The 72089-nt window shown below is 46.1% G+C and overlaps 2 protein-coding genes across 3 annotated transcripts; both read right to left on the bottom strand.

Moving 5' to 3' along the window:
- Positions 1 to 38024: 38024 nt before the first annotated feature.
- Positions 38025 to 63932, bottom strand: LOC147683955 (UDP-GalNAc:beta-1,3-N-acetylgalactosaminyltransferase 1-like). Of its 2 annotated transcripts, none has more exons than XM_086944345.1 (2): positions 63875 to 63932; positions 38025 to 40312 (listed from the first exon to the last, which is right to left on the bottom strand). In XM_086944345.1, exon 2 carries the CDS (start codon positions 40235 to 40237, stop codon positions 39266 to 39268), a length of 972 nt encoding a protein of 323 aa, XP_086800471.1. In that variant the 5' UTR covers positions 40238 to 40312; positions 63875 to 63932; the 3' UTR covers positions 38025 to 39265. The 2 variants fall into 2 exon arrangements, with proteins under 2 accessions (XP_086800471.1, XP_086800470.1); XM_086944344.1 differs by lacking the exon at positions 63875 to 63932 and adding an exon at positions 48551 to 48664.
- On the bottom strand, positions 48835 to 49806 carry LOC147683956 (UDP-GalNAc:beta-1,3-N-acetylgalactosaminyltransferase 1-like). The gene has a single exon (XM_086944347.1). The coding sequence runs from the start codon at positions 49804 to 49806 to the stop codon at positions 48835 to 48837; it is 972 nt and encodes a 323-aa protein (XP_086800473.1).
- Positions 63933 to 72089: the final 8157 nt, after the last annotated feature.

The following is a 72089-nucleotide window of genomic DNA, read 5'->3' as shown; positions in this document are numbered from 1 at the left end:
GAGCAGAGACTTGTAAGAGGGGGCGCTGATATAGAGGAAGGAGGGTAGGGACTGGTATTGGAGAGGGCGCAGGCGGCTGAAAAGATAAGCAGATCATAGTGAGGGGGAGGGAGGCGAATGAGTATGAGAGAGAAGGGACGAGTGCGCGGAGAGAGGACAGGCTGCCGAAAGCAAAGCGCGACCCAGCGAGAGGAGCAGGAGACAGATGGGCAAAAAAAGAGAGAGAGGGGACCAACGAGGGAGAGGGGACCAGCTGAAGATGAAGAGAGGAGGGACAAACGATGGTCGGAGATTAAGGACCGATGTGAAGTAGTGCAGGCACTGGTGAGCGCGAGGGAGCGGGGACAGACGGACAAAACGGACAGGAGGGTCGAATTTGGGGGTAGGACGGCGAGAGCAGACTGGCGAATGGAGAACTACAAGCAGAGATGGGAGGGAGGCCCAATGATGAAAAGCGGAGCCCGGACTAGGGGGAGAGGCGGGTGAAACGGTAAGCAGAGGACCAGTGAGTGGAGCGGGGACGGCCTGCTGAAAGAAGGGCAGGAGGCAGCGTGGGAGCGGGGACAAACGGGTGAAATGCAGAGCGGATATCAACGAGGGAGAGGCAGGACAGAGGGATGCTAGTGAAAGCAGGGGGTCGGGGCGTCGAATGGCGAATGGATACAAAATACCAGCGCGGGGAGAGTGGCGGACGGTTCACGGGAGCTAGTGAGCTGGACAGGATGGGGTGAAGAGGAGAGCGGGGAGAGTAGATAGGCGGATGAAAGGGGGAGCGAAAAGGGACCACGCATTAGAGAGTAGACTGACTGGGGACAGACTGGTTAAGAGATCAGGGGCTAGTGAGGGACAGGCGGGAGGCAGAGCGGGGGGGTGTGAGCGGAGAGTGGTCGGGTGGTGAAAGGAGAGGACGAAGTAGCAGAGCAGTTGATTGAAAGATCACGGACTAATAAGAGGTAGAGGCATCTCGACGCGTGGGAAGGAGGCGGGGCAGTCGAGCACCGCACGCCGAAACAGTTGCATTCTCCTCCAAATGCACACGCCCTCCCTTCTTCACCTGCTGTTTGTCCGCCAGTACCTCCTCGGCTCGCTCCTCCACCTCCTGCAGGAAACGCAACACAAGGTCGGGTTCCCTTGCTTGAGCCAGCGCCATCCTACCTGGAGCTTTTGAGCTTCAGATGTGAAATCTGTGACAAGCCCAATCACCCGTCAAGAGAAGCCGACAACAAACCGGACTGCTCCCAGGAGGCGGCGGGGGCGCTTGCGGTGTCCTTCACGTTTCACACAAACTAAGCACCGCTTTACGGGGAGGGGGGGAGGGGGGACGGCGGGAGGGGGGACACGGAGGAACACACGGAGAGCGGGAGGGGGGAGAGCGGGAGGGGGGGCGGCGGGAGGAGTTCCCTCCGACCCGAGTTAAAAAATGAACACACGGGGGGCGGGAGAGGACGAGGGGGGCGGGCGGGAGAGGACGAGGGGGGCGGGAAAGGACACGGACGTCGGGAGGGAGGCGGGAAACGTGGGGACGGCGGGAGGAGGGACACAAGGCAGGACAGCAGCAAGCACGGCCCGGCCGGACCAGACTCGGGGGCGTTCCCGGCGTCGCGTGACGTCGCCAAAGCCAAAGAATCTCGGGAACGCCCCCGTGTCTGGTCCGGCATTGATGGACAGGCCCCTCGTCCAATGGCTAGGCTCCATTTATGGAGCTAGCAAATGGGACGGGGGGCGTGTTCCAGAGTGCTTACTGTACTCAATAGATTTCTCTGGAGGAGGAGCCTAACGGCTCCGCCCCCCAGCGAAACCTAAAAAAGCAAGGATGGACGACATTGTCTAAAACCAGTGCTCCTTAAAAGAGATATAAGCCATTTTCTCCTGAGTTCACAATAAAATTTGCAGAAAAGAATGATGTGCAAAGTAGATTGAGAAGAGGTACCATCACAAGGACAGGGTAACAGCACTTTGGCCCAGTTCTTTCTGGTAGGAAATGCAACCAATCTATGAAACAAAATTCATCCTGAACCTTACCAGTAGATAACGCTCATAACTCGTGATGTTATAGGTGAGATACGGCTGTGTAGTGGGTACCGCTTGTATAAGCAAAGTGTGAACAGCCAAAGGTTTAGTGACCTCGCTCGTCAGTCTCAGGTCCTAAAGATGAGCCAGGCATTTCTTTTTTAAGACCTTCCTCGGTACCTCGCGAATTAAGGAGGGGTTTAAATAATATTGGTCCCATCCTAAATCATGAAAAAACCTCGCTATATACCGCAACCACCTAGAGTTATTAGCATTATCCATGTTTAGGCAGTCTGAAAGAATAGATTGAGTAAGGGTTGTTTTATCTGAGGTCCAGATCCTGTGCCATAATAACAAAGGTTCAGTTTTTGCTAAGTCCGTCGCATATGAGAGACCCAATTCAGTGTGGCAAGCAAAAGTACCCGTACTACTAGGTACTGCGAGAAGGAACCTCAAAAAGGAGTTTTCTACCCTCTGGATACCGTCCTTGTCCACAAAACCCCAGAGACCAGCCCCATACAAAGCCACAGATAGACATTTGGCTTTATATATCATAATAATTTCTGGGGGAGCTCTCTTTCCCAACTTTCTGGTAAAATTAGTCAGAGCTGCTGTAGTTCTTTAAAAAAGCAGTTTGCGTGTTTCCACAGCTGGTTTCCATGAAAGTTTATGGTCTATTGTCATACCCAAGTAAGAGTATTTATCTGTTGTCGCTATTTTTTCCTGTTGAGGTAGATCCCCCTCATTTTATTTTTGCGACCTGAACCTGCCCTCATAACAAAGGTTTTACTAATGTTTATTTTCAGGTCCAGACCTGCCATAAATGTAGAGTATCTGTCCAGGTTCTTTTGGAGTTCAAGGCGGGTGCGAGCTAGTATGACGGTGCCGTCAGCATAAAGGAGTGCGGGAATTGAGCGATTGTTCACCATTGGAAGATCCTGACACCCCTTCAACATCTCTCTTTCCAGCCCATTTGTATATAGAGTAAAAAGAAAGGGTGCCAGGACACAGCCTTGCCTCACCCCTCTTTCTACTGGAAACTCCGCCGTCAGCTCCCCCCCCCACCCCATAGCGGACTTTTGCTGTGGCGTTTGAGTAAAGTTCTCTGAGAAACTTTACTTCATTCAATGGTGTCCCCATATCAATCAATAAAGCCCAAAGTTTGGAGTGGGAGACACAATCAAATGCGGACGATAAATCCACATAGACCATGTACAGGTCACCTCCTTTGATGGAAACATATTTATCGATCAGGAGTGAGAGATTTAAGGCCTGTTCGATGGTCCCTAAGCCTGGACGAAACCAGTACTGTAGGTCTGAGATGATTCTGCCATCATCTGCCCAATCTTGTAGTAGTTCTAAAATGACTCGACCAGCCACCTTGCCAAGGGAGTCTAAAAGAGAGATTGGGCGATAGCAGGTAACCGACCCCCTGTCCCCTTTTTTAAAAATGGGAACTAGCACGGACCTCGACCAAGATTCCAATAGACCAACATTGCAAGTTGCATTCAGAACTCTGGTTAGAAGGGGGGTCCAGAGGTCCATTTGGGCTTTAAACAAGTTGATGGGAACACCATCGGGACCCGGTGCCTTCCCATTTTTAGTAGCTTTCAGAGCCTGTGCAATTTGCTTTGGTGTAAATTGTAGATCAATTGGATAAGGGCTAACTGGGTCATTGGATTTAGGGTCCTGTGGATTTAAAAACTGAGACTTGACCACTTGCCAGAAGGCAGCCGAATTCTTATGAGTGCAGCTTTCGTGCAGTTGGTCTCATAATTGCTTTTTTAATTCTTTTTTCTTTATTTTCAGTGCAGAGTTGTATTGCTTCCTTAAATTTTTTACCTCTTGTGGGATCCTAACTGACTTCCTCAAAGCAGTTTTTAAGTTAGAATAGGCAACCGTACAATCATGATTGAACCAGCCCTTTTTCTGTGTGGATTTATGTTTTATTTCAACCCACAAAGCCTCATTAATCGTTTTTATAATTGTCTCAAAATTGGCGATGATTTCTAGGTCTGTTGCATCTAAGGCAAGACATTTTATGAGGGGAGAAAAGGCCCTTACTACCACTCACTTTGTTATTTCTATAGGGTCTACTTTCCCCCATTTCAATGCGTAACCATTTAATCTGTTTAGGGCCAAATTATTTTGTGCTAAGATGGAACTAAAGCCACTCCTTGGGTTCTGGGACAATGACATTGAGATACTAATTGGGCTATGGTCACTTAATGCAATTTTATGTGAGGTAAACACTGCGTCTACAGACGTTTCTCCATTTGAGACTAAAATATAGTCTATGACTGTTTGGTGTCCCCTCCCATGGAATGTTGGAGCAAGTAACAAATCTGCCTTGTTGAGATTGTTTGCTAGAACTAAGTCTCGTTCGAACAGTGTTTCATTGAGAAGGTTACCTAGGGTGGAGTGCCTAAAGTGCGTAATGGGATTTCCAGATTCATCTAGGATACCACAAATATCATTTCTGCCAAGGATGCATGGTCCCAGATTAACCCCCCCCCCCCCCCCCCCAGATAATTACCTCCTCCTTGGTTGCCTTTGTCTTGTGAGCTAATAGTATAGCGCGAATCAGGGATCCCACATTCAATGCTTCAACATCTGGCAAAATATTATAGAAATTAACTACGAGGAAATTATCCTTGTTGTTGAGGCATAACCTAAGAATCTGAAAATTTGGATCTAATTTTATGGGCACAACTTCCATTGTTTTAAGGAGGTTTGCAACATAAATTGTTAAACCTCCTTTCGTTTTGCCTGAGGTGGATGGTTGGGCAGGTGAAAAATAGGTCCTAAAACCCTCCATATGTATCGCACCACATGCCCAGGTCTCCTGTAGTGCTATTATGTCAAATTTAGGAGCAAATTCGATCAATTTGTCATTAGTCACTTTGGACCGTTGCCCTGCCACATTCCAAAATAGAACTGTGATACGAGGTTTTTTCTCAGCCCCTTGATATCCCCCATTATTTCGTGTCAGTCTGTTAGTGGATTTAGAAATTAAGTCCTGTTCAAAGATGGGAGCTAAGCAAGGTTGGTTCTGACCCGTGGACTTGGGCGCAGGGTCAATCACTGTATCCTGCAAACAGATTTGTTTTGGGAACTGGACAAATGAGATACCATTAGAAGATGGTTCTATGATCATTGGCAAAACCTCTTGTGAACTGTCGACAACATTATTAAGTATAATTCCAGAATCGAGTCAGTCGACTCCCTCCATGCCCGAAAAAACTGCATAGCGGTTATAAACGGGTATAGGATGTTCGAATTGCTGTTGGGAAAAGAACCTAGAGCAACCTTCCAGATTGTGGGATGGAAGCCTGAAACAATCATTCTGGTTTCGAAATGAGGGCCCTATGTAATTACTCTGGGAATGAAACAGGGGCCTAACGTTGCTTACAGGGGCCATTGGACCTCTAGGATAAAAGTATGTCAAATCACGTGCAGTGATTACATTACTGACATTTTGGGAGAGCCAATTAACAATATGCCCAACGGCTCTTTCATCTCTAAAATGTATTATTATAATATCTCCCTTTATGTCCTTTATTCTTTGTCCCAACCAGGGAAGATGCCTGACATGTAGAATTTTACCATTTATATTTGGTGGAAGTGGGCGATTCTGTCTTAGCCAAAATATGACTTTATTTCTCAGTTGGTATTCAGCTTCTGTACTACCCTCCTCTAGAGGTGGCACTCCAGTGAGAACCACCACATACGGAACTGCTTCCGGTGGCAATTCCACTATGAGCCTCTTAGATGGAATTACCCTCACAGCGTTTTCTTTGTCGTTCGCGTTTGGGACACTTCGTGGAAAGTTAGATTTTCCACCCACTTGGGCCTCCTTACCTTTACTTTTGAAATTTGACTCTGTTGTTTTAGGAGGGATTAATTTTGGCAGTTTTGTTTTAGCTGAATTCATAGTTTTTGTTTCTTTCTGAATTGTGGTATTTGGAGCTGAGACAGAAATTGGGGGCGCTGGTGTGAACTTTAATAGGTCCTTAGTAGCCCCTTTGATTTCCCCAATAGCTTGTTCCAAATTTCCCAGCTGTTGGGCTATTCTTTTCAGCCTCTCTGCTAATGGCAATATGAGTGATCTAATTAAATGTTCCATGTTGCCCACTACATCAGTAGATGAGTCTTTTGTTGGGACATGTGGTGGTGTAACTACTACAGGTGTTAGGGATACGTTGTTTGAAGAGCTTTTAGTGTTTCCCAAATTAGTATGGATGATCTTATTTTTCTGTGGACCACTTCCCCTCTTTCTCCTTTTTTTCGGGGGTGGACCTTGTGCTTGAGGGGTTTTAAGAGTCTTGTTTGTTTTTTGAATAGCCTTTACTTTTGGTGGAGGAGTATCTGACAAAACTTCGACCTCTGGGATCAGGTTAAGAGAAGAGGTTGAGACATTTATAATCGGGTCACTAGTTTCAGCTAGTGTAGGGGATCTGTCCTGGAAAAGTAGTGGGATACTATCACTGAGGGATACCTCACAATCCTCCCTTTCACAAATAAGACTTGGAACAGGCGAAATAGCTTGCTGTAACGTGCCCAGAGACAAGCGCTTGTTCTTAATGAGTTCCACTGAGCGGCGTCTCTCGGCCCGTCACTCTGCAAGCACAGTTTCCCTGTCAGTCTCTGTGGTAACCCTAAAGATGTAATTATCGAGTGTACCTCGATTGGCTCCTCCAGCCAATAGAGACTTGTCCTTTGGGAGAGACAACATCATAACAATCACTAGTGGCTGTGGGGACCTGGTTAGGGCACACTAACACTATAAAGGTGATCTCAAACAAAACACTAAATAAGCATTTACAACGAAGGACCAAATACAGTTCTTTAAATGAGTCTGCTTACTCTGAAGTTATGGTAAAAGTCCTTATAATGTGATGAACATCGATGTGCAAAAGGAAAGGGAGAGGGCCCAGCCCGGCCTCCTTCGGCCTCTGAGTGCCTAAGAGGGCCCGCCCTTTGTCCAGGCTTCGCCCAGCGCTCTCGCGCCGCGTGGGAGTGGACCTGTTAAAATAGAAAGTATGGCGTCCCGAGGGCGGGTCTATCAGGGGGCGCAGACCAGGTGACAAGGGTCATGCAGGGACTTCTGGGAAGGCGAGTCCCTGCAGCGCTCCACCCCTGAAGCTGTCAGTCCTTTCACCCAGGGCACGCAGAGCACAGAGTCCTTGAAAGGGGGCTCCCAGACCACCACACCGCGAAGCGGCACCCGCGAAGCGGGTGCGGTAAGGTGCAGCGGCAGAATCCGAAGTCGCTCAGAAGAGGGCAGCGTCCCAGCTACGGTCAGTTCCTAGTTTGAATGTCCCGCTAAAGCCAGGGAGAGTAGAGATTTTAAATTGTTTGCCGTCCCGAGGGCGGGTCTATCAGGGGGCGCAGACCAGGTGACAAGGGTCACGCAGGGACTCCTGGGAAGGCGAGTCCCTGCAGCGCTCCACCCCTGAAGCTGTCAGTCCTTTCACCCAGGGCACACAGAGTATAGAGCACAGAGTCCTTAAAAGGGGGCTCCCAGACCACCACACCGCGAAGCGGCACCCGCGAAGCGGCACCCGCGAAGCGGCACCCGCGAAGCGGGTGTGGCAAGGTGCAGCGGCAGAATCCAAAGTCGCTCAGAAGAGGGCAGCGTCCCAGCTACGGTCAGTTCCTCGTTTGAATGTCCCGCTAAAGCCAGGGAGAGTAGAGATTTTAAATTGTTTGCCGTCCCGAGGGCGGGTCTATCAGGGGGCGCAGACCAGGTGACAAGGGTCACGCAGGGACTCCTGGGAAGGCGAGTCCCTGCAGCACTCCACCCCTGAAGCTGTCAGTCCTTTCACCCAGGGCACACAGAGCACAGAGTCCTTGAAAGGGGGCTCCCAGACCACCACACCGCGAAGCGGCACCCGCGAAGCGGCACCCGCGAAGCGGGTGCGGCAAGGTGCAGCAGCAGAATCCGAAGTCGCTCAGAAGAGGGCAGCGTCCCAGCTACGGTCAGTTCCTCGTTTTGCAACGCATTACATTTTTAAAGACTGCTCTTGTTAGTACTGACTGATGTAGTAGTCTGAACGCCTTACTTGATCTGGGAGTGGTAGTCTGAACAGTACAATCTATAAAAAATGGCATGGAGGATTCTGCACTGATACTTTCAATACAGAAGTTAATGTGGTTAATGTTGTCTTGGACAAGTTGGTGAGTGAGCAACTTTAACATCAACACCAAGAAATATTTAATAGATAACTTTAAAGTTGAGATGAGTGGATCAGTTATTGTGGCTGCTTGCATTCTCATCATGAACTGTAGCGGCTCAGTTGAATTTAAGGTGGAGATCCTTTCATCAGTAACAAAATATTCTCTGAACGGAAATTTAATTGGTTTAGATTAGAATTGTGGCGTTAGTCCTCATCAGCCACATCCTAAAATGAGAAGAACCCTTAAGGGTAACGGTTGAGAAACTGTCCTCAAGTGCTAGGTTACAAGTAACTAAGTAGTGACCTCTATAAATAATTCTTACTAAGAATAGCAGCAGATTTGTGACATTTATTGATGCAGGCTATGATTCTTGGAAATTCTTTAAACTTGGACTATTCTCAATTGAGAAAGTATTAACTTTGAAAGGGGGATGGAGGATATGGCAATTGTTCCTTTGTTTTGGAAAAGTAAGCAACAGCATATTTTGATACTTAGTGCTTCCCTAGATAATCAACTCAGAGGCAACACAGTTGTTAAATGAAGGTGGGAGGGAACGTTCTTTACAAGCATTTACTCCATGCCTCTTGAAATGTGTGTATACTGGGCGTGTCCTTTTATTTCAAATTAAATTAAATCAAATAATTTAAAAGAACAACACGTAAGAAAAACATATATACAGAAAAATTAACTGAGGGCCTTTCCCTTGCTCAGTCAGCGAAGAGCTGACATACTGTGTTGACTCATGGACTTTTTGAAGTCGCCACCCTAGGGGGTAGTAAGTCATTGATGGCCTGTGGGAGGTACTCTTTGAGTCTGGAGTGAGCCAACATAGACACTGCAGCCCCAAGTCGGTGTGTTTCCATATAGTCCATGGGCACTGAGTGGTATGGATGCACTTTACAAAGTGACAACAGCCTTAAATTAAACTGGCACAAAAAGAAGAGGAATTAATGAGGGAATGAAGAAAAGGTGAAAAGATTGGACAGGAGGAGAGCTAGAGTGTGATGAGCAAGGGAGAGAGGGCTGGAACAATGTGAGCAATGCTTGGAAGAGAGCACGAGTGCTGTGAATTAGAGTGTTTAATGGTAAAAAATGAATTTTGTCAAGTTAGCCTATACTCCTCTTACATTTTGTCTACCTGTCCCCATTTTGTGTTTCTGCTGGGACTTTTTGCAAAGTCAGAAGTTACTTCTTAACTGAAAGCTGGTTGTGCTAATAATGCTTGCGTGCTAGAGTAGCGGGCCCTGCCCTGTCGAAAGGCCTGAGCGCGCAGATGTCTAATCTATGAGCACACCAAAGCCTGAACCCACCCCTGCCTATCTATGAAAGCGACGAGGGAGGGGGTTTATCAGGATTCAACAGTTCAGCATGTAAGCATTACAAGGGTGTTGTATAAGGGGTTGTGTAAGCATTATGTAACAATAACAAAGGGGTTTTTAATGTTTTAGCACTTGTCTTACTGTACCAAATGTGTATAAATACAAGGTTTGAAACAATGCTAGGCAATTCCCTCAAGTGTCTGTATGACGGAGCCCGCTCATGAGATGTAATAAACTTGTGTTTTGTTCCACTCCTCATTTTGTGAACCCGTAGACTAAGGGTGTCCCTGCACCAGTGAGACAGATAAAAATCTCTCTTCTACAATTGGCGCCCACGTGGGACCCCACTGAAGACTGCAGCTGGACCAGCAGGAGGTCGCTTCGACGAGACAGAAACACTGAGGGGCGCCCCATAGAGGAGACTTGGTTCTCGCGGCCGAGGTGACTTTCAGCTAATCAACCTGACCTTTGTGGCGGCTGTGTGTCTCAACTGGGGCTTTTCGGTTGCCATTTTGGAGGTTATCTACTGATCTGAGGATCAGCAGGTGGGAGTTGGAAAATTGCGATCATGTAGGATCGAAATGGCTGTCTTTGTAGGTTTTGGTTTGATAAAAGCATTTGCAAATATTTTAAGACAGATAATGTGAGAATCTGTTCTCATTTCTTGGTTTTTGGTATGAGAGTCTCTTGACGAAATTGTTAAGAAGAAATTTGGTAAACATGCCTGTTTTGAGCACACTTCGTGCATTATGTTGTTGCAACAAAAATAGAATTTTGGAAGAAAGGCAGCCAGCGCCTCTAGAAGGCACTCTGAGTTATGAAATGTACATTAAATACGGTATTTCTTCCATACTGTTTAGCACATTGTGAAACAAATATATGAAGGCAGATGCTAGTTTATAGTGGCCACTTAATGGTACTCTTTGATTTAAATAAACTGCAGTATGTAGAAGAGCAGTTCTTTAAGAGAAAAAGTAAGCAGATTATGTTTGATGCCGTAGGGTTATGGAGAAAACAAATTAAACAGAAACAGAAACAGATTAAAGAAGAAAAGGATAGGAAGAATTTTGAAGAACAGACTATTGTACAGAAAACTAAAGAATTACAATTAAAAGCACAAGAAGAGAGTGTAGAAAGTGATGAGAGAAGGGTTAAACTTTAAATGCAAAAAGTATATGTGGCCATGGCACTCCCTGGTTGCCTGAAGGCCGTGGCAGCAACTGCCATTTCTATCAGACAATCGGCAGGACTTGTACTGGATCATAAATTGACGGGTTTTGTTCCCCATTCAGTTGATATATTAGTGAATCAGACTAAGACACAACATTTGACGAGTGCCCGTCTTACTGGGTACAAAATCACTTTGTTAGTACCACTCATTACACTTTAACGCTGCCTGACCTTGAATCCAGCTACTTAGTTGCAAATGCCCTTTGAGCAGTCCAGTGATATACATGATTGTATTTTTACCACTGAAGAACAAACAAAAGGTCGAGTGGACCTGACTGACAGGCCCCTGCCTAATGCTCAGGGTGAATTGTATATAGATGGATCTTGTTTTAAGCTACCCGATGGCACAATTGCAGCTTATGCTATTACCATACTGAATACAATTGTGGATACAGCATGGAGAGTTAGTTCAAAATTTGCTGACTGCCTTAACATTACCAAAGAGAATGGCTATTGTCAAGTGAAATGCGCACCCGAAAGTAGTAGATGATGTTAATTACCATATTCCTGATGAGGATGTACATTTTAAAAAGGCCCAACAAGAGACAGCTATAGCAGAAATGACAGTTGAAAAATTACCTTCTGATTTTAAAGAAATGTTAAACACAGATGTAAGTGAGTTCACAAAGAAAGATGTCAGATTAATAAACATGCAGAACAAGTCTTATTCAAATTGGAACCAGATGACGTGTTCAAGAACAGCATCAGGTGCAGAAATATTTCTAATAATTGGAGATAAACTGAGTAAAGGATTTTTGATGGAACAGATTGGGAGTTTTTGTAACTTTCTGATCACAGGTTCACAGAAATTAATGAAAATAACAGAATAATGCAGGAGAGTAGCAGTATAACTTTTCTAGGTTGTCCTTTGGTACCGAATCCAGCCAATATATATTTTTTTTCACATTCCATGTGCTGAAGAATGGCTTGCTGTTATTGATTTTTGTCAAGTTTATGTCCCAGTGCTATTGCATGAGAATAGTCAGGAATACTGTCAAAGAAGATGAATGTCTGGGACACATAATTGGAAAAGGAGCTAGAAAGGTGTCATCAGAGAGAGTGGAAATAAATCACCAGATGAATCCACCTCAAATTCAGATAGAAGTCAGGATGTTTTTGGGGAATGGTTAGCTGCTGTAGTGAGTGGTTACCAAACATTTCCCTAGTGGCTAAGCCTTTACTGAGGCTGATACACAAGGATTGCACAAAAGCATTCCTAGAGTTGAAAGAGAAAAAGTGCTGCACCCATGCAGTAGGAGTGCAAGTTTATTTAAATGAAAATACACCAATTTGCAGTGAGAGGGAGGGCTGTGCTCTCTCAGCGCCTGTTCAAAAACATAAATGTGTTCAAAGGTCTGTGACTTATTTCCCAATGACCCTTGACCCCAACATCACAGTAATGCCCAGCTGCCTTAATGTAATTGCTATGGTAAATGTCAGTCACAAAAAGAGTGAGAAAATAATGATAAAATGTCCAATTGTTGAAAAAGTTCCTTCCTTTGTGATGTTGTTTTGGGAAAATACTGTGACCAAGAAATGTCTGAATTCAAATGTATTGAGCTCAAAGCCAACACATGAAATTGTTTGTAATTAAACTGAACCTGAATGTCTAGGTGTCATGAATCTATGCCTAAAGCCAAGGTTAGACTTTAAGGATGAATGTCTGATTGAGCCCAACAATGTCCATTTTGTAGATTTCCCATGTTTGAAAGGTAACAATGACAGATTAGGAGCAGCACATGCTGCGCTCCCTATACAATATGTTGTCAAAGCTTCGTGGCTTTCAGTAGTTACTTCAGCCCAAAATTCGAAATTGATTGCCCTTACCATAACATGCAGTATAACTGCTCAAATGGGAGTCAATATTGTCATGGGAGAGACAATGCTAATTCAGTTGTACAATATTGTTTCCTGCTAGCATATACATTCAACGGAAATTTCACATGTGAATCTGAAATGGATACTGTTTATTTAATGCTGACACTTGTAAAGAACTAAAAGAGGTACAAGAAAAGGTTGTATCGGAACAGAATCTGAGAAAAATGACAACTGTATAGTAGAAAATGTGTTATTGCAAAAACTGATGCCCAGGTATAGATTGCCGGTTTATCTGAAATCAGATCATAATGAGGTCCCAAAGATGATTTGTGCAGAACCACAGATTGGACAAAGATTGGATTGTAGCTATCTGCCTGAAGTTTCAAGCACAATAAAGCAACACAAAGACAGCACAGAGTTACACTTTGCAAAAGACCGTGTTTCAGCATCACTGAAGTGGCTTGAATATGTACATGCAAACTCACTTGTGACAAACACTGATGAAAAGACTAGCCATTGCTGTGAAGGTCTGGTTGATGTGGAGTGAGCAGTTTCTCACCAGATTGCAGCGCCTACACAAGATCTGCATAATGGTTGGTGCCAAAACCTTGATCTGAGAGATGCTGTGAAAGGGAAAGGCCTGTTCGAAATGATCCTGGCAAAGACTATTGTGAAATGTGGTGACCTTCCAAATTGGGTGTATGTCTCTCACACATTATGGTCCCGTGTCCCCCTGATAAAACAGCTCCTTTTCAATAAAAAATGCCAGCAGTGGTCAAAAGCTAACAGAAGATGGTCAGTCAAGCTGTAAGGGAACACCCACAGTCAGAAGCAGCACTAAAGCAAACTGCACAGGAAAAGCAAAACGTGAAAACTGACTCAGATGAAAGCAGTGTGTTGTAAGTGTAATGTACATTTAAACATGTCCTTAGTTCTATGAGGTATTGGGGCCTTCGAATGTATGTCTCCTGGCAACGGGCCCTTCTGTCATTCTGTTGGGAGCTGTTGACAGAGCTGGTCCTTCTGGCTCTGTTACCCATGTAGCCAATACATTAACCAGCTTAAGACTTCCTGTGTGTGCCTGGTTACTACAAATTTATGGCGACGATTCCTGGCTACATGAAGGAACCTGCGCAGTACATTGGCTTACTTCCGATTTTATCTACTCAAGAAAAGTCTCTTGAATTACGTTAAGGACAAGACTTCGCTGGACTACTACTCCCACTAAGTAAGGTATTTGTGTCCTAGAGCAGCGTAAAACTCCTGCGCTATTTGGCTTTAAAGTAAAATTTTGGTGAACTTATGTAAGCCTATACCAAAGAGGTTTACAATCAAAACATTTACAACCGCCATTATCTACACGCATCTTACTCACGCTCTCGTTTTGGCCATCTTCATTTGTTTTTTTGGGGGGTTTTTTGGAGAAGAAGATATGTTGTAATGCTGTGATGTATCTCTCATGCAAGTGTAATGTACTTTTAAACATGTCCTTAGTTCTATGAGGTATTGGGTCCTTGGAATGTATGTCTCCTGGCAACAGGACCTTCTGTCATTCTGCTGGGAGCGGTTGACAGAGCTGGTCCTTCTGGCTCTGTTACCCATGTAGCCAATAAATTAACCAGCTTAAGACTTTCTGTGTGTGCCTGGTTACTACACAGAGTCAAAGGGATGAATGAGTCAGGAGCAACCTCTGAAGGAAAAATTTCTGCTGTGAGCCTACGAGTGGAGGTAGGAAAAAGCTGGCGGAGAGGGTATCCAAAATGTCTGCAATGTTCCCTTGAAAAATCATTTGCACCCATAGCTAAACCGTCTGAAACTGATCAAAGTGAAAATAAAAGTGAAAGGCTTAGATTGAAAACGTGCAAAGGATTGATGGTGCTCTGTCAGAGTTTCTCAGCACCTGAGTTGTCAAATTGCATGGAAAAAGTACAGAATGCCACGTTGAATGAACTGTGTAATGCGAGGATTGAACTGTATGAGCCACCCTGATGGCAAGCTGATAACAAAGATTCAAGAAATGCTGAAATAAATAACTGAGAACTGTCAAGAGCTGAAAGGAAAAGACTCTTTGAATGAAAAACCAAAGAGGATTCGTGGTGGAGAAAAATGCTGATACTATCCGTGTGTGCATTACTCTACTCTGTCCAGGATTGGAAATAGAATCTGAACTTTCCACCAGTTGGCCCAGAAATATGTCTTGAAAAAAGCAATCTATTTAACAGTCATTCAGACTGTTGTAGGTGAACTTGTGGATGACCTTTCTTGAAGTACTTGTTACACTGATTTTTCATTGCTACAGTCATCTTTGAACTGCAAAGTCTCAATGTTTTTTGTTTTGCTCATAGCGCGGAGCCTGTTGATGTGGAACTGTGTTTATTTTGCCCAAGTGACTGTGTTTCCTTTATTGATTAGGTATCGAATTCAGGATATACCTTTTGAGAAAGAACATTTATGAACTAAGTTGGTAAAAATCATAAGAGACTATACAGAGAGAGACATTGTTGATTTCAATATTGCGAATGCCTATCATGGAGGAAGATCATTTGGATATTCAACATGCTACGGAGAAGTAAATCAAATTTAAATGGACATTTATTTGTTTGGCAGCAAGTTTATCTAGCGTTATGAGTATTTGTGTAATAGCTTGGTTCCTACATGTGAAATGTCCTATGCATAGACTTGTACACCCAACACGTACACTGCCTGATTATTATTATTTTACTCTTTCACTGTTAGATGAGCAACATAGGTTTTCTTACCACAACAATTCATTTATTCGAATGTTGCATTATACGCATAGTATTGCTAATATTTCTGATTGTTGGGTTTGTGGATTGTTGCCTTCACACCAGGAAAAAGTGGGAACACCTTTCATATCACTTCCATTCTTCCACAATGGCTCTTGCACAGCTTGGTTTGGAGTCTTGTGGGCAGCACATGCTAATAAGATTTTTAGCGTTGATATAGGAGGTCTTAATAAAGAGCTAAATATAGCATGCTATCCAGAAGATGATGGTAACCCACAGGCAAAAATGATCAGATTTAGAACTGGAGGAATATGGTGGTTATGGTGATTAAATAACTTGGGGCCAGATGTAGGTAGCATAATACCGGTTGGTAACGGCGGAAAATCGGTAATTTCGGCCGTTACCTACCGGTATTTGGAAATTGAGATGTAGGTCGCCAAAATATACAGAATCGGTAAAAATTCCAATTCGGTAGATTACCGATTTGGAAATATTACCGAACCGGTAAAATTACCGAATCGGAAATTTTACCGAATCGGAAAATATACCGAGTCGGTAAATGTTCCGAATCGGTAACATTTCCGATTCGGAAATTATACCGAGTCAGTAAATGTACCGAATCGGTAAAATTACCGATTCGGAAATTAAGAAATGGAAAAAACAACACCATCGAGATGTAGGTCACCCATAAATTACCGAATTTACTGAAAATTCGGTATTTATGAATCAGTATTTAACATGGATTGAAAGCAGGTGGTAACCAGGTGCAGCCTATAAAAAAGGGCCCCAAAATGCAACACTGGAACCACTTGGGCGGCTTTCTATGTCATAGCAAGACGTCTACGGCTACAGGCAGCAGGTGAGACGGAAGGGAGGAGCAGGTGTACCAGCAGAGGATAACACTCTTCCAATTGACAGAGCCAGAGATACTTGAAAGATACAGACTGCACCCCCAGACCATCATGGACCTGATCAGGGACCTGCACCCACTCCTGGACCACCCAAAACCAAGGGCCCACGCCACCCCACCCCATGTTCAGGTGCTCTGTAGCATACACCTCTTGCATCTGGGAGCTACCAGAGTGTTGTGGCAGCGGTAGGTGGGATGTCCCAGAGCTGCCTGTTGCGTTTTTTCCGAAAGTTCCTGGATGCCATGATGCAAAGAATGGAGCATTACATCCACTTCCCAGACACTGATAAGGACTTGCTCAGGACCAAGACTGACTTTTACCTCATGGCAAATTTCCCACACGTGATTGGCTGCATTGATGGGACCCACATCCCCATTTTCCCCCCAGCTGCCACTGTGCACATATACAGGAACAGGAAGTCATCACACACAATTAATGTACAAGCAATCTGTGATGCCAAAACATTATCACAGATATAGTGGCTAGGTACCCAGGAAGCACCCACGACTCCTACATATTCCAAAACAGTGGGATCTATGACCGCCTGCCAGCGGGTGAATTCGGGGAAGGATACCTGCTAGGTAAATTACTGGGTGACACTCCCTTGATAGATGAAGCAGACGTTTGTCAAAGTGTGCCTGTGAGTAATGTATTTTTGTCTTTCACATTAGGGGATAGTGCATATGCACTCCGTTCCTTCGTCCTGACACCCTACCTCAACCCCACAACCCCCAGCCAGAGACGATACAATGTGGCACATAAATCCACCCGGAACATCGTGGAGCGCACCTTTGGGCTCCTGAAGAGCCGGTTCCGCTGCCTCCACAAAAGTGGGGAGGCACGGCAGTACTCACCTGTAACATGCTGTAAGATCATTGCAACCTGTGCAATGTTGCACAACCTCGCAACTAAGAAGGGCACAGAGGTGGAATTGGAGGACTATGAAGACCATGACGATGAGCAGGCACTACCAGCAGCCAACACAGTAGGAGTACCAACAACCACAGACGGAAGACAGAGACGGGCAGAAATCACACACAACTACTTTTGAGTAAGTATAAAAACAAAGCATGTGTTGTACTGCAATGCACGTAGTTTATTTGGCACTACATTTAAATGTCAGAAGACCCAATTGAAACATACTAGTGTGCCTAGCACTATTGGGTGGACGGGGGTTAGCTCACCTTCACATGTCCAACTGATTATGGCAGACTCACTGCTTGCGCCATGAACAGCACCGCGTGATGCGTGAGGTTGGCTTAGTTCCAAGTCTGCTGTGCCAGCGCCGGCACTCTGGCGTCTGCTGCTCCTCCTTATTTCAGGGACAGGGGTGCTGCTCCTGCTACTAGTGGTGTCTGTGTCCCCTACACCTTCTGCTCCTGTGGTGGCTGACTGGTTTGTCTGCAGCACTTCCATTGCTGTAGTGACTCTCCCCATCCCCCTTGTGAGATCAGTACAGCAGTGCACCAGCCCCATCTGCATCGCAACTGAACGGCGACACAGCAGTGAAGTCGCAGTTGCAAGACGGTGCATGCCCCTTGTCTGCTGTTGCATGCAATGGCTCTCCCGGCGCCTTTGTGCACGGTCCTCATGTAGTTCCTCACAGAGTGACATCACACACAGTGACATGTCCCTGACTCCATCGGCCATGTCCCTCATGCTGTCTGCCATTGATGTGATTCCCTTGTTCATGTTATTAAAAATTGTGTTCAAATGGCGCATTTGTCTGTGCACTGCACTAATAGCTTTTGCCTGCAGGTGCTGCACCTTGATCATTGTGGTCTCAAGGCCACAGAAGACACCCTCATCACGGCCACTCACGCTTGCCTCCCGGACCCTACGACGTCTTGTTCCTCCGGATCGGCTGACAGGAGTGGATGTAAGACCTGGTGCATTTCCTGCCATTGAATCTATTGACTCCTCACACTCTCTTTCCTCATCGGAGGATGTTTGTAGGATCCTTTGCGGGGGAACGTCATGCCTCCTGGGCCTGCAGATGTCTGACACCTCTGTGTCTGCTGGTGTGTCAGGTCGTTGTGATTCATGTTGTGGTGAGTCAAGGAGCACTGGAGATGCTCCAAGTTGAATGGTGTCGTCTGCCTCTGGTGTGGAAGCTGCTTGTGTGCAGGGTGCTGTAGGTGTTGCAGTGCTGGGCCCTGCATCCCTGCCTTCTTGCTCACTCCTATCCCTTTGGGGACGTGTCTTCTCCCTCTCCTGCAGTGACTTGCGTGATGTCTCCCCTGTGGACAGATATGGACAGTGTCTTAGTGGTGCTTTCACCGTGTAATTCACTATTAAATCACATTATAATATCACTATATCCTGCTACTCCCATGTCTCTGATTGTATTGTGTGGCATGCCTGACATTATTTCATGTTGACAGCTCTGATGGGTATTCTTATGACTACCACTCCTATAATGCATTACAGGTGAGTACTGAAGTCTACTGGATTTCCTCAACACATAGCCACATTGGGGGAGGGACACAGGCAGGGGGTGAGGGATGATGGACATGTCCCTTACCTTTCTTAGCTGCAGCTCGGGCTGAGCTGTCTGCATCACCAATCCCCACAACACACTCTGGCTCCAGTGTGGACTCCACAAGCTCTTCCAGGTCCATGAGAGCAGGTGCCCTGTTCTTCCCTCCATCTGTAGCATTGGCCTCCTTACTTCTTGCTGCCAATTTTTTCTTAGTAATGATCCTTAGATCATACCATCTCTTCTTGAGATCGTCCACTTCCCTGGTGGTCACTCCTATAGCGTTTACTTTGGTCTGGATCCCCAGCCAGGTGTTCCTCTTGACAGCCTCTGGTACCTGCAGGGACTGCTTCCAAAGATTTTTGGGTAGTGCTTGACGACCTCCTCCACCAGCACCTGAAGTTCACCAGTGCTGAACTTAATCTTCCTCTTCCTCTCTGCACCTTCCCTCTGAGAGTCTTGGGGATCCATTTGTTTGTCCTGCACGGTTCTGCTTCACAACAGCCTGTCTCTGTGTCACTGCTCTCCTGTGTGATCAGGTACTCTGCACCTGCATGGGTGTGGCCACTTCCTGGTTGTGGGGAGGGGTGGATGCACAGGATTGGTGGATTGCTCTGTTGGTTGGCTGAGGGGCGGGGTGGAGGCACGTGATTGGTTGATACTTCAACTGCCTGATATTTTATTTTCCCGACTCGGTATTTACCGATTTGGAAAATACCGAATCGGTAAATACCGAATCGGTAAATTCATTTCATTCCTATGGGCATCCGGGCCCATAGGATTGCATGTGAATTACCGATTCGGTATTTGCCGTATCGGTAAATACCGATTCGGTAAATACCGGCTCAGGGTTTCCGAATTTTACCGAATCGGTATTTTGTACCGATTTTTCACCTACATCTCATTTCCCTTTTCTAAAATACCGATTCGGTAAAAATCGGTATTTTAGAATCGGTAAAAATGAGTTACCTGCATCTGGCATGTTAATTTGTTCTCTTTTATGCTTTCTGTATTCATGAAGTTTTATGTATCTGGAATATGTATCTTTTATTATTTAATTAGACAAATTGTGTTTAGTAGAGTCTAAAAGGAGGGACTGTTAAAGGGTAAAAAAATTATTTTGTTGAGGAGCTAAGACAGCAAGCAAGATGGCCGCATAGCTTCCCGGCTCCTCTGACCCCCGTCTTTCGCTCGAAGATCCTGTTGTATATCCTGATTTCTCGCCCCATATCCGGGTGCATGAACTACTCTGCGGACTGATGGTGCAATCCCGAGATTTTTCCGACATGGTGGAGTGGAGTTATGTTGAGGTTTAATTTGAGGCCTAGCCCAGTCTGGAAGCCGGGGTCTCAAGTGTTGGACTAGCCGGGTCCTAGTTGAACAACAGCGGACCGGAGTGAGCGGCAGGGTCCGGTCCATGGAACTTCCGACATCTTTATGATTGCTTGGCTGCCGATTTGCTGCCTGGAACTGTACCGGAGGTGAGGAGACAAGTGACGCCCGAGGTGGTGTGTGTGGGGGTCCGAGACCTGGGGGCCTGGCGTTCGTAGCGCCGGTGCCGTTGGATCGGAGACTTGGTGCGCACTAACGCCTATTGACGATCGGTCCCTCACGTTCATTTCTGCTCCGCCTAATCTTACCCCGGGGAAGGCGCCTCTCCGTGGGGGTCAATATGCTTGATGCTATGCGAAACCCGGCGGAGTGGGTCCAGTGTGGCCCGTCATTGCGGTCAGTGATGGCGGCCCTTGAGGCACTTCAGGCGACTATGAAGACCCAGGCCTGGAATCTGATGTTGGCGGCGGACGGAATTAGAGGATCGGGACCGGACTCTGATTTGCTGCCCGAGACCCGGTGGCCAGTTCCTTTTCCTATTGCTACCCCAGCGATGCAATTTGACCCGGTGCTTGGAGCTTTCCATGCCCCTACAGAAGTGGAACGGTTCGAGCATGTGGAGATTGGCGATGCACATACAAAGTCGGAATCTTTGGAACTGCAATTGGCGGAACATTTCACTGCTTTTCCCGATTTGGAGACGTTTGCTCGTAATTGTGATCTGTGTGGGACTGTGTCGCACACCCTTCCCAGCTGGTCCATCAAGATGGCGGATGGGATAGTGCCTGGTCTTAGAGTCGGGAAGGGGCATCGTTGGACTCGGGCGTCTACTTTGGGACTTGCCATCCTTTCTTCGACTTATGGACTATGTTTCGACAACTTCTGTTTGACCTTTGACAATTTTACGGTGGGGCTCTCTTTATCGGAGGGGATCAGCAAATTTGATCGACTGGGCCAAGGCTGAGACTGTTGTTTGAGATTTCTCAATATTGATTTATTGGTAACGGGACTGCTTTATTTGGTTAACGGAGTCCGGGGCGGGATTTCTAGTCTCCTCTGATGTACTGTTTTATTGTGGTCTGCTTGATCGTGTCAGCTTTGCGGGGGATTCTTCATTAAGAGGGGGAGTCTGGGAATGCGTATGACATAGCCCTCCTCCATTTCTCCTCTTTGGGCAGGGTTTTGGTCCCTTCTTTCTTTCCCTTTTCTTTTTTTCACTTTATTTTTCTATATTTCGGGTTCATTTACGGGGCGACAGGCACGCTACTAGGGGGGTAGGCCGTAGTCATCTGCAGGGGTGCAGGGTGGGGGGTTGGAGGGGGGAATTTTGTTTTTACTATTTGTTTCTATGGCCTTTTTTTCTTCTTATCTTTCTTCGCCTTTTCTTTTGTTTCTTCTTTTTCGGGTCAGCGTAGTGGGTCTAGTCTTTTGTCAATTGTCGACTTTTTATCTGTGCCTATACTTTCACGGTACTTCAATACCATCGGGCGGGCGCTCCACTGGTGCGAACATTAATTGTATGCTTGTTTATCCTGAATCGTATGCCTCAGCGCCACTGTTTTGAATGATATCGAACTAACTGTGGACCTCCTGCTGTTTTGCCCACCCTTTATGCATCTTTGTGATGTTGTATGGCACCTGATCCTTCTATCTTATATTATAAAATGGAACCTTTATTATCCTGTTATTCGTATAATATGCTATGCTGCCAGTTTTAATTGCAATCCTGCTGTATTCGCCTCCCGGGAGGCCGAGTCTGATTCTAATTGCTTGGTTGAAATGATATTGATTAGCGGCCAGTCCTGGTGGTTGTAGGCTCATACTTGTAACTGGTTGAAGTATCAATAAAGGTTTTAAAAAAAAAAAATGTGTATTTTGTTAAGTTAGCCGCTACTCCTCTTCCATTTTGTCTACCAGCCCCCATTTTGTGTTTCTGCTGGGACTTTTTGCAAAGTCAGTACTTACGTGTTCACTGAAAGCTGGTTATGCTGATAATGCTTGCGTGCCAGAGTAAGGGGCCCTGCCTTGTCGAAAGGCCTGAGCACGCAGATGTTTAATCTATGAGCCCACCAACGCCTGCACCCACCCCTGCCTATCTATGAAGGTGACGTGGGAGGGGGTTTATCAGAATTCAACGGTTCAGTTTGTAAGCATTACACAAAGTGGTTGTGTAAGTATTATGTAACAATGACAAAGGGGTTTTTAGTGCATGTCATACTGTACCAAATTTGTATAAATACCAGGTTTGAAACCATGCTAGTAAGTCCCTCTCAGACACTTGCAGTTTCTGTATGACGGGGCCCGCTCATGAGATGTAATAAACTTGTGTTTTGTTCCACTGCAGTGTAGATCCTCATTTTGTGAACCCGTACACTAAGGGTGTCCCTGAACCAGTGAGACAGATAAAAATCTCACTTCTACAATTGGCGCTCAAAGTCGGCCCCCACTGAAGAACGCAGCTGGACCAGAAGGAGGTCGCTTCGACGAGACAGAAACACCAAGGAGCGCCCGCAGATGAGACTTGGTTCTCGCGGCCGAGGTTATGGTATGTTAATATGGATTTATAAAGCACATTATCACCCAGGGGTATCTAAGCGCTGTCAGCGGACGTCCAACACCAGTGAGGAGAGCAAAACCTGCTCAGAGGTCCCCCATACCTCCAAGGTGACTTTCAGCTAATCGACCTGACCTTCGTGGCGGCTGTGTGTCTCAACTGGGGCTCGTCGGTTGGCATTTTGGAGGTGATCTATTGATCTGAGGATCAGCAGGTGGGAGTTGGAATATTGCAATCAGGTAGGATTGAAATGGCTGTCTTGGTTGCTTTTGTTCCACTCCAGTGTTGATCCTCATTTTGTGAACCCCTAGACTAAGGGTGTCCCTGCACCAGTGAGAGAGACAAAAGTCTCACTTCTACACGAGAAGCTGAAGGCGAGGGAGGAATGGGCAATGCCGAATTAGGCATGGAAGGAGAGTAGGACAAAGGGAGGCAAGGGTGATTGCGCGTAAGAAAGAAACCGGTTGAAGGAGAGGGAACTTAAAATGCACAAGAGCCAGAATAGGGTAGAAAACAGAGTAAAGAGGATGTGAGACCCATAGGTTACTTTACATTATAGTTAATGGGACAGATGCAGTCTAGAGAGATGAGTCTTCTGAAGATGGTGGCAGGACAGCAGGGTAGGTTTGGCTCTAGGTCAACAGAGAGACTTCAGAGTAGGGACGCAGCCCTGAAGAATGATTGATGCAATGAATAAGAAGTTATAAAGGCAGGGATTTCCAGAAAAAAATTTGTGTTTGTCCCTGAGGATTCTCAAGCCACCATATATCTTATAAGTCGGGAAAGGTGGAGATCCTGCTTGGAAAGCCCTGTACGTAAAGGGCGAAGGACCAAGAATGTCACAAAAATTTCCCTAACGGCTGCACAAGTAACATTTAAAGATGACAGTCTCTCCACAAGAGTATTAGGACACTGATGTGGTTTCCCAGGGCTTAAGCCATAGTGTGAGGCCTTAGACTGAACGTCTGAATTATTTTGTTTGTTCACAAGTTGATATTTTTGAACTCTACTGTAACTAACTGCATAGATTCCAGAATCTTCACTAGGGCTCGACCCTCTCTAAACATATTCAATTACAGACTCAGCAAAGAAATACCTAATCTGGCATATTAGAGAAGACAAAATGTATCTTCAAAATGCGCACCCGAGTTCACTGCTTTGAAGAAAAAGAGACCATACTATTAGAAGCATGTAAATAAGAATCTATGGGCCTTATTTATGAAGGACTTGCGCCACCGGTGCGTTACTTTTTCCCATGTTAAAAGTGACGCACCGGCGGCGCAAGTCCTTCATAAATAAGGCCCTATATATTTCTGTGGTGACACTGCTGTTTCAGAAAGTCTCATCTCTCACACCATCAAAACGAAGAGAATTTAAAGAAATAACTTTGCTTAGAAGGACAAGGCTGCCCTTGTCACCCTCTCACCCCCTCTGGGCCCTTCCCCCGCACCCAAGGGCAGTGATGCCACAGACACCCTCCCTCCCTCCTTAGACAACATGACATGACGCAATGCCTCTCCCTCCTAGAAACCCAGTTGGAAATCCTGACTCGAGGCCTGAATTAAATTCTATCCAACCTTTCCTTGATCCGAAATCCCACCCAGCCTCCCAGAGAGCTATCTAATCTCACCCAACCCAGTCTAGACACGGTCGACTACAACATCTTGATTGACTGTGTCGGCGACGCCGGCATCCAGGGACTGACCCTTAGGTGGATTTCCTCCTTCCGTAGTAACCGACATCAGGCCGTCCGCCTCTCCAACTTCTCCACAGAGAAAGTTAAGTTGACATGTGGCGTTCCCCAGGGATCCTCCCTCTCCCCCCTTCTTTTTAATCTGTACCTGACCCCTCTCATTCGGTCCCTGCGCGGAAGCAAGGTCACTGCTTTCAACTACGCAGACGACATCCAGCTGGTGTTAGATATCGACCCTTCTGATCACTCAATCAACAATTTCCAGTCCACCATGTGCCTCATCAGTGACTGGATGGAGAGCAACCATTTAAAACTCAATCCCGACAAGACTGAGTTGGTCTTGATCGGAGGTCCGTCCAACCCGTGAAACTCCAACTTCTGGCCCCCTCGGCTAGGCACTCCCCCTTGCCCAGCTGATTCGCCAAAGAGCCTAGGGGTCATAATCTGCAAAGATCTATCCATGAAGCCCCAGATTAGCGCAGTGGTATCATCCTGCTTCTTCCACCTTCACAGGATTCGAAAGATCTCCAGATTTTTTACCATGGAAGCCTTAACCCTGGCTCTTCTGGCCCTAGTCATCCCACGCATTGACTATGCCAACTCACTATACGTTGGCATCCCCGCCTATCAGCTCCGTCGTCTGCAGCTAGTACAGAACCAGGCTACTAATTTCTCACCAACCTAGACATCATCATGTCCACCCCCTGCTTAAAAGCCTTCACTGGCTCCCGGTAGCCAAATGCTGCAACTTCAAACTAGTCTGTATCATCTTCAAAGCACTGGCCGGTCTTGGTCCAGCCTTTACTTCCTCCTTGCTCCACCACTATCTTCCCTCTCGTAATCTTCGCTCCTCCCACCTGGCTCTTCTCACAACTCCTACCTTTATCCGCAAGAAGCACAGTGGTCTCAGATTCTTTTTCCTTGCCCCCTCTTGTTGGAACTCACTTCCCTTGGTACTGAGATTAACCACATCCTACCCCCACTTTAGATCCCGCCTGAAAACTCTCTTGTTCCGCCAGGCCTACGAGTAACATATCGCCCCCCCTTTACTTTTCACTGCTGGTTCTGCTACCTCCCGTTCACAGCGCCATGAAACCGACTGGTGTAAGTGCGCTCTAAAAGTAATTTTAACATAACATAACATAACATAGACAAGGCACCACCCTCCACAGAGTCTCAAGTCCCCCCCCCCCCGACCCGGGTTATCCAGTAAGGGGAAGGATAGTGGCTATGAAAGACCTAGAAGAGATATTACCTCACTTTCCCCTCAGGAAGTGACACACCTAGCCACATCCTACGACCCCTCAAAAAATTCCTCCCCTAAATCTGCGATCCAAGTAATTACAGGTTTTAGAATAGAACACCCCCCTCCGAGAATCCCCAGACCCCCTGCCCACCTAGCCTTCCTTCCTAGAGTACAATCCAGAGAGGTCAGGTGTAAAGAAGAACCACCCATCAATTGCTTGCTCCTAAACTGCAAATCCGCCTCTAAACATGCTACCGATCTAGCGGAAGCCATCCTCTCACATGACATAGACATAGCATTCATAACAAAGACCTGGCTCAATAATCTCGCCTACTCCAGCATGGACATGCTGGTCCCTCCCGGATTCACTATGATTAACAAAGACATGCAAGGGAAAAGAGGTGGGGGCATGGCGGTCATCCACAAGAACAACAGCTCCATCACGGAAACTCCCTCTTGCTTGTACACCTCCTTTGAATGTCTCTCAGTCAATATCAAAACACAGGATACCAAGCCTACACTCTGCCATCTACTATACCACCCCCCAGGCAACTTCACAGAATTCGAGGTTAACCTTTCCGACCTGATTGCCCATTGCGCACTCGGCACCTCTAACAACATAATTCTGGGCGATTTCAATCTAAGATGGAATGAAACAACGAACCCGCTCATTCAAACCCTAAACAACTTACTGAAAGCTAACAACATGACCCAACACTGCTCAGAAGAAACACACCATAGAGGAGCAATCCTTGACGCAATTATAGCCGAAAGCAATGCAATTTCCATCAACTACATCCTCCCCGTTGACTGGTCCGATCATCTCATAGTTCTTTTTCACATCAACCACCCGATCATGACTAGGCCTGGGCGGTAAATTCCGTTCCACTCGCGGAATTTGCAGAATTTGAGTAATTTTGCGTTCTGCGGAGAACGCGAAATTGCCCAAAATTCTGCGTTCCGCGAATTTGCAACATTTTTGGCTTGTTTGCGTTCTCAACTGCGTGTTCGCGAGATATTTCCCCACGAGCACGCAAACAGTGAATGCGAACAGTAAAAAAGCATCGCAAACAAGCAATTCCGCGTGTTTGCGGAATTTCTTTGTGTTTGCGAAGATTTTTTTACTGTTTTGCGTAGATTTGCGTAACGCGATTACGCAAATTCCGCCCACCCCTAATCATGACCAATCTAATTCCCAAACTTGACCCCCCCAAATGGGTTAGGAACACAGCCCAGATCCCGCGAGCTGACCTAGAAGAATTAGCTTGCTGCTCCCTTCCTCCACTGACCGCCTCTCCACTACCAAACTCACCTCTCTTTACAACTCCAATATGGCGCTCACCCTGGATGAAATTGCCCCCCTGAAGCTAAAGAAATCCAGGAACATCCCTTCCAGATCATGGTTTACCACTGACATCAACGAAGAAAGAAGACAGCTAAGAGCTGCAGAAAGAATCTGGAGAAATAATCCCTCCACCGAGATAAACTGCCCGCAGGACATACAAAAATCACATTAAGATCAAAAAGTCAGCTTTCTTCTGCTCTGCGCTAGAAAACGCAAAAAACCGACCCAAAGAGCTTTTCAATATCATAAGGAAACAAACCTCCAAACCCATACCTACCTCAACACTGGCATCCAAAGAACGATGCGACAACTTCGCAATCCTTTTCAATGACAAAATCGCCAAGATTGAGCTCTCACTTGTTGCAAATCCCATCGCCTCCAAAGAGATCAAAGCATCCGAAACTCCTGGTAGAACCCCCCAGAACTCTCCAAAACAGTGGTCCCACTTCTCTCCAATTCATGAAGAAGAGATAGTCAAACTAATCTCCAACGCCAAGCCCTCATCTCACACCCTGAATCAGCTACCCCCTCAACTGGCCAAAGACTTGAAGCTCATCCTTGCCCCACTATGGTTCAAGATCATCAACAGTTCACTGAGCTCCCGATCCGTACCTGACTGCCTCAAAATAGCACGAGTCACGCCATTGTTAAAAAAAACAGGTCTAGACACTAACGATCTAAATAACTTCCGACCTGTATCAAACCTATCTTTTCTATCCAAAATCATGGAAAGTTGTGTACTTCCACAGTTGACCCAACACCTGGATAACATCAATCTACTAGATCCCCATCAATCAGGCTTCAGAAAGGGATGCAGCACAGAATCAGCAATCCTCAACGTCAGAGACGACCTACTCAAATCACTCGACTCGGATCAATGCTCCCTGCTCATCCTCCTAGATTTATCGGCCGCACTCAATACAGTTGACCACAAATTACTCATAAAGGTTCTACAAGAAAGGATCGGTCTCCAAGGGTCGGCCCTCCACTGGTTCTCTTCCTTTCTCCACAACCGTTCACAAAGAATAAAAATCAAAAACTTTGAGCCCGACCTATACCCAGTCATCAGAGGTGTTCCTCAAGGATCTGTACTCTCCCCCCAGCTCTTCAACATCTACATGGAACCTCTTACCTCTCTACTTAGGAAATCCAACATCCCCTTTCATTTATATGCAGACAACACGCAACTCTATCTGGAAATCACCTCAATTGATGACATCCAGAGACTTAATAACACGCTCAAGGAGGTTCAACACTGGCTCACAAGCAATCACCTGAAACTCAACCAAAAAAAACGGAAATCCTCCTCATCTCCAACAAAGGCGAAAACCCACAAATTGAAGAATGGCTCAAAGTCATTGACGCCCTCAATGGCAATCTCACCTTAGTGGAATCGGTAAAATCTCTAGGGATCACCCTGACCCACAACTGGACATGAAGAAACACATCAGAAGATCTGCCAAAAGTGCCTTTCTCAACCTAAAACTACTCTACAAAATTAAACCCTTCCTCCCACCCAAGGACCTTCAACAAGCCCCCCAAGCACTGGTCCTCTCCAGAATAGACTACGGGATCGCTACCTTGACTGGAACAGCAAAATCTCACTTCGCCCCCCCTGAAGACAACCCTCAATGCAGCTGCCAGAATTGTCACTGGAATTAAGAAATTCGAACACATTTCGCCAGCTCTCAGAGAACTCAGATGGCTCCCAGTTGAGTTGCGAGCCAGCTTCAGAACAGCCTGCCTCACTCACAAAGCGCTGCACAAAGTCAAACCGGAATACCTGGCCGACAAACTCAAAAAGGCAGGCCAGTCAAGAAATCTCAGGAGCTCCAACGCTCTACTACTCATCCCTCCAAGAACTCGCAAGCATAAAACCTCAGCCAAATCTTTTGCCGGTAACGCTCCAAAAATCTGGAACTCCAGCCCCCCCACATCAGAACAACCCCCTTGTTTCCAAAATTCAAAAGCCTACTCAAAGCCCTCTTCCTCGACTGATCTTGAGCGTACCGATAGAACCTAGGTAGCTCCTCAGCCGACACTCCACCTTACCTCAAACCTCGTGACTGATGACACTGATTCGGATCATCAGAATTGTCCTGCATCCTCTTCTCCTCTGCCCCTTCGCCCACACGCTTCTCCCTGTATCATATGTTTGCTTATTACTGTATATGCTGTGAAGGGCTCTGATACCCCAGGGTCCAGTTAGCGCTATACAAAACTTCTAAATAAATAATAACTTCCCATTTACAGAAAGGAGGAATTCCCATAAAGATGAGGCTACCCTTTCCACCTCCTTTTTTTACAAAAAATAGAAAAAAAGGACGCAGTGATGAACATAAGTGAGGGCAGCACAGAAGGTTTTAGGTCTACAAATGTCCTCTATGGGACAACAACCCACACAATCTAACTTGGATGCCATCAATGGAGGTTACAGATGGAGATGCACCCACTGTCTTCGGACAAGGGCTAAAGCAAGGAACATTAACTTTTGATGACCTGATCATCCTCGATTCTTCAAAATGAACCTTTTGTAAGAAGTTCTATGTGGCTTTATTCTTAAGATTTATATATTTTTTGTCAAACATGTTTTTATTAGTTTGTGAACAACTTACATCATACAACATACCTTTCAAGTCACCCCTCACAGGGGGGCCTCAAGATGCAATAAGACTGTAGGTAGCTATAATGCTGAACATTCCATATCCACCCAACCCCGGCCTCACTGAATCGCTAAAAAAGGTTACAGTTTCTCGCAGTAACGGGGTGCTGGTGAGGCTTACAACAACTTGCAGTGATAGGTCACGTGAAAGATTTATATATTTTATCTGTGGACTAGTGAATGAAATTGCTTCACACGACCCAGCACTTTGCGAAAGTATCAGAGAATTTATAGACAGTTGGTTTAAAATAATAAACACTTGGTTTAAAATGATGTTAATGTTAATGTTGTTAGTGAAACTTGTACAGCGCACGATTACCCTCAGGTGTCTTGGCGCTTCCAATGCAACATACTATGCTAGGTGCTACTATTGCTGAAAAAGCCAGGTCTTCAGCTGGTTCAAAAATTCCAGAAGAGAAGGAATTTTCCTAAGAAGCAAAGGAAGAGCATTCCATTCTCTAATAGTGTTAAATGTAAGACTTCTCCCCCCCATAAGGTGAACCATTCAACGCTTTGGGAGGCGGCAACATTGGTTATAAGAAGGGAGAGGTTAATTCACTCTGCTACCGTGGAACTTGTTACAATCCATAGAAAGATAGACCAAGAAGATGAATCCCGCCACAAGCAAAGTGGCAGCTGATCCTCGCTGAGAAACCTACGCTAAAAAGAGGTTATCTAGACCCATTTCTAATGAAAGATATGTCACGGAAGCTCCTTTATATGGAGCAAAATTACTCTAAGAAAGGAAACAAGACAGATAGGAATCTAGCATATACATTATGCTAGGCTATAGCACAATCATATTAGAGAAATTAAAGATTAGGAGGGCATTACACATTCCATGACAGCAACACTCGTAGGGGCTTTCTCAATTTTCTGTGCTATACTAGACTACTAGACTAGACCTTATAAAACCAAAAGAATACTTTTGGTATTCCCCCCCCCCCCCCCCCCAACCCCCTAAAACATAAAGAATTTGCATCATTTCAAGAAGACATCTCAGTCTGTGAGGTCCGAGACGCAGGCCACTTAAAGGAACACAAATTTCCAGGCCCAGTAGTTTTACTGCCTCATTTTATAACTCCTATATAAATATACTTGCAGAGCCACTAGTGAGGGGATTCAACTTTATCTTTACATCAAAATAGTCACAGAGTCAATGCTCACTTCTGACTCTGTCTCTTTTGCTGAAACCTGATAAGGACCCATTGCTTTGCTGTCCTTACCACCCTATGTGCTGTTCAACTGTGATGTAAAACCTTTTGTTTCCATTTTGGTCCAGAGACTTAATTCACAATCGATTCAGCCCTCTGGCTTCATTAAAAATAGTGAGGCGATAACACGTGGTTAGTGGCTGCCCTGTTGAAGTGGCCAAACACAAAGGCTGGCCTAGCCGGTGGTCTGGTCTTTATTTTGACTGATGGGTAGAAGGCCTGCTACGTGGTTGACTGGTTGTGCCTATTGAAGTTATCAGATAATAAAAATAGGCACTAAATTAAACCTTTCATGCAATCACATTATAAATAAGGCTCCCTGTTTTCAGTTTTTACTGATTTTTACTGCTAAATACAGACAGAAATACATTTATTTTTAAAAAGAAATTGGGTGCTTTTTGAGTGATTCTAAATACACTTTGCCATGACTGTCAGGCCTGTTACTGTGTGGATTGACAAGTAAGGGGGTTAAAAAATTGAATTATAGTAAAGAGGCTTAGACAGCAGTAGATACGGACAAGGCTGATACTGAAATGTGCATATTTTCATAGAAGTGCATTGATGTATCTTCTGCGGGTGTTCATACCACTGAAACTTGGCAGGCATTCAAGCATGAATGCATATTTATTGGTTAAATAAATGTGGGAATATACCAGTTGCAGCTTTAGTTTTTTCACAAAACCCATAATACATATAGATAAATACACAAGCTTGACAAAAACAAAATACAGAAGGAAATGTAAAAAAATAAATACCATAATACCGGAAGTCCTATTTATAAAGCTCTGTCTACCAAAGTCGATGTAAATGGCAAATGTTCAGATACTACCCCAATATTCCATGGAACAAGATAAAGCTGCCCCCTCTCGCCTTATTTGCCGGATTTTCAAATTGTTCCTGATTAGGGTTTCCATGGAAAGAGCAGTAGAAGCTTAAATGCAGACGACAATAAAATGTAACTGTTTGCCAATTACATTCTTTGCGTTATAACTAACCCAGAGGAGTCTCCACAGGTCCTACAGAAAGTTAGGTCTCTTTTTTTAATGAAGTGTCAGGGTTCAAGATACATTATGGTAAATCCCAAGGAATAAGCATTGAAGACCCCCCAGCACCAGTGGCGTAATGAAACCTGAGGGGGGCACCCTGCAAACTACATGGAGGGGGCCCCCCTCCAATCCTCCGTGCCAGTCTAGAGCTCTCAGGCCAGCGACCCGCCATACTAGAGGGGATGCGGGGCGATTGTTACGCCCCTGTCACCAATACAGCCGTCCGTTATAAGTAACACTGGATGTTGGAGTTAAAGGTTGAGCTTAGTCTGCCAGCAGGCTATCATAGGTGATGGTCCATTCATTACAGGGTCCCTGCCATCAATACGCCAGGGAATTTTGCCCAATTTTAGGTGGGTTTCCTGATGCAGACTCCTGTCATGATGTACAACATCGGGCCCACTCATCGTTCAGTTTTGACAAAAGTGCATCCACTGCTCCTTCTCGTTTCCTTTTTAAAACATTAGACAAAGCGACAATGCAGTATTTCAAAAGCAGATGTAACTACAAAGAGCACATTTTGTTAATACATTTTTATTAGTAGACAATAGCAATCTTAAGAGGCATTGCATAGCTTCCTACACACTGTGACCCCAATTCCATCACAGTCTCTCTCTCTCTCTCTCTCTCTCTCTCTCTCTCTCTCTCTCTCTATGAGTCAGTCTCTCTCTCTCTGTCATTCAGTCTCTCTCAGTCAGTCAGTCTGTCAGTCAGCCAGTCTGTCAGTCTCACTCTCTCTGTCAGTCTGTCTGTCATTTGGTCTCTCTCTCTCTGTCAGCCTCTCTATCTCTATCTTTCTGTCAGTCAGTCTCTCTCAGTCAGTCAGTCTCTCTCTCTCTGTCAGTTTCTCAGCCAGTCAGTCTCTCTGTCAGTCAGTATTCAGACTCTGAGTCAGTCAGTCTCTACTCTCTCTCCACTCTCTTTCCATTCTCTCTCTCAACTCTGTCCACTCTATCTCCACCGTCTCTCTCTCCACTGTCTCTCCCTCCACTCTCTCACTCTCTCTACTCTCTCTCCAGTCTCTCTCCACTGTCTCTCTACACTGCCTCTCACTCTCTCTCCCTTCTCTCTCTCTACTCTCTCTCCACTCTCTCTACTCTCTCTACTCTCTCTCTACTCTCTCTCCACTCTCCTCTCTCTTCACTCTCCTCTCTCTCTCTCCACTCTCTCTCCTCTCTCCACTCTCTCCCCACTCTCTCTCTCCACTCTCCCTCTCCACTGTCTCTCCACTGTCTCTCTCTCCACTGTCTCTCCACTGTCTCTCACTCTTCTACTCTCTCTCTCTCCCTTCTCTCTCTCTACTCTCCCTTCTCTCTCTACTCTCTTCTACCCTCTCACCCTCCACTCTCTCTCTCTCTCCACTCTCTCTCATCTCTCCACTCTCTCTCTCCTCCTCTCTCTCTCTACTCTCTCTCCACTCTCTTTCTCCACTCTCTCTCTCTCCACTCTCTCCACTCTCTCGCTCCACTCTCTCCTCTCTCTCCACTCTCTCCTCTCTCTCCACTCTCTTTCTCCACTCTCTCTTCACTCTCTCTCTCTCCACTCTCTCTCTCTCCACTCTCTCTCTCCACTCTCTCTGTCTCTCCACTCTCTCTCTCCACTCCCTCTCTCCACTCTCTCTCTCTACTCCCTCTCTCCACTCTCCCTCTCTCTCTCCACTCTCTCTTCACTGTCTCTACTCTCTCTCCACTGTCTCTACTCTCTCTCCACTCTCTCTCTCCACTCTCTCTACTCTCTCTCTCTACTCACTCTCTCTCTCCACTCTCTCTCTCTCCATTCTCTCTCCACTCTCTCTTCACTGTCTCTCTCCGCTGTCTCTCTACTCTCTCTCCTCTCTCTCTCCACTCTCTCTCTCGCTACTCTCTCCACTCTCTCTCTCCTCTCTCTCTCTCCACTCTCTCTCTCCACTCTCTCTCCACTCTCTCTCTCCACTCTCGCTCTCCACTGTCTCTCTCTCTCTCCACCCTCTCTCTCTCGACTGTCTCTCTCCACTCTCTCTCTCTCCACTCTCTCTCTTGCTCCACTCTCTCTCTTGCTCCACTCTCTCTCACTCCACTCTCTCTCTCACTCCACTCTCTCTCACAAAGTAGTGTGTGTTGCCATGGGCGTCCGCAGAAATGTTTCCAGGGGGGCACATTTTTTACTTCATTACCATCCCCCTTGCACCCTTCTCGCCCTCTCCCTTGCACCCTTCTCCCCCTCCCCCTTGCACCCTTTTCCCCCTCCGCCTTGCACCCTTTTCTACCTTGCACCATTCTCCCCTCTGCCTTGCACCCTTCTCCCCTCTGCCTTGCACCCTTCTCCCCTCTGCCTTGCACCCGTCTCCCCTCTGCCTTGCACCCGTCTCCCCTCTGCCTTGCACCCTTCTCCCCTCTGCCTTGCACCCTTCTCCCCCTCCGCCTTGTATCCTTCTCCTCTCTACCTTGCACCCTACTCTCTATCTTGCACTCTTCTCCCCTCTACCTTGCACCCTTCTCCCCTGTGCCTTGCACCCTTCTCTCTGCCTTGCACCCTTCTCCTCTCTGCCTTGCACCCTTCTCCCTCTGCCTTGCACCCTTCTCCTCTCTGCCTTGCACCCTTCTCCTCTCCGCCTTGCACCCATCTCCTCTCCGCCTTGCACCCTTCTCCTCTCCGCCTTGCACCCTTCTCCTCTCTACCTTGCACCCTTCTCCCCTCTGCCTTGCACCCTTCTCGCCCCCCCCCCCTTGCCTCCCCCTGCGGAAGCCCACATGGTGCTTCTAATAAGAGTGCTTACCTGAGGGCATTATTTTGCTGCCTCGTCCCTTCTCATATGAGCTTTGCCCTGGAGAATGCTGTCTCTGGGGGCCCCCACTCCCACCCTTTTCAGGGTCCCGAGCAGTGCTCTGTGCTGCCTCCTGCTCTCTCTCTGGGCCCCCCACCCCTGTCCATGTCAGGGTCCCAGGCAGTGCTCTGTGCTGCCTCCTCTCTCTCTGAGGCCTCCAGCCCTCGTCCTGGTCAGGGTCCTGAGCAGTGCTCTGTGCTGCCTCCTGCTCTCTGGGGCCCCACCCCCACCCCCGTCCTTGTCAGGGTCCTGAGCAGTGCTCTGTGCTACCTCCTGCTCTTTGGGGCCCCACCCCTGTCCTTGTCAGGGTCCTGAGCAGTGCTCTGTGCTGCCTCCTGCTCTCTCTCTGGCCCCCCCTCCTTGTCAGGGTCCCGAGCAGTGCTCTGTGCTGCCTCCTGCTCTCTCTCTGAGCCTCCCCTCCTTGTCAGGGTCCTGAGAAGTGCTTTGTGCTGCCTCCTGCTCGCTCTCTGGGGCCCCCACCCCCGTCCTTGTCAGGATCCTGAGCAGTGCTCTGTGCTGCCTCCTTCTCTCTGGGACTCCCATCCTCCCCCTGTCCTTGTCAGGGTCCTTAGCTGTGCTTTGTGCTGCCTCCTGCTCTCTCTCTGGGGCCCCCACCCCCGTCCTTGTCAGGGTCCCGAGCAGTGCTCTGTGCTGCCTCCTGCGCCCTCTGGGGCCCCCACCCCTGTCCTTGTCAGGGTCCCGAGCAGTGCTGTGTGCTGTCTCCTCTCTCTCTGGGGCCACCAGCCCCTCTTCCGTCCTTGTCAGGATCCTGAGCAGTGCTCTGTGCTGCCTCCTCTCTCTCTGGGGCCCCCAGCCCCCGTCCTGGTCAGGGTCCCGAGCAGTGCTCTGTGCTGTCTCCTCTCTCTCTGGGGCCCCCAGCCCCTCCTCCGTCCTTGTCAGGATCCTGAGCAGTGCTCTGTGCTGCCTCCTATCTCTCTGGGGCCCCCAGCCTCCGTCCTTGTCAGGGTCCCGAGCAGTGCTCTGTGCTGCCTCCTCTCTCTCTGGCGCCCCCAGCCCCCGTCCTGGTCAGGGTCCCGAGCAGTGCTCTGTGCTGCCGCCTGCTCTTTCTCTGGCCCCCCCTCCTTGTCATGTCCCAAACATTGCTCTGTGCTGCCGCCTGCTCTTTCTCTGGGGCCCCCACCCCCGTCCTTGTGAGGATCCCGGGCAGTGCTCTGTGCTGCCTCCTATCTCTCTGGGGCCCCCAGCCCCCGTCCTTGTCCTGGTCCCGAGCAGTGCTCTGTGCTGCCTCCTGCTCTCTCTCTGCCCCCCCCCCCTCCTTGTCAGGGTCCCGAGCAGTGCTCTGTGTTGCCTCCTGCTCTCTCTCTGGCCCCCCTCCTTGTCAGGGTCCCGAGCAGTGCTCTGTGCTGCCTCCTGCTCTCTCTCTGCCCCCCCCCTCCTTGTCAGGGTCCCGAGCAGTGCTCTGTGCTGCCTCCTGCTCTCTCTCTACTCCCCCCCCCTACTTGTCAGGGTCCCGAGCAGTGCTCTGTGCTGCCTCCTGCTCTCTCTCTGGGCCCCCCCGTCCTTGTCAGGGTCCCAGTGCTCTGTGCTGCCTCCTGCTCTCTCTCTGGGGCCCCCACCCCCGTCCTTTCAGGGTCCTTCCTCCTGCTCTCTGGGGCCCCCACCCCCATCCTTGTCTCTTCTCAGAGGAGCAGAGCCCTGTGGGGAATGCTGTCTCTGGGCCCCCACCCCATCCTCTTTCCGGGCCTGGCACCTCTGACTGAAGAGAAACAATGTAAGTTGATACTTTGTTTCTCTTCAGTCAGAGGGAGGGGGCGAGGGGCTCAGAGCAGGCTGCAGACAGCCTGCACCTGCTTCAGAGGGAGATAGGCTTGCTTCAGCAAGCCTCTCTCACAGCTCTCACTGAAGAGCTGAGGGGGGGGGCTTCATTTACTGAAGAGAGTGGGACCCCCCCCCGCACCGCGGGGCCTGCGGGGGCATTTGTTACGCCCCTGCCCACCACACAGGGCAGGGCGGAAACCGTTTGATGAATGTGGATCAGTATAGCCCCTATAAAATATCTGGGCATAAATCTCCCTTCCAAACCAAGAGACATTTATCGTTGCAATCACCAACCTCATCTCCATACTCTATACAAGGATATGTCCTGCTGGGGCAAATTAGAAATTTCTTGGATAGGGAGAATGACAAGCCTTAAAATTAACTTTATGCCTTGTCTCCTTTACATGGCCTAGATCTTGCTACTGGATTTCCCTATATTGTAGTGGGAGGTGGGAGTTAGGGAAAAAAGAGACAGTTAGCATGAGGTGCGGAAGAGAGAGTGAAAAAGATCTATCTGGGGAAAATCTGACGAAACAAGCTACAAGATGGAATACATACTTTTTGAATAGTGTGGAACATCGCTGGTCTGGGATGAGAATAGTGAGATACTTTACGATCCTCTTCCAAAACTACCAGAGATTTATAGGACTGTCAAGCAGTCCAGCAGAGATGTATTGAAAAACATAACCCTAAGCATGATGCTGCTTCTAAACCACCACAAGTCTTTGGAGTAATCCAAAAGCTATATGGGTGCAAACCCTCCAGACAACACATATTCCAAACTCCACCAGGAGATTGTAGAGATTAAGAGGCGCGCCAGGTGCAATGAGGGTGCAACCCCAGGCGGATGTCATTGTCAACTACCAACCAGGAGAATTAGGACACTATGGAATACCACAGACATATGGTCAGCACTCTTAGAAAAACACAACTTACATTCGGTAACCAGTGATCTTGGGCAGACAGAGCCCAGATTACCTGGTTGCCATTTTGCAGTGGTAGTGGAGGAACAAACTGAAGGAAGAATTAAGTAAGAATAGAAAAGTGGTAGTGAACGGAGACCAAGGAATGGAGACGAGTTATGGCCCATGTGATTCCCCTCAACCAACCATTTTGGGTAACCACTGTTGTAACATCACTCCAGTGACTAAGTGGATTCTGATCCAGTTACTCATGCTAAAGGCTTCCAATGGAAGTCATGTACGTCAATTCTCTTTTTACTCTGTCAGATTCTGAATATTTTATGTCATTTGCCGTCCCTCCAGAAATACCTAAGAAACCTTTTACTTCTTTTCTTAGATGTTGGGGAGGACTCACTCTTGTTTCCCTTGGAGGCTGAATGTACCTACTGGGAGTATTTCATGATGATCTTTAGAGAGCACTAATATGTTTGGAAATTTGTGTGTTGAGCTGCATCATTTGGTCCCCTCTTTTAAAACTTCTTTTTGAAAGGGGAACCCCAGAAACATTCTGTGGAGTGACATGCTCGGTTAGAAACAACAGCAGAAGTGCGCTTTATAAATATGTTATCAAACATACCAAACACTGTTTCAGTGCTCATCTGGTGCCACAGCCCATCACTTTAAGACGTGACACAAATCAATAAGGCATTCACAGTTAGATTGGTGCATCAATTAAGTAGCAGTCAAACAACAGTACCACAAATGTTGTTTATTCAACCTGAATCGAGAGTGACACCAGAGCAAGTCTCTCTAGTGCACACCTTGAAAGAAACAAGCACCTTATCCCGCAAGTAAGCACTCAGGGTGACACTCTACTGTAAAATCGAGCACAATCGATATTTGTGCCGCTTTTCACAATAGTGCCTATGAGATACTGAGCGCAGGTTGCACTCATGTTTATTGATGAAAACTATAGTTTTTGGCAAAGTAATGCATGGAAAATGTCTGACTGGGTTTATGCTTGTTATTTTCGTTTCGCAGGTGGCGGTATTTGAGTGAACGATATGTAGGACACACTATTTTTGTTAAATGATACTTAGTGCATAATATTCTGGTACCATACCTCAATGTGAACAAAGTACTGTTTGTGCATCTTATTCTCCATGTTTTACACCAAGGTGTAAATCAAAAGCAAATAATGACTGCGCCCCACATTAAATGTTATTTGTGGCAAAGTATTTTTGCACCAGCCATTTACACCTTTGTATAAGTAACATTGAATTCCTGAACGAAGCCCTCAGAAGAGATGCTGGTAATTTGTGATGTGTTAAACTGCTCTTCATTTAAAATTTAGACATTTTGATGGGTGTTGATTCGAATGCTAAAAAGGAAAAAACCAAGCGTTTGCAATGCAATAGGTCTCGCATTTGCGAGAGTTTAAGCCATTGGCACTGTAAATGACAATGCCTTTTATTTATCTGTTTTGATAATTAACACATAAATAAAAGGCACTGTCATTTACAATGCCAATAGCTCAAACTCTTGTAAATGCGAGACCAATTTTATTTCGAAGAATCGTCCGCCATTGTCCTGGGCTGTTTGGAAAGGAAAAGCGAGCATGACCTGCTGAATGCTTCAGGAAAGCATGTCATGCCTGCAGTAGGAGAAACTCATTAAATAAAATAGTGCTTACAGACTAAGTAAGACATACCTTGTAACAACAGACGTAAAAGGGCCAGTCCTCATGGGAGGTTACAAATAAAGACATGGTGGTACCAAGGGGGGACTAACAAGCCTAATAACTAAACAGAAGGCAGAATTGTCGTTGGACCAAGACACAAGCCAATGACAAACACGGGCGGAGAGTAGGCGGGGCTTTAAGTCTATACTCAAATACAGCATCCCTCATAGAGCAGCGCATGCGCTGCCCAGGCTCGACCTAAAAAGAGCCATAAGGTGTTTCTGTTTTTTATTTTTGTGCACCACTTCCGTTGCTCATAAACATATATCCAGAGTTTTGTTTTGTATGGCCTTCCAAGCGGTTACCAGTTCATTCGAGGACAGACCATGTACAGCACATACACTCTTATAATTACATTGAGAAACTTCAAGTTTACTTAAAAAGAACAGTTTTGTTTTTTCTGGAATGTGCACATTCACGTTCAGGACTTTTAAACACATTCCAACATAGACATCTTCAATCCAAATAGGTTTTACATGGCTCATAACTTCATAGATTTTCAGGGCCAGCTTTCCAGAGAGTACATATCCCAGGCCACTGCAATATGGTGGGAACAACCTGAAGGGATATTCTTCATAAGAAATGTAATTTTTCGTAAAAATGTTTCTTACCGAGTAGGTATCAGTAAAGGTGTAACCAGTAAACAAACTATCAGATGAACTGAAATTCCGAAGAAAATTTAGTAAATTGGGAGTATTGATGAACACATCTGAATCTGTTTTCATGATGTATGTGGCATTTGAGCAAAATTCGGAAAACCATCGAAAAGCCATTATGGTTTTTAAAGTAAGGTTATTATAGTTATCCAGAAAATCTTGTTGAATAATGTCCCCCTTGAGTTTACTTTCTTCTTCTATCAATGTTTCCGTCTTGGCATCTGCAGCTGGTTCTTGGCCAAGTAAGAACAGGGTTTTAACTTGATGTCCCAACCACATGTCCACTGAACCCCATGTTAGTCTTATGGTCTGTCGGACTAACGCATCTTTCGGTCTTGAAGTCACCAAGATGACCAAGAAAGGGTTTGTGTCTTCACATTTGGCATGTTCGCGTAGAGTGAAAGTGAAATTTTTCTTGTAGATGGGTTCGTATTCGTAGAAGTACATCCAATTCATTTTCTGAACCACAGTGGGCGATTGTTGGACGATAAACCACATCAGTATTGTTGCAGTGATTCCAGCTATGATAAAAAAATAGAATCTCAAACGTATTAAATCTCTTGATGCCATGACCTTCACCGCTTCCACATCTGGAGACTACATGTCCGCAGACCCTATTTCCTCATTCTGTGGTGGCACTTTGTTCTACGAGAAAGGAAAATATAAATATTATTAAAATTAAAAATCTGACCTTTATATTTGACGGTTTAATTAAAATATGATTGGTACAGTAAATTAGCAGGTAGTGTTGCAGACAATGAAGAAAGGCTCTGGCAGTGATCATAGACAAAAACAAGGTAGCATGGCATGGATATTTGTGAAGTGTTACAATCCACCTAGAGCTAATGTGAGCCTTATTGTGAGGTGCCCAGTAAAATGATGTGGTAGTACACACCATTATTCGCGGAGATTTGGGTTACGCGATTCCGCAAATTCCGCCAACCCCTAATCATGACCAATCTAATTTCCAAACGTGCCCCCCCCAAATGGGTCAGGAACACAGCCCAGATCCCACGAGCTGACCTAGAAGAAAGAATTAGCTTGTTGCTCCCTTCCTCCTCTGACCACCTCTCCACTACCGAACGCACCTCTCTTTACAACTCCAATATGACGCTCACCCTGGATCAAATTGCCCCCCTGAAGCTAAAGAAATCCAGGAACATCCCTTCCAGATCATGGTTTACCACTGACATCAACGAAGAAAGAAGACAGCTAAGAGCTGCAGAAAGAATCTGGAGAAATAACCCCTCCACCGAGATAAATTCCAAACAGCCCGCAGGACATACAAAAATCACATTAAGATCAAAAAGTCAGCTTTCTTCTGCTCTGCGCTAGAAAACGCAAAAAAATGACCCAAAGAGCTTTTCAATAGCATAAGGAATCAAACCTCCAAACCTATACCTACCTCCACACAGGCATCCAAAGAACGATGCGACAACTTTGCAGTCTGTTTCAATGACAAATTTGCCAAGATTGACCTATCACTTGGTGCAAACCCCATCTCCTCCAACGAGATCCAAGCGTCTGAAACTCCTGTTAGAACCCCCCCCGAACTCTCCAAAACAGTGGTCCCACTTCTCTCCAATCCATGAAGCAGAGATAGTCAAACTAATCTCCAACACCAAGCCCTCATCTCACGCCCTGGATCATTTACCCCCTCAACTGGCCAAAGACTTGAAGCTCATCCTTGCCCCACTATGGTGCAAGATCATCAACAGTTCACTGAGCTCCGGATCCGTACCGGACTGCCTGAAAGTAGGACAAGTCACGCCATTGCTGAAAAAATCAGGTCTAGACACTGACGATCTAAATAACTTCCGACCTGTATCGAACCTACCTTTTCTATCCAAAATCATGGAAAGTTGTGTACTCCCACATTTGACCCAACACCTGGATAACATCAATCTACTAGATCCCGATCAATCAGGCTTCTGAAAGGGATGCAGCACAGAATCAGCAATTCTCAACATCAGAGACGACCTACTCAAGTCACTCGACTCGGATCAATGCTGCCTGCTCATCCTCCTAGATTTATCGGCCGCATTCGATACAGTTGACCACAAATTACTCATAAAGGTTCTACAAGAAACTGCCGGTCTCCAAGGGTCGGTCCTCCACTGGTTCTCTTCCTTTCTCCACAACCGTTCACAAAGAATAAAAATAAAAAACTTTGAGTTCGACCTAAACCCAGTCATCAGAGGTGTTCCTCAAGGATCAGTACTCTCCCCCCAGCTCTTCAACATCTACATGGAACCCCTTACCTCTCTACTCAGGAAATCCAACATCCCCTTTCACTTATATGCAGACGACACGCAACTCTATAGGGAAACCACCTCAATTGAGGACATCCAGAGACATAACACGTTCAAGGAGGTTCAACACTGGTTGACAAGCAATCACCTGAAACTCAACCAAGAAAAAACAGAAATACTCCTCATCTCCAACAAAGACGAAAACCCACAAATTGAAGAATGGCTCAAAGCCATTGATGCCCTCAATGGCAATCTCGCCTTAGTTGAATCGGTAAAATCTCTAGGGATCACCCTGGACCCAAAACTGGACATGAAGAAACACATTAGAAGATCTGCCACAAGTGCCTTTCTCAACCTAAAACTACTCTACAAAATTAAACCCTTCCCCCCACCCAAGGACCTTCAACAAGCCCCCCAGGCCATCTAGCCACGGTCCATAAAATCAAAAAAGCCCGGACTGGAGGACGCCGTTTTTCGGTCACTGCGGCCACCTCATGGAATGCTCTGCCATTCCACCTCCGCTCTGAGGCCAATCTGCTGAAATTTCGCAAGCTCCTAAAAACCCACCTCTTCCCGCAATAATCTTCTTCTCTTTCCCCGTCTTTCCCCCTCAGTAGTTCTGCAATATCAGCGCTGGGACGCTCACGGGCAGCCATGCGCTATATAAATCCCAAATTTCATTTCATTTCATTTCATTTCAAGCACTGGTCCTCTCCAGAATAGACTATGGGATAGCTACCTTGAGTGGAACAGCAAAATCCCACCTCGCCCCCCCCCTGAAGACAACCCTCAATACAGCTGCCAGAATGGTCACTGGAATTAAGAAATTCAAACACATTTCACCAGCTCTCAGAGAACTCAGATGGCTCCCAGTTGAGTTGCGAGACAGCTTCAGAACAGCCTGCCTCACTCACAAAGCGCTGCACAAAGGCAAACCAGAATACCAGGCTTACAAACTCAAAAAGGCAGTCCAGTCAAGAAATCCCAGGCGCTCCAACTCTCTACTACTTATCCCTCCAAGAACGCGCAAGCATAAAACCTCAGCCAAATCTTTTGCCGGTAACCCTCCAAAAATCTGAATCTCCATCTCCCCCCACATCAGAACAACCCCCCGTTTACAAAATTCAAGAGCCTACTCAAAGCCCTCTTCCTCGACAGATCTTGAGCGTACCGATAGAACCCAGGTAGCTCCTCAGCTGACACTCCACCTTACCTCAAACCTCATGACTGACGACACTGATTCGGATCATCAGACTTGCCCAGCATCCTCTTCTCCTCTGCCCCTTCGCCCACACGCTTGTTCCCTTCCCTGCTTGAACCCTCACGTTCTACCATTCCCCTGTATCATATGTTTGTTCATTACTGTATATGCTGTGAAGCGCTCTGATACACCCGGGTCCAGTTAGCGCTATACAAAACTTCTAAATAAATAATAATAAATAAATAATAACTTCCCATTTACAGAAAGGAGGAATTCCCATAAAGATGAGGCTACCCTTTCCACCTCCTTTTTTTACAAAAAATAGAAAAAAAGCACACAGTGAAGAACATAAGTGAGGGCAGCACAAACGGTTTTAGTTCTACCAATGTCCTCTATGGGACAACAACCCACACAATCTAACTTGGATGCCATCAATGGAGGTTGGTGGACTCAAATTTTGAAGCCCACATGCAACAAAAAACACAAGACTACATCACCTACAGTTGGAGATGCACCCACTGTCTTCGGACAAGGGCTAAAGCAAGGAACAATAACTTTTGATGACCTGATCATCCTCGATTCTTCAAAATGAACCTTTTGCAAGAAGTTCTATGTGGCTTTAGTCTTAAGATTTATATATTATGTCAAATATTATTTTATTAGTTTGTGAACAACTTACATCATACAACACATTTTCAAGTCACCCCTCACAGGGGTGCCTCAAGATGCAATAAGACTGTAGGTAGCCTATAACGCTGAACATTCCATATCCACCCAACCCAGGCCTCACTGAATCGCCAAAAAAGGTTACAGTTTCTCGTAGTAACTTGCAGTGATACGTCGCGTGAAAGATTTATATATTTTATCTGTGGACTAGTGAATAAAATTGCTTCACGCGACCCAGCAATTTGCAAAAGTGTCAGAGAATTTATAGACAGTTGGTTTAAAATGATAGACACTTGGTTTAAATTGATGTTAATGTTAATGTTAGTGAAACTTGTACAGCGTACGATTACCCTCAGGTGTCTTGGCGCTTCCGATGCAACATACTATGCTAGGTGCTACTATTGCTGAAAAAGCTAGGTCTTCAGCTGTTTCCTGAATTCCAGAAGGGAAGGAATTTTCCTAAGAAACAAAGGAAGAGCATTCCATTCTCTAATAGTGTTAAATGTAAGACTTCTCCCCCCCATAACAGAAAGGTGAACCATTCAACGCTTTGGGAGGCGGCAAAAGTGGTTATAAGGAGGGAGAGGTTAATTCACTCTGCTACTGTGGAACTTGTTGCAATCCATAAAAAGATAGACCAAGAAGATGAATCCCGCCACAAGCATAGTGGCAGCTGATCCTCGCTGAGAAACCTACGCTAAAAAGAGGTTATCTAGACCCATTTCTAATGAAAGATATGTCACAGAAGCTCCTTTATATGAAGCAAAATTACTATAAGAAAGGAACCAAGACAGATAGGAATCTAGCATATACATTATGCTAGGCTACAGCACAATCATATTAGAGAAATTAAAGATTAGGAGGGCATTACACATTCCATGACAGCCACACTCGTAGGGGCTTTCTCAATTTTCTGTGCTAGACTAGACCTTATAAAACCAAAAGAATACTTTTGGTATTCCCCCCAACCCCCTAATACATAGAGAATTTGCATCATTTCAAGAAGACATCTCAGTCTGTGAGGTCCGAGACTCAGGCCACTTAAAGGAACACAAGTTTCCAGGCCCAGTAGTTTTACTGCCCCATTTTATAAAGCCTATATGAATACACTTGCAGAGCCACTAGTGAGGGGATTCAATGTTATATTTACATCAAAAATAGTCACAGAGTCCATGCTCACTTCTGACTCTGTCTCTTTTGCTGAAACCTGATAAGGACCCATTGCTTTGCGGTCCTTACCACCCTATGTGCTGTTCAACTGTGATGTAAAACTATTTGTTTCCATTTTGGTCCAGAGACTTAATTCAGAATCAATTCAGCCATCAGGCTTCATTTAAATAGAGAGGCGATAACATGTGGTTAGTGGCTGTCCTGTTGTAAGTGGCCAAACACAAAGGCTGCCCGGTGGTTTGGTCTTTATTTTGACTGATGCGTAGAAGGCCTGCTACATGGTTGACTCGTTGTACCTATTGAAGTTATCAGATAATAACAAATAGGCCCTAAATTAAACCTTTCATACAATCACATTATAAATAAGGCTCCCTGTTTTCAGTTTTCACTGATTTTTACTGCTAAATACAGACAGAAATACATTTATTTTTAAATGTGGATCAAAACGAAATTGGGTGCTTTTTGAGTGATTCTAAATACACTTTGCCATGACTGTCAGGCCTGTTACTGTGTGGATTGACAAGTAAGGGCTTAAAAAAAGGAATTATAGTAAAGAGGCTTAGACAGCAGTAGATATGGACAAGGCTGATACGGAAATGTGCATATTTTCATGGAAGTGCAATAATTTATCTTCTGCAGGTGTTCATACCACTGAAACTTGGCAGGCATTCAAGCATGAATGCATAATTATTGGTTAAATAAATGTGAAAATATACCAGTTTCAGATTTAGTTTTTCACAAAACCCATAATAAATATAGATAAATACACAAACTTGACAAAAACAAAATACAGAAGGAAATGTAAAAAAATAAATACCATAATACCGGAAGTCCTATTTATAAAGCTCTGTCTACCAAAGTCGATGTAAATGGCGAATGTTCAGATACTACCCCAATATTCCATGGAACAATACAAAGCTGCCCCCTCTCGCCTTATTTGCCGGATTTTCAAATTGTTCCTGATTAAGGTTTCCATGGAAAGAGCAGTTAGAAGCTTAAATGCAGGCGACAATAAAATGTAACTGTATGCCAATTACATTATTTGCGTTATAACGAACCCAGAGGTGTCTCCACAGGTCCTACAGAAAGTTAGGTCTCTTTTTTTAATGAAGTGTCAGGGTAAAGATACATTATGGTAAATCCCAAGGAATAAGCATTAAAGATCCCCCACCACACAGGGCAGGGCGGAAACCGTTTGATCAATGTGGATCAGTATAGCCCCTATAAAATATCTGGGCATAAATCTCCCTTCCAAACCAAGAGACATTTATGGTTGCAATCACCCACTTCTTCGTCACACTCTATACAAGGATATGTACCGCTGAGGAAAATGAGAAATTTCTTGGATAGGGAGAATGACAAGCCTTAAAATTAACTTTATGCCTTATCTCCTTTACGTGGCGTAGATCTTGCTACTGGATTTCCCTATATTGTAGTAGGATTGTAGTGGGAGGTGGGAGTTAGGGAAAAAAGGGAGAGTTAGCATGAGGTGCGGAAGAGAGAGCGAAAAAGATCAATCTGGGGAAAATCTGACGATACAAGATGGAATACATTCTTTCTGAATAGTGTGGAACATCGCTGGTCTGGGATGAGAATAGAGAGATAATTTATGATCAGAAAGGAAGACTCCTCTTCCAAAACTACCAGAGATTTAAAGGACTATCAAGCAGTCCAGAAGAGATGTATTGAAAAACATAACCCTAAGCAAGATGCTGCTTCAAAACCACCACAAGTCTTTGGAGTAATCCAAAAGCTATATGGGTGCAAACCCTCCAGACAACACAGATTCCAAACTCCACCAGAAGATTGTAGAGATTAAGAGGCGCACCAGGTGCAATGAGGGTGCAACCCCAGGAAGATGTCATTTGCAGCAACCAACCAGGAGAATTAGGTGACTATGGAATGCCACAGACATATGGTCAGCACTCTTAGAAAAACACAACTTACATTCGGTAACCAGTGATCTTGGGCAGACAGAGCCCAGATTACCTGCTTGCCATTTTGCAGTGGTAGTGGAGGAACAAACTGAAGGAAGAATTAAGTAAGAATAGAAAAGTGGTAGTGAACGATGACCAAGGAATGGAGACGAGTTATGGTCCATGTGATTCCCCTCAACCAACCATTTTGGGAAACCACTGTTGTAACATCACTCCAGTGACTAACTGGATCCTGATCAAATTACTCATGCTAAAGGCTTCCAATGGAAGTCATGTACGTCAATTCTCTTTTTACTCTGTCAGATTCTGAATATTTTATGTCATTTGCCGCCCCTCCAGAAATACCTTAGAAACCTATTACATCTTTTCTTAGATGTTGGGGAGGACTCACTCTTGTTTCCCTTGGAGGCTGAATGTACCTACTGGGAGCATTTCATGAGGATCTTTAGAGAGCACAAATATGTTTGGAAATGTGTGCGTTGAGCTGCATCATTTGGCCCCCTCTTTTAAATTTTCTATCTGGAAGGGGAACCCCAGAAACATTCTGTGGAGTGCCATGCTCGGTTAGAAGCAACGGCAGAAGTGCGCTATATAAATATGTTATCAAACATACCAAACACTGTTTCAGTGCTCATCTGGTGCCACAGCCCATCACTTTAAGACGTGACACAAATCAATAAGGCATTCACAGTTAGATTGGTGCATCAATTAAGTAGCAGTCAAACAACAGTACCACAAATGTTGTTTATTCAACCTGAATCGAGAGTGACAACAGAGCAAGTCTCTCTAGTGCACACCTTGAAAGAAACAAGCACCTTATCCCGCAAGTAAGCACTCAGGGTGACACTCTACTGTAAAATCGAGCACAATCGATATTTGTGCCGCTTTTCACAATAGTGCCTATGAGATACTGAGCGCAGGTTGCACTCATGTTTATTGATGAAAACTATAGTTTTTGGCAAAGTAATGCATGGAAAATGTTGTCTGACTGGGTTTATGCTTGTTATTTTCGTTTCGCAGGTGGCGGTATTTGAGGGAACGATATGTAGGACACACTATTTTTGTTAAATGATACTTAGTGCATAATATTCTGGTACCACACCTAAATGTGAACAAAGTACTGTTTGTGCATCTTATTCTCCATGTTTTACACCAAGGTGTAAATCAAAAGCAAATAATGTTATTTGTGGCAAAGTATTTTTGCACCTTTGTATAAGTAACATTTAATTCCTGAACGAAGCCCTCAGAAGAGATGCTGGTAATTTGTGATGTGTTAAACTGCTCTTCATTTAAAATTTAGACATTTTGATGGGTGTTGATTCGAATGTTAAAAAGGAAAAAACCAAGCCTTTGCAATGCAATAGGTCTCGCATTTGCGAGAGTTTAAGCCATTGGCACTGTAAATGACAATGCCTTTTATTCATGTGTTAATTATCGAAACAGATAAATAAAAGGCATTGTCATTTACAATGTCAATAGCTCAAACTCTTGTAATGCGAGACCTATTTTATTTCGAAGAATCGGCCGCCATTGTCCTGGGCTGCTTGGAAAGGAAAAGCGAGCATGACGTGCTGAATGCTTCAGGAAAGCATGTCATGCCTGCAGTTTGGAGAAACTCATTCAAGAAAATAGTGCTTACAGTCTAAGTAAGACATACCTTGTAACAACAGATGTAAAAGGGACAGTCCTCATGGGAGGTTACAAATAAAGACATGGTGGTACCAAGGGGTGACTAACAAGCCTAATAACCAATCAGAAGGCAGAATTTTCGAAGGACCAAGACACAAGCCAATGACAAACATGGGCGGAGAGAAGGCGGGGCTTTAAGTCTATACTCAAATACAGCATGCCTCATAGAGCAGCCCATGCGCTGCCCAGGCTCGACCTAAAAAGAGCCATAAGGTGTTTCTGTTTTGTATTTTTGTGCACCACTTCTGTTGCTCATAAACATATATCCAGAGTTTTGTTTTGTATGGCCTTCCAAACGGTTACCAGTTCATTCAAGGACAGACCATGTACAGCACATACACTCTTATAAGTACACGGAGAAACTTCACGTTTACTCATTAAGAACAGTTTAGTTTTTTCTGGAACGTGCACATTCACGTTCAGGACTTTTAAACACATTCCAACATAGGCATCTTCAATCCAAATAGGTTTTACATGGCTCATAACTTCATAGATTTTCAGGGCCAGCTTTCCAGAGAGTACATATCCCAGGCCACTGCAATATGGAGGGTACAACCTGAAGGGATATTCTTCATAAGAAATGTAATCTTTCATAAAAATGTTTCTTTGCGAGTGGTTATCAGTAATGGGGTAACCAGTAAACAAACTATCAGATGAACTGAAATTCCGAAGAAAATTTAGTAAATTGGGAGTATTGACGAACACATCTGAATCTGCTTTCATGATGTATGTGGCATTTGAGCAAAATTCGGAAAACCATCGAAAAGCCATTATGGTTTTTAAAGTAAGGTTATTATAGTTATCCAGAAAATCTTGTTGAATAATGTCCCCCTTGAGTTTACTTTCTTCTTCTATCAATGTTTCCGTCTTGGCATCTTCAGCTGGTTCTTGGCCAAGTAAGAACAGGGTTTTAACTTGATGTCCCAACCACATGTCCACCGAACCCCATGTTAGTCTTATGGTCTGTCGGACTAACGCATCTTTCGGTCTTGAAGTCACCAAGATGACCAAGAAAGGGTTTGCGTCTTCACATTTGGCATGTTCTCGTAGAGTGAAAGTGAAATTTTTCTTATAGATGGGTTCGTATTCGTAGAAGTACATCCAATTCATTTGCTGAACCAGCGTGGGCGACTGTTGGACGATAAGCCACATCAGTATTGTTGCAGTGATTCCAGTTACGATGAAAAAACAGAATCTCAAACATAATAAATGTCTTGATGCCATGACCTTCACCGCTTCCACATCTGGAGACTACATGTCCGCAGACCCTAATTCCTCATTCTGTAGTGGCACTTTGTTCTACGAGAAAGGAAATGTAAATATTATTAAAATCAAAAATCTGACCTTTATTTTTGACGGTTTAATTAAAATATAATTGGTACAGTAAATTAGCAGGTAGTGTTGCAGACAATGAAGAAAGGCTCAGGCAGTGATCATTGACATAAACAAGGTAGTATGGCATGGATATTTGTGAAGTGTTACAATCCACCTAGTGCTAATGTGAACCTTATTGTTAGGTGCCTAGTAAAATGATGTGGTAGTACACACCATTATTAGTTTGTGCCCTCAGAATGAGGAATAACTACACACATTGATGTTTGAACAATGTGTCACATAGTTGTAGCCCTCGTTCCAGCCAAGTGTCATTGTTCACATTTCACCTGGTTTTTCCTACCCAAATGCAGAAAGGGAAATATCAGATGTGCCGGCTATGCCACAAAACTCATTTTGGGTGCAAACTACTGTCGACGGCGGAGTCATAATATACAAGCACTTTGTAACGAGGGGCTATCTTGGGAACAAATCTGGCTGTAATGCAGTTTGCAAAGGATCAGGCTGGTGGGTCAGCCAGTTATCAATATTTTTAAATAATTGCTGAATATGTGCTAATCAGTCTAGCACTCCTTGAGCTATTGGTTACTGGACTGGATATATGGAGCACCAACATGTCACTGTTGCTTGTAACATATACTTTCTGCATTTGGAATTTAATAATGCTGCTTCATTATAATTCACTTTCTTTACTATTTTTCAGTAGAAGCCATTCCAAAATGAGAACTCCCAGTAAAAAAAGGTCATGACAGCACCGTACAAAACTACCAGGATCATCTCCAGTTCCAACACTCAGTAGTCCACTGTGTCATATCCTGCATTAGTCGCAGCCTGTGATTTGCAAGAGCAGGGTGGCTTGAAATTGTTGCGAATGTTCATTGCCCTTTTCGTTCGCAGCTTGTGGTTGCAGTTGGCAACCCTGAAAAAGTTCTTTATGCTGTGCCAGGTTCCAAAAGTCCTAAATCTGTACCAGAGGATGACAGGGGTCCTGATGATCATGGTGGAAAACATAGTGCTGCAGGCAGGGGACATTCAAATTGGAGGTAGGCTGCTAGAGTGGTGCCTCCTAGAGGCCTGAGTGGTGGGTCTCTTCTCTTCTTTCTTGCCCCAGTACAGCCTCCCATGCAGACAAAGGGTGGAATAGCTGGGTCACATTCTGTAGTTAGGCGTGCACACCACGTTGCAATGGATTAGGCAGACAGCGTCCGAGGTACTCTATAAGTTGCACAACACTGATCTGCAATACTCTTGTGGGAGGCCTGTTTTGGTCCACTGAAAACATTTTCCTCCATGCGCTTAGCTTGGGGAAGACATGGGAAGAACCACTTTGTGACCCAGGGCAGACACAGACCTTATTCCCCCATATCATCCCTTCAAACAAATTGAAGGTGGGAGATCAGAATAGGGAGCAAGCTCAGGTGGGCTCATTGAGCAGCAGCACATAAGACAATCATGTTGATGGTCACCAAATTATCCACCTGGTCCAATTTGAATGATTCAGAGAATCATGAGACACACCTGGCCCTCAGTTTGAAGCGGACTCGGGATGAGCTTGTAAAAGACATTCAATAGGGCAGTTTCTTGGAAGCATCAATTCATATTCAGAAGAAACCAGACCTGCTGTAGGGAGAGGCGCATTTGACCTTGCATTGGGGGGCAACCAGGTTGAGACCAGATGTGGCAGAGGAGTAAGGATTCTATATAAAGAAGGAAATGCAGGATCTAATCAGAGGTGACACGAAAGCTTTGTTTCCACCCTACAAAAAGATAGGAATTGTAGAGAAAAATTGTTGTTTCAAGAGTTGACATGGATCTTAAATCAGGCTTCTTTGCAATATGGTCCTTGTCTCAACTGGGTGGCTTAAAGCAGGTCTCAATTTAAAACAAGCAATAGCAAAACCAATAGCTCTGGCATATTAGTGAAAGTGTTTCGTCATTGTGTGCCTCGATGAATGAGTGGAATATGAGAATGATTTAATAGATTGGTGGACAAGAGCATTGATGAATGAATGAGTGTGTGAACAGATGGCTAAAGGATTGGGTGTGTGTATGGCTGGATGAAGGGGCCACAATTAGACTGAACAGGCAATGATAGTGTGTGGGGGCAAAGTCATTATGGTGAGGCTGGGGCAGTGAGTCATCAGGGTGGAAAAGGGTGCTCCATATTGGGTAGAGCAAGTGAAAGGGTTAGTGATTAAGTACATTAATTTAGTAGTGAGTACATGGTTGAATGGGTCTGCACATGAACTGGCACAGGGACAATTGCATTGTGTAGAATGCAAGAACTGTGTGGGTGCAAGGGCAAGCTCATAAGGTTGGTAGAGGTACTGTAATGATTGATTATTTATAAATGACAAAATATGCCCAACAAGCATCTTGACACTGAGACTGTGGCTAAGATAAGATCTCAAACATTAGAAACAAACATCTAAAAAAAAAAAAATTAAAGCCTTTCATTATAAGACCATCTCAGCTGCCAGGTAAATTTGTTCCACAGGTTGGATCCAAATAATCTGAGTGATCTGCCTCCCACCGAGGAGATCTGGACCCTGTGGACTGACATGATTAGATGGAGTTCTCACAAAGAGAGAACCCAGGGTTACAAGTTCGAAAGGATGGATGAGCCAAGACACTTATGAGTAGATACAGTACAGACAAAGTGAGTGTCCCAGAGTGCCTGGCCCAAAAATGATGGACATGACAAGACTGAGCCGGGCGCAACAGGCTTTCAGCTTAAGGAAAATGCATTTAAAATTGGATTCTCCCTCACTGTCAGCTAGTGATGCTCTGTGTGCATGCAAAATATGATCATACAATAAATCTGCCAGAATGCTGCGTTCTTTATTTCCTCAAGTTTAGCTAAGGCACTCAAACCTCGCCACCAAAAAATGACCAAGATTTTGGCTACTGATGCCCATGCCGATCTTCATGGACCAGGTGGGGTTTCTACCAGGCAGATCCACAGCACACAACCTGCGCACTCTCTCTGTGCTTCGGCACAAGCTCAACCCCACACAACCAAGGAGGTTGCTGACTTTTTGGATGCAACCAAAGCGTTTGACTCATTAGAGTGGCCATATCTGTTCACAGTACTAGTGTGTACGGGCCTCCTGTAACAGTTTATAAATTGGGTGAGGTTGTTGTATACTTCCCTGACAACCCAGGTACACATTGGGTGGGGCTCCTCTCGGAGCCTTTCCCCATTGGATGGGGCACAAGGCAGGGCTGCCCTCTCCTTAAGGCTCTTGCCTCATAACCTATAGCCTGTGCAATAAGGCAGCTCCATACATGGCACAAGTAGTCATTGAGAATGACAACGCCCACCCCACTCCACTTGCGGAGCTACTGGGTCAGACCCATCGGCGCAACCGTGCCGAAATTGATGCAATCTCTAGCATGCAATCTTGAAGATGCTGCACTCACCTATCCCACTCACCTATCCTTAACTCTCCCAGTTACCGCAGGCCAATACCACCTTTCTGCAGCGACTACATGAATGAGACTCACTACATTGGGGGATCTCTTTCCCAACAACTCATTCCTAGACTGCCCACCAGTAGTAGCCGACGCTGATCCCACCCCTTTGGTCATATTTACATATTACTGTGTCCAGGCTTTATGTAGGGCACAGGACCCTACTTTTCCCCAGGATCTTGCCCCCCTCTGCATCACACACATTTGTCAATGCTCCCAATTGTTCCTACAGTTAGGCACATGGTGACCAATATATACTACCCATACAAATAGAGACTCCCCCATGCTACATGCCAAGGCTGGAGAACAGTGGGAATCAGACTTAAGGAAGGCACTTTTGGATGTGGACTGGACTTTTTGCTGAAGCTTAATAGACAAATTCTCCCCGAATGGGCGATTAAGCCTATTTTATTTTAAACATCTCCACACAAAGTACCATGCTCCCTAACAGGTGTTTGCACTCCACCCTAAAGCACACTTGCACTGCGCCTGTTGCGGGGTGTCTAAGGCTGGATTTATGCATCTCGCGTGGCAATGCCAAGCGATAGCCGACTACTGGGAGGGAGTGGGCAATGTACTGTACGTAAGGTTGGAAAGGACTCTTGACCTTTCAGCCAAGATAGCTCTTCTGGGATGCACAAGGGGAATCCCGCAGACAGTCAGGTGCTTTGCATTCATGTACGTGCTGTTGGCGAATAGATGGGTGTCGCGTGTGTGGGGTGACTGTGGCCGGCTCAGGACCCACAACTGGCTGAAAGATATGGCATACTGTAATGACCAGTTGGGACTTTACTATTCCACGCTGCCCCAGGCGCACCAGTCCAGGGGCATTTGGGGGCCTCTGCAGTTATTTTTACTGGGCCCTAGCAGAGAGTAACTGTTGCGCCCAACCCCTTTCCTCCAACACTCAGGGACCTGCATTTGGGGAGGTGACAGGACGCAGGCCCCTGTGGGACTCTGATGGGTGTCCAAAGATGGCTTCCCCCCGGATATGGAAGGGATGAATAGCAATGTACTGGGAAGAAGATGTACAGCTGAAGCCTAGAGGGGCTGATCTAACAACTGTGAATGGGATCCCCGGCTACTACTAACAATGCGCTTGCCGCATACCCCTTGCTATCAATGGCCTTAACCATGCTCTGCAACTTTATATGCCAAGCTGTACTTATTGTTGGCTGTAATGTTTCCTTTTTTTCAAGTTTACAGACCTGTTTTGGCCAGATGTTAGCATTGCAAAAAACAATTGATTAAAATGAAAAAAAAAGTTTAGCTGGGGGATAATCTGGAATGCAAATTTACAAACAATTACAGTAGTCCTGGCTAGATGGCATAGAAGAATCTACGACTGGTACCCGGAGATCTGGTGGCAGATATGCAAGAACACCTTTGTGTAAACAAAGGACATAAATACTTTGACTTCAGACGGCACCGATCTGGGCATTTGAAGTACTATTTTGATCTTGCTGAATGCCCATGGATTTCAAATTTGCTTGCAGGATAGGGTGGAGTCCATGCAAGTGGACTAGATAAAATTATCTCAACACAGTTTGTGATTTCAAGCCACCATAACCTTGGTCACCTTGTGTTTCAATTTAAGAAGGTTTTTTCCCATTCATTGCTGCACAACAGAAGGACGGACTTGAAGTCAGGAAGCACCGGCAACGCACACTGACAGGCTCCGTATGAAGGAGTAGTCCCGGAGACTACACTTCCCAGCAACACATGGGTTTCTGACGCCCAACGCACCGTTGTACGCGCCGTCAGGAAACCCGGATATTGCAGGGAAGACGGTAGACGGAGCTGCCGATTATTCATATTCTGCCGTTTGGTGACCAGGTCCCGGTTGGAAGTTGCATCTTATCATTTAATCACAGTTTCCTTTTTGATTATGGATGTACGCTCCGATTTCATACAAAACACCAGTGTTTCTTCCTTTGTTGGCGAGTCCGATTTTCCTAGGACTCATGCGAGGGAGCAAGTGGCTGGGCAGTGAGTGCTCTTTTGCTTTGTGTACAGTTTGATCTTCCCTGTTGGCGAGCCCATTTTTGTGGCTCATGCAGGGAAGATGATTTCAAGGCTAGTATTAGTGTGGTAAACAGGAAGTTCGTATAACGATCCGTCCGTAATAATTACGCGGACTCGTGGGGAGGGTTCTAAAGATTTATTGTCCTGAGTGCCGGGAACGCGACTTGCCGCTGGGCGAATTGCGCGGCTTCAAACATGGCCGCTGCACGTACCCAGAATTCCCGGGCGCACGCTCTGAAACACTAGAGCGCGTCGCCACATATCTCCTCCCTTTAGCATTCCCACAACCAATTTTACAAAACACTGAATGATGTCATAATAGTCCAGGAACTACCGTAGTAGTCAGTGGAATCGATTACATATCAGTCTTACTTGGTCTCCATGTTATAGTCCTCAAACCTCTTGGGTGCTCTGATTAGTCTTCCCAGCCTGGTACGTGTCTTCATCGGGCTGCTGCCAACTCGCTGGTCACCGTCAGATGGGCAAACACTCACCATCCCCTTTCTCTTCAGCCCTCCTTCCTTTCCCTCGGTACCTGGGCTGCGAAGCATGATCGGATGAGCTGATCTCTCACCCCCACTCTCCGCTGGCTCGTACAGTTCTCCGTCACTCCACTCTGTACTAATGGTTTTCTGCATGGTCCCTTCTGACGCTTGTGCTCTTTCAGGTTCTGGGCTTCCTACTGGGTGGGTGAGCACCAAACTTCCGGGTCTTCCCGCTTCACCACTCTGTTGCACCGTGCCATCCTGTCTTGTGACCATACCTTGCCATCACTTAGCAAGGCCGATCTGGCATATGGTTCCACAACTTGTAGTGGAGGGCTGAACTTGCTGTCCCCCTTCTTCTTCATCACAGCCTGCTTCACTCTCACCCATTCGCCCTTCTCCAGGGTCACATCCTTAACATTATGGCGCTTGTTATAATATTCAGTGTCCCTGTTGCGACGTACCACCGCCAGGGACCACTTGCTTTGAACCACCAATTGCTTCCAGGCTAGATTATCCTTTGTGTGAGGGTCTCACCCTCTGAGCACTTTGAAGGGGCTGGACCCTGTGTTGGCTGGGGTGATGCAATATGCCCATAGCATCCTTTGTAGTTCCTTCTTCCTGTCCTTACCCGCACTTATTGCATCTTGAACGGAGCCCATTATCACTCTGTTGAATCTCTCCGCTAGTCCGTTTCCCGCCGGATGGTACACAGGAGTGTGCTGGACTTCAATTCCGTTACGTTCCATGAAGGCGTTTCACTTTGCTGAAATGAACTGTGGCCTATTGTCGCACGTGATTACCTTGGGAATCCCTTCCCTCAAGAAGGTGGCAGTGAGGAAGGCAAGTATTGCATCTGTGTCCATTTCCTCACAAATGTCCACTTCCGGCCACTTGATGTACCTGTCAACTAGGACGATTGTGTATTTGTGTACGCCATTGGTGTCCACTATGGGGCCCAAGATGTCTACAGAAAGCATTTCCCATGGGCTTGAGGGGCAAGTGAACTTCCCCAAGGGTGGGCGCGGCAAGACTTGAGCTTTGTCTGCCCGGCTGCAACTTTCGCATATCCTGACGTGTTTTTCCATTTAATTGTCCATTGCTGGCCACCAGTAGACTTGCTTCGCCCTGTCCTTTGTCTTCATAATTCCGAGATGTCCTTCATGTAGAATGGCTAATAGGTGTTCAATTAAAGGCTGCGGGGGCACCACTTTGTCAGCTCTGAGCAGAAACACAGGATTCTCTCCGATGGACAACTCTTCCCTGACTTCCCAGAATTTCCTCAACTGGCTGTCCAGGTGCTTTTTGCCAGGCCATCCTTGCGTCACGTAGATTTTCACAGCTTTCAGCATTTCGTCCTTTGAGTACGCTTCTTCCCATTCCTGACTGCTGATCACTCCTTCATGGTCTTGCGTGAGTGCCACTATGTAATCCTCCTACTCTGAGTGCTCTTGTTCTGCGGCAGATTCCATTGCACCTGCTCAAGAAATCGGCTACTTTGTGTCTTGTCTCAGGGATGTATTCCACTTCGTAGACATAATCTAGCTGTGTCAAGTTCATCTTTGCTATTCTCGGCGTTGCGTGAACATGCCCGCTCGAGGTCAGGTTTCACCAGTGGTTTGTGATCTGTGCGGAGTATGAACTCCCAACCCCACAAGAATTGCCTGAACCGTTCAATGGCCCACACTGCTGCCAGCATTTCCCATTCTAAAATACTAAACTTTTCTTCATTGGTAGCCAACAATCTGGAGGCAAAGCTGACGGTGGTGACTTCTCCTCCCTGGGATGCCTGCATTAGCACCGCTCCCAATCCCTTGTCGCTGGCGTCGGTGGTCAGTATGGATAGGGCTTTTTGGTCAAATCCTCTGAGTGGAATGGCTACACAGATGTCCTGCTTAAATAGATCAAACTCTGTTCTTCGCTCGTCCACGTGAAGCTGTTCTCCTCCTTCAGGAGTTGTTTCAAATGGTGCGTTTTTGACCTTAGTGGGTAACAAACTTGCTATAAAATTCTGCCATGCCTAGGAATGAGCGGACATCCTCCTTCCTTTTCGGCGTTGGTGCTTCTTTAATAGCATTCACATTGGCCCGTTTCGGTTCGATTCTCCTTTCGCTGATCTCATGGCCTAAGTATGTCACTGACCCAACTCCAAATTTCCATTTGCCCCATTCCGCCGTGAGGCCATTCTGTGCTAGTATGGTCAGGCTGCGTGTAGTTTGGCATCGTGATCACTTTTTGATTTGCCCATGACGAGGATGTCGTCTTGGAAGTACGCCTTCCACCTTTTGAAATAAGCGGTGCATCAGCTTTTGGAATACTGCAGCGGCGGATGCTAGCCCAAACGGCATCCATAGGAATTTATAACATCCGAAAGGTGTAATGAACGATGTAAGAGGATTGCAAGAAGGATGCAGTACGATTTGGTGGTACGCGGATGTGAGGTCTACCGTGGAAAACAACTTTAGTCCTTTTGTTTTTGCTAGCATCTCGTTTATCCGGGGCAGAGGGAACTTGTCCACTATGATATTTTTATTGAGTTCCCTCTAATCCACACACAGACGTACCTTCCCATTGGTTTTCTGTGCGACCACCAACGGTGCGAGCCATTCAGCGCTTTCGATGGCTTCTATGACTCCGTTCTTTCCTAATCGTTGGAGCTCTTCCTGTACTGCTTTTCTGCTCCTGAAGGGAATATTTCGCACCTTGTGGCTCACTGTTAGCGCTCCTGCCTTTAGGCATATTTTGTGTGTGAATTTCGTCATCCGGCCGATCGTTCCCTTGAAGACTCCCGGGTACTCCTTCTTCCACGCCTCTTCTCCATATGCCTGTGCTGTATCTGTCATCATCACTTGTGTGTTTCCTACTGGGTTGAGTTGGATCCCAGAGCTCCTTGATCTATCCATCCCAGTGCTGAAGGTCCTTTCTCAGCGACATAGAGCTTCTCTTCTGCTGCTCTTCCTCTGAACTCGAACTTGAGAGTGCAGTAACCCACCATTGGTATGAGTTCGCCACTGTATGTGACTGGGTGTATGTCTGTTGGGAGTAAGTTCCTGCTCGTCTGTGGTTCAAAGTCCCTCTTCCACACTGTTCGCTATACAGTGGTATATGGGGAACCTGAATCCACACTATGTTGATCGACACTCCCCCTATTTCCATTTGTAACACTGGTTTTCTGGATCGAGTGCAGTTTATTCCCAGAATTTGGTCATCGACGCACAAGACTTCATCCTCTTCTTCCTCTCCTTCTGGTGCCTTTTCCTCCCTGTCCATTTCTTGGGCCACATACTTCACTTCCGACCGCCTGAATTTCCGTCTGCACACTTTTTCATAGTGCCCCATTACCCAGCAGAAGGAGCATTTAGCTCTGAATGCTGGGCACCCCTTGTCATTGCTGGCATGTGTTTGGCTCCCGCATCGGTAGCAGTTGTTTCGGCCTTCTCCCTGCGACCTTTGGGTCCTCGTGGGTCTCGGGGATATTTCTTCTGGAACCTGGTGTTCGGTTGTGTATGCTGAAGGGTCGCTTCTTGTTTGGTCGCTTCTTGTTTGCTCTTGTCTGTTATTCTGCACACTGGCGTTTTGTTGATACTCCTCTTTTCTCCTTTTTAGCTGCTTCTGCACACCTCTTCGACAGCTCCGCCTTCTTCACGAGTGCCATGACTTCTTTGAGAGGGGCATCTCCGGTCACCCACAGTTTCCCTTGAATCGCTGTGTTTGCTGTGTGCATTATGATCTGATCTCTGATGAGCTTGTCATGCAGAGTGCCAAAATCGCATGTCACCGCTAACTTCTGCAGAGCCGCTACGTACTCATCTATCGATTCTCCACTGTTTTGTTTTCTCTGGAAAAAGCTGCATCTGTCTATCGCTATGCACACCACTGGGCGGTATTGGGAATCTAAATCTTCTAGCGCGTGCTGGAATTCATCTGTGTCGTTCTGGAGCCTTGTTTTCTTTACTAAATTATCGTACACTCTAATACCCTCAGGACCTATGTTATGTAAGAGTATTTTCTTCCTTCTTGCGCTGGAGAATTTGCCTCCCCCCTCATCCTCCAAGGCAGACAGGTAATTCAAAAAGTATCGCTTCCAGTCCTCCCACGGCATCGCTGGTTCTCCCCGTTTGGTTAAGAATGGGATTAGATTGGTGAGGTACGACGTTTGTGTGCACATCCTTCCCTCCACGCGCTGGGTTGGAACTTGCTGTGTGTTGACTCCCGGTGGACTCCCAGGGGCTTGTCTCTCTTCTGTCCTTACTGCCTGCGTGTGTGCGGGGCTCCCTTCCCCGTCTCGGGATGAGCCCTGGCGCTCCAGCTCTGTGCCCTGTCTGGTGCAGGCCTAGATGTAGGGATTGCTGCTTTGGAGCCCACAAGCGTGTCTCTATGCCATCTTACGCTGCTGGCGTCAAGGTACTTACTGTGGGAGGATGAGGTTGCTACTGTATGGGCTGAAGCCAGGGGTGCTTCACCAGGAGCTCTGTCCTTTGGCTGCTGGTCAGTGCCTGTCTTGTAGGTGGTGTTCTTGCCAGTGGGACTTGTCTTTAGTCCCTGGGTGGTCCTGTGATGCTACCTATTAGCCCATTCCTCACACCTGGGCACTCTTGTGCAGCTCCTGAGCTTTTCGAGGCTCCCCTGGGGAAACCGCTGCTGTTGCAATGTCCTTGGGGACTCTGGGAAATCCACTCTCTTCCCGTGTGGATGCGAGCTCCTCTGCTGTGCTCGGGTCGGTGCTATGGTGTGGTGGGATCTAGTTAGCGCTGGCCGGGGGGCGGGGGGGGCCTTGCAGCATCCCATCCTCGTCGCCAATTTATACCAATCCGCCCGTAATAATTACGCAGACTCGTGACGAGGGTTCTAAAGATTTATTGTCCCGAGCGCCGGGATCGCGACTTGCCTCTGGGTGAATTGCGCAGCTTCTAACATGGCCGCTGCACGTACCCAGAATTCCCGGGCGCACGCTCTGAAACACTAGAGCGCATCGCCACAGTTCTGAGAGTGAAGTCAACTCTCGATTTACATTTCTGCACCATTTGAGAGATTCCTTTCTTATCGTACCTGAGCAGTTCCGTTTGGAAAGGATCTGCATCAGCAGTAGTCCAAGTTGAGTCACTCTTGATTCACTCTTGAAAGAGCATATCCTTTGCATTTACTTCGATGACACTTTGATGTATGCTCATCAATGGATCATTTCAAAACCTTGATAATCAGCATGTTGGCAAATATTTGCGTTTTACTTAACAGAGGTGGTCAGTAGTAGGTGATTGCTGCTGTTCCAGAAGTTATTACATCATCGGGGGGCATCTCAACCTAATACAAAGGGTAGGGTGATATGTATTGCTCTTTCTATGTATGTTGTGCAGGTAGAAAAAAGGAGATATTTACGTTGTTCCCTGTTCCCTCCTTTCCAGTGGTATTGGTGTTGAGGATTCAAGATCACTTGCTATCCTCCCCTGATAGGGGGGTTACATCTTTTTCCTTTGCAGGTAGTTACTTGAGTGTATTTTTCCTTTATTGTTCTGTATTGTAGTTATCTTATGGTTATAGAGGAGTGTATTACATAATTCTCTTTCTATTTTCACAGGTCTCCCTCCCTGCTGTCCTCATCCTTTCCTTTTCTCGCTTGACCATCCTAAAGTCTGTGTATATTATATCTCCAGACTTGGGGCTGTCGAGAGGCGGACCCCTCTGAGCATCGGTACGAACCGGAGGATACACTTTATACTGGACACATGGAGACTGACCAGAGAGCCAGGCAGACATGGTGTCAAGGCGGAGGATAAACAGAATCAGATTATGGTATTGTTCTACAGCCAACGGAGCAAATAATCTTAGAAAGGGGACAAACATAGATGTCAAAGAGCACTGATGAAAGAGAGGACCCTTGGGACACACACAAGATGGCATATCTCTCAGTTGATTAATTATTGCAGAGTTTGGTGAACGTCTAAAAAAACAAAAGGGAACCATGGTAAAACAGTTCCTTTTGGCCCCAATTCCTTCAACTGGGAGAAGATTGGAAGGGTCCTGTTTTGTCTTCCTCAGCCTCAATAGCCGTGAGCTGTTTAGGTGTGAAATTTAAAGTGGTCTCAGTTCTTCGGCTTGGATAAAATCCCAGCTTCTCTCAGTCCTGTATCTTGAATAGATGGTCTGTTGAGTGAATACTTCCTCTCTGAAGATTTACCATGGGTGGGTAATTTGCACATTTGATCATTTTAATCCTCTTTAGGATACAGAAATGCTTTCTTTAGCAGGATAGGAGGGGGCATCACCCCCTTTTTCCAAATTTTAGCCTACACCCCTCTATAAGAGAGCTAATTAATATGGTTTGATCATATTAGCAAAGACGAACCGGTTCCAAATGGACGTGCGTAGGGATCTTCTGGAAAACCATATTTTGTGCTCATTAAATTTTCTTCCACTATTTCTCTAGAGACAGCTCTGAATGTACACCAAAAGTAGAGACTGTTGTCAATGGGGTTTAATATTGAATAGGCTCGACCTCGTTCTGCATAGACTTAATGTCAGTGTAGAGGTTTCTAATTCTCTCTGTGAATAACACCACCAACTTATTGCAGAGTATGTGAGGGTTGAACAGCATTATTGACACTGGTAGCATTGAGAAATATTTTTATTACAGAGAGCAGGTTCCTTGACGTGTTTTGTGCAGCCAAGATGTTGTTACTCTGGAAGCTAGTTTGGCCCTTTATCATTGTGTGCTTGTAGATTACACTCACATATTGCAGTTGTCAAGATTTCCTCCATTTAAGAATAACCTAACTTAGCGTGTCACTTAAGGTGGGGGGGGGGGGGAGAATGTGGGAGGGAACAAAATCTGTTGCAGCCTCCTGCTTAAATTTATCCTAGATTTGTATGTGCCAACAAATCTGTTTCCTTTGGGTTCTACCCAAGTTTGGGCGTCAGGCTCCAGTGCATACTGGGCTCCTTGAACGGGCAGATACAGTACGGTGAGTGTTGCAGCGAGTGCTGGTTCTCCTGCCCTGGGCAGAGATAGTGCAACCTGCATTGGTTCTCAGGACCGTCCTTTGGGCAACGACCGTGCAGGGCCAACAGGAACTGCTTTTGCAGTAGGAGATGAAGGCTATGTGCCCCCTGTAGCAGCTACCTCACAGACCCAAAGTAGGAGCTACATCACTCGGGGTGCTGTGAGGTTTGTGTAGCTCCATGATGTGGCATTGGCTGTTTGTTCGTCCTCTCTCGTGTTCTTTCAGCAAAAACTCTGGAGTTGCTAAGAAATGGCTGGTTAAGACAATCTGTGATACAGTGGTTGACACTAATTGAAGCGTTGTCAAAGAACATGCTACCAGATCCCTAAGCAGGTGGAGGGGGAAAAATACAGGAGTGAGGCCTCAAATATAGTGCAGTTGGGTATTTTTCTATGGCAGCCATCTTACGATAATTGTTTGCACCCAATACAGTGCCAATGATAGAAGAAATTGCTAACAGGAGCAATACAATTATTATCGAACTTGAGCATGAATGGTGAGGCTTTGGACAGTTTTGTGTTTTTTTCATACTTGAAAATGCTCCAAGCCACAGGGTTTTCTTGGTGTTCCTGTTCTTCCATTAATCTAGCCTTTTTTGTGTGCCACTCAAAGATGGCAGCAAGGGGGAGGAAAGATAATCCTACCTTCTATCTGGCTTCATTCCTTCTGGGCTGAGGGGAGCATGACAGAGCTTAGTCTGGATCCAACCAGTTGTGCAGCGAGCAATGATCATCCAATGCTCAATTGAAGAGGAAAGTCAGCTTTTGGCACAAGTATAAATTGGAACATATGCCACATCCATTTATAAATTCTTTTAATTGTTCTCTTGTTCTTATCAATGAATGTGCACATAAAAAAACACAATTGGGGATTAAACAAACCTTAAACAAAAACCAATTAAATACATTTGATTACATTCCTTCCTACCCCAGGCTTAGAGCTACACCTAAGCATGCCCTTGTAAGAGGGTGAACTTACCTGGATGGAGAGACCCTAGTCACGACTCGTTCTTTCTGTCATCAGGTCCCAGCTAGCCTGAAAAAGAACAAAGATGACAGAATCATGAAAAGTTAAAAAGGGAACAAGGATAAGGGAAACGACCTAGAGATATAGATTTACATCTAAGGGGAGGACAGAAGACAAACTCAAGAGATATATTAAAAAAAAAAAAGCGAAACAGCCTATGGACAAGGTATGTGAATGAGGAAGAATAGCAAAGAGATAAGTGGGAGGATGCATGATTGGGGGATTGGTGGCCTCCACCCACACACCGGTGAAGCACATTGAACCGCCACTGTCCAGGAGGGCAGTGGCTAGGCCAGGTGCGAGTTAGTTGTTAAGCATAGCCAGGAAGAAAGTTGTTTCACCAGGAATATTTTTGTTTTCAATTATGTTCCTGTATTTATTACTAAGGCCATATGTATGTCAAGAAGGCAAGGAGTGGGCACAAGTGAAACATAGATGCCTTATGTAGGGGTTTTGATCCTCTTTAAGTTTCAGAGAGAGCTAGGTCAACCTGAGGATGTATAGAGGAGGGGGCAAGGAAAAGACTGAAAGTTGAGACAGTGCAAGACTAGTCACAGAGCGAGCAGGAAAAAAAGGGGGAAAAACACAGAACGAAACAAAGAAGGATATGATAAATAGAAACAGAAGGCAAAGAAGTGCAACCAAGCAATACGGAAAGACAGCAGAGAAATTGATATATATATTTATATATATTAGGTCAAGCCTAGTGCAGCGCGCATGCACTGCTCTAGGAAAACAACCTCTTGGAATCACTCTGGACTTTTCACACACTTGTGCGTGTGTTTTTTTTTTTTTTATTGGGCTTAGCGTGGGTCTTTGTAAAAAGATAGCACGCAATTGGGCAAAGTCGGGTGCATGTCCCACCTTTCCCAGGAAATGTATCCGCCCACGGCCTATGGCTTGCGGTTACGAGCAGCGGCGCGCAGTGTTCCATCTGTTATGTGTCAGATTTCAAACAAGTGTGCGCACCACTTGCGGGACGCTGCATTCCTCACATCCCATCACACAAGCGTGCTTTCTCTTCCGCTTGTTTTCCATACGACATTGTCAGTTTTATCTTTACATACACCCCTCACCCGTTGTCCATGTTGTCTTTACTCACGCCCCCATCCCTTGTACCTGTTGTCTTTAATCCCTCCCGCCCACCCATTGTCCCTGCCGTCTTTACTCCCACCCGCTCACCCCTTGTCCGTGCCCTATTTACTACTGCCCCCCCACCAGTTGTCTGTGCCGTCTTTACTCCCACCCCCCACCTGTTGTCCGTGCCGAGCTTCAGCAGTGGGGGGAGAAGATGGCAAAGGGACGACACCCCATAAGTGCTGAATCTACAGTTTACAGCTGCTGAGGTCAGTGCAGAGGGGGTACATCGATCCCACAGCACTAATTTGTTTCTCGCCGGCTGGTTGCCCCGCACGCGCCACCACATCACGTGGATGTCGGTCACTATACTGACTTTAGAGGTGCATGAGTTTTCTAGTGCCTGGTGGGCGACTTTGATCTACTGGCTTTTGTGAGCTGGATGGATAGATTTACACACAGCCTGCCCTTGAGATTCGCAAAATCCAACACTGTGCACTCACTCCCCTCGCCCCCATCAGCAGGGCCGCACTGGGAAGGCAGGCAGGCACTGGGCGATGATAGGCCGGGGTCTTGGGTGGGCAGAGTTGTGTTTTTAGGGTCTCCGTTACCCGCCCCCGGCTGCCAGTGCATGTCTGTTGTTTCCTTCCTGTTACTGGACCAGTAGCAGCTCTGTGCTTTTTCTGACCCCTTCGCTTGCCACCTCGGCCCCAATGTCTTCCAGGCCTTGGTGGATGAGCGGTGGGTTTGCCTAGGCCTGCTGCAACCACACCTTTCCCAGAGGAACAAGCGTGCTTTCTCTTCCGCATGTTTTCCATACGATGTTGTCAGTGTTGTCTTTACTCCCGACCGCCCACCCTTTGTCCGTGCCCTCTTTACTCCCGCCCGCCCACCTGTTGTCCGTGCCATCTTTACTCCCGCCCACCCACCCTTTTTCCGTGCCCTCTTTATCCCGCCCACCCACCCGTTTTCCGTGCCCTCTTTACTATGTCCGCCCACCCTTTGTCCTTGCCCTCTTTGCTCCCGCCCGCCTGTTGTCTGTGCCCTCTTTACTCCCGCCCCCCCACCCATGGTCTGTGCCCTATTAACTCCCGCCCACCCGTTATCCGTGATCTCTTTACTCCTGCACGCCCACCTGTTGGCCGTGATCTCTTTACTCCCGCCCGCCCACCCGTTGTCCGTGATCTCTTTACTCCCGCCCAATTTTAGAATTGTGGCAAGCCTACATACCACTGTTGCTCAAAAAGTCATAGCCAGCCCTAGTTCTTTCTTGTATATTGTATGCAATGAATGGCACAATAATGACTAAGTCAAACCTAAAAAGGACAATGCACTTGCATTGAACTGTGTAAATGACCTAAGGCCTATTATTGTTCATGGAAATTAATCTGGAAGGAACTATCGTCCTTTAGGCTACTTGAAAACGTAAGTACAATACATTACAGCAAACTTAAAATTGATAAAACTTTTTTTTATGATTTTGTGGTGGAAGCACTTTTTTGCTTTGACCAATATTCCAAAAAGGGTCCTTATGCTGGCCAATATTCCAAAAAGGGTCCTTATGCTTTTGTTGTGTGTAGTTCAAAGTTGAATGCTCATGATCAATGCGGTATTTTAGCAAATATGTGTGCTAAAAATAAATTGTGCAGTAAAACATTACGATTCTACATGCCTTGTTAGCAAAAACAGAGTGATTTATCAATGATGTAATGTTTGTGTAAATAGCGCAGCTAGGGCCTGATGTGTTAAAAGACTGGTTGCAAAAAGTGATCACAAATTGTGCACTAGCTTTTTGCGACCAGTCTTTAATTTTGCAATGCGACCTATGTCATATTAGGTCACATCGCAAAATCTCGAGTTACGGGTGGTCATGGAACAAAAATATGAGTTAGGCAGGTCACGGTTGTCTGCAAACACAGGGATGTTGACTTGCAAAGAACAGCAGACCATTGTCCCCATGTCTCACAGGACAGATTTTTTTTTTTCTTTAAGAAACTGACACACTGATGAAGAGACTGAGGAACAGAGGCTACCCTAAGGGCCTACTACACAGGGCAAGAAAGAGGGCTTGGTATTGTCCTCGGGACACTGCTAGAAACACAAGAAAGGACAGACAGAGACAAGGTTGGTCTGTGTTACCAGCTTCTGTACTAAAAGTAAAAAAGTTACGATTAAAAAGGTTGTCAACAATTACTGGGGTTTGGTGGCTGATGAAGTAGACTCGACTGAGAACCTTTAAGAGGGGGAGGAATGTGAATGACTATGTGGTCAGTTGCCTCTTGAAAAACCCCGCTTCCCCGGACGCGAGATCGTAGCTAGGTCTAATTCCCTTGGTAGGACACTACAGATGTGGCCACTGCAAGGCGTGAATCAACAGTGGTAGCAAACGACTTTACCTATTTGGGTCGTAAGTATATCCTACAACACCATGCCAATTGCAACAGCCAGAAGTCATATGCCATACGGTACCCTTGTGACCTACTTTACAAAGGTGAAACTAAACAGAAGGTGAAGGCACAAATTCTCCAGCATTGCAGTAGAATTAGGCGTTGAGAGCAGAGAGCTCTTTTAGCTGAACATTTCCATATTAAGAATCACCCGAAAGCCTTAAATGGCGAGTGCTTGAAAAAGTGGCACTGAACCCTAGAGGAGGTGACCTAACATCCTTATTGTCCTTACGGGAATGCACACTGATCCATATTTTGAATACAGTGAATCTGGGACTTAGTCAGTACAAAATGTATTGTGTAGTTCATTAAAACCATGACAATATAAGACATTTAAAAGACATGTTGTACAAAGGAAAAGAGAATCAGTGGGTCCTTGCAATACCCTCTAGTGTGACTGGCACATAGTGCCTAAAGATAAAACTCACGGTGTACAGTCGGCTTTAGTTACGTTTAAGGTAATTTGACTTTTTAAAATCTGCTATAGATAAACATGTAAAATGTGTATGAAAACAGTAAAAATAGTTTAAATCAACTACAAATTGGGTTGAATACATAACAATTGTTAAAACTCAATTACTAAGAGGTCGAACTTTACAATGCCTAATGTCCGTAGTGCAGGAACTAAAAGTTATCAATCTTTGGTCATCTCTACACTTCGTTGTGTATTTTAAAGGAGGTCATGCACTACTTTAAAAATGTTGTCAATTCTTGCCAGTTTAGGGGCACCATGGTACTAAAAATCAATGTTCTTACACCATGGATTAAAAAAAAGTGGCTTTAATAGTGTTCGCCCGACGTCGAACAGCAGCAAAGTGTGTGTGTAAAAGTTTCAGATTTACATCCGCATAGTCTGCACTTAACAATCTTGGAGAGCAGTGGCCAGTTAGGATTGAAGTCTTTAATCTAGGACTCAACGAGTATGAGGAGATGAACAGGAAGGCAGAATTGCTCAACAATGGTTAGCTTTTCATTTATTTGAACTCTGTAATAACGGTCTTGATAAAAAAGTATTATAATACGAGATCCGATCGTACAATGTACCGGTAATGTTTTGTCATGTTATTAGGTACTTTGACAGGAAAGCTGATCGTACAATGTATCAATAATGTTTTGTCATGTTTATAAAATACTATGATACGAAACCTGATTGTATGGTGCACTGAAAAAGGTATTGAACTTTGCTTGTCATACTAAGTATTTCAGTTTTTCAGTTCTTTGGAAACATATTATGGTATGTTACATACATCCAACACATATACCTTACCTGTTACATTGGAACCCTCGTGTATGGCCAAATGTCACAATATTATAAAGTAATGAACTTGAAATCAAACCTTCAGCCCGTAAATATACAGGGACAAGATGCATCTACCAAGTAATAGTGTACGGTTCCAGGTAGTATGCACATGGAATGGACTTTGTAAGGCAGCCTCCATAATAGACATGATATTGTATGGCAATTCCCCACTTTTTGTGTTTTAGAACGCAAATTGTGCTGTCTTACACATATAGAAATGCATGATTTCGAGGAATGTCCTTTTGATGTGGAGAATACTGTTAAGGCACTGGGAACTTCCCTCCTATGGCAATATATATTGCTAGTAAACGACTATCAAAGAATCTCCCAGGGCCGCCTTACACCCAGCCTTTCTGATTTCGTGTTTCCGTGTCTGAGTTTGCCACCAGCACGTCAGTTTCAGGAATGCCTTTTGGGAGGGAAGAAGGAGGGGCAAGCACGACCGACTACCATTTTGTGTGTGTAAAAGGCCTTTTTATTGAAACAGGTGCACATCACATTTATTAAAACTGGAAACCGCCTTACAAAACTAAAACCTCTCTAAACATCAAGTTACCTGACCCCTTAGGTTTTTCTCCCCCACCCCTATGATCCCCACATGATAACTCCCCCTACCCTGCAATATACAAATCCACAATTCAATTACATCCTAATAGTATCCAATTTTCTCCCATACATCCTAACTCAAACATCTGCCCAAACCTACAGACCTATCTGCCTTCTTGCAACTGTAACTAGGTACCCTCTAGTGTAACTCCCAAACTGTTTACCCTTTCCCCGCTCCCGTTCCCCAAGTCCACAAACATAACGATAAAGAACCGAACTCCAGCCACCGCCTCCCCCCTTTCCCTGCCCCCCCCCCAAACTGTGCAGAATAGACCTCCCCCTGCGGTCCCTTACTCCCTGCGCACCCCCAACAAACGAGCCAACACTTCCCGAAGCTCCAGCAGATACAAATCCATTCCTATACAGGAGAGGTGAACTCCGTCCCCCCGGCGCATCTTACTTAATGTCCCTGTGGCAATTGCGGGAAAACCCCAAATGCCGACAAAAACGCACCATCTCGACATTCAATTTCCGCCGTGCCTTGTCTACCGCCTGTGGTTTCAATGCCCCCCGCCATCCCCCTACGCGGTTCCAACTCGGTCCATACCACCGTACAACCTGCCCATGTCCTCCGCAATTCCGCCAAATCCCTCCTCATCGCTTTCATTAACACCAAACCCAACTCCTGCACCATATCATTCTCCCCCAGGTGGGGAACTAAGACATCCGGGCACCGCCCCACTCGCACCAAACCGTTCAACGTCGTGATCAATTCCTTCCATCTCATGCCCCCCCTCCCAAACCAAACCACCTGAAACATAGCCGGGTTGAAACCCAGGTTGTCCCCGAAATAACTATCTTGAGCCTGCAATTTCGCCCTCTTCACAAAGGAATGGCCCACAATCCTTACCAACATGTCCCGGGACAAGGGGCCTGCCACCGAACCTGAAATGAGAAACAAATGTCAATAAGTGCGTCCCCCCACAATCCCTCGCATGCGTTCATGCCACATCTACGCTGCGCACGTACCGCCGACAACAATTGGAGGACCATCTCCCCAAGCGCATAATGTCTCCCTGCCTGCACCCCCGACGATGCGCTTCCGACGCCGCCCGATCCAAAACGAGAGCGTGCCCTTTTGCCCCCCCCCACGCCACAAAATCCCCCCATGCCGCCACATACGTTGTTCTGGTTGACTCAGCCAAGGATCCTAGAACCGGTTGCAACATCCGGTGTTGCCCATGTGCCACATCCGTTGTAGTTCCAGGACGGCAATGCTCCTCCCGCCACCCAGCCACTCGGGGGGCCACCTCTCTGCACACCATTTCCCATTCCAGTAGAGTCCGAAACCCGTCGCTGCCCGCCGCGTCCGAGAAAATCTGCACATCCGAAACCATGTCCACGTCCCGCTGTAAGGGCACTCCGTTGAACTGTGTCAGGAAAAACCGCCACATCCGCAAGTCCTCCCGAACGCCCGCCGACAAATGCACCTGGTGGTGCGGAGGCCTCTGCCCGGCCCGTGCACGGCCCAACCTCCTACAAAATGTCCGCCCGACATGGACCACCCGGCCCGCAAAATTGAGGTGGCCCAAAACCCCTGAATGTCCAACTCCGTCACCTTATGTTCGTCCACCATCACCTCAAGGAGCCCCAGCATCTGCTGTTGTTTGTCTGCCGGCAACTTTGCCTCCATCAACACCAAGTCCAACTCAATACCCAAGAATGACAGCGCCGTGCCTGGCCCCAATGTCTTCTCTGGCGCCAACGGCACCCCAAGGTCCTCCATGATCTCCTCAAACCTGTCCAGCGCCACCTGGCAGTCCGTGGAGAGAAAATCATCCAGGTAGTGCGTAACTCCCCGGTGACCCGTGCGTTCCGTAAAAAAACACTGCAGGAACGTACTAAAACCTTCAAAAAGCACGCAAAGCATCGAGCAGCCCATCGGCAAAGCCTTGTCCACGTACCAGCGGCCGCGAAACTGGATTCCCAGCAGGCCCCAGTTGTCTGGGTGGACCAGCAGCAGCCGGAAAGCCGACTTGATGTCGCACTTTGCCATCATCGCGCCCGGTCCCGCTGCCACCACTAAGGCCATGGCCGCCTCCACTGAAGAGTAAGACACCTTCGCCTCATTCTCATCTATATCGTCGTTCACCGAGCCGCCCACCGGCCCTGACAAATGCTGAATCAGGCGGAACCGCCCGGCTTCCTTTTTGGGTACCACGCCTATGGGTGACACTATCAACTCCTCCAGTGGCCAATCTACATAGGGACCCCCCATACGGCCCTCCTGAACCTCCTTGTCCAGCTAACATTGCACCACATCTGGGTGCTCTCGAGCCGGCCGCGAGTTGTCCGCCCAACGCCGTCGCTGAGGCCCTTCGTAGCTCCACCGAAAACCCGTCCCGAAACCTGGTCCGCAAACGATCCGTGGCCCTCGCATCCGGGTAATTGTGAAGAGCCACTGCCAAACGGTCCGGCCTAACCGGAGTACAAGCCCTTTGGCCCAGGCCCCCTACCGCCTCGGCCACTGCCCGCCGCTTGGGCGGCCCCGGGGTGCAAACAGGGATGTCATCAGTGATGTCATTTGAGATGTCATCAGTGATTTCATCAGTGATGTCACTGACCATATCATGAATGATGTAATATGTGACATCATCAGCAGTGGATTGCGGGTGCGCGAAGTATAGTTAGTACAAGTAACTATATAAGAGCAATTTCAATGGTTTTTTAAATGCTAATTCCTAACTATATTATGCCTGAAACCTATGATTTTTAAGTAAATATATATATATATATA

Source organism: Lissotriton vulgaris, chromosome 11 (assembly GCF_964263255.1).
Source record: "Lissotriton vulgaris chromosome 11, aLisVul1.2, whole genome shotgun sequence".
In the NCBI taxonomy this organism is placed as follows: domain Eukaryota; kingdom Metazoa; phylum Chordata; class Amphibia; order Caudata; family Salamandridae; genus Lissotriton; species Lissotriton vulgaris.
Note: the sequence above shows the minus strand (reverse complement) of the source record. Positions and strands in the feature narration are given on the sequence as shown.

Coding starts and splice junctions, on each gene's coding strand:
- LOC147683956 (XM_086944347.1), bottom strand. CDS start 49,806: ATGGCATCAAGACATTTATTATGTTTGAGATTCTGTTTTTTCATCGTA.
- LOC147683955 (XM_086944345.1), bottom strand. CDS start 40,237: ATGGCATCAAGAGATTTAATACGTTTGAGATTCTATTTTTTTATCATA.